A 72089-nucleotide genomic window follows, 5' to 3' on the forward strand; every position below is an offset into this window, starting at 1 on the left:
ACAAATGGATGTGAAGACAACATTTCTTCACGAGGATCTGGAAGAGGAGATCTACATGAAGCAACCTGAAGACTTTGCGGTGAAGGGTAAGAGAGAACTAGTATGCAAGTTAAAAAAGACTCTGTATGGGTTAAAACAGTCACCAAGGATGTGATATGAGAAATTTGATACATTTATAAGGGGACTTGGCTTCACCAGAAGCAAAGTAGGTCACTGTGTGTATTTTAAATTAATTGGTGACCGTGTTATTTATCTGGTCTTGTATGTGGATGATATGTTTTTGGTTGGAAATGACAAATAAATTATCCAGGATTTGAAGACCCAATTGTCCTCCAAATTCAACATGAAAGATCTTGGTGATGCAAACTATATTTTGGGCATGGAAATTAAAAGAGATTGGGCAAAGAGGAAGCTTTGGTTAAACCATAGGAAGTATGTCGAGACAATACTGCAAAGGTTTAATATGTGGGATAGTAAACCAATGAAGGTTCCTATTCCTGTAGGTGTAAAGTTATCTGCTAAACAGTGTCCTAAGACACAAGAAGAGGAAGAGGACATGTCCCATGTTCCATATGCAAGTTTAGTCGGTAACCTGATATATGCGATGGTCTGTACTAGACCAGACATTGCACATGTAGTGGGAGTATTGAGCAGGTTTATGTCAAAAACAGGGAAGGAGCATTGGACAATAGTGAAGCGGGTTTTCAGGTATTTGTGTGGCACTAGTGATTATGGTTTTTGCTACCAAGGAAGACCACGATTGGACAAATTTTTGGATATTCGTGGCTTTATTGATGCAAATTGGGTTGGAGATCTGGATCAGAGAAGATATACAAGTGGGCATGTGTTTAACCTATTTGGAGGTGCATTTAGTTGGATGATTAAGAAATAATATGTAGTGGCACTATCAAATACAAAGGCAGAATACATGGCAGCCACTCATGCAAGCAAAGAAGCAGTTTGGTTGGAGAGATTGCATTCAAGTATGGGGTTAGTACAGGGAGCTATAAGGATAGACCGTGACAGTCAAAGTGCAATTTTATTGGCAAAGAACCATGCTAATCATTCAACTAGAAAGAAAATTGATGTTCAGTATCACTTTGTAAGGGAGATAATAGAAGACAAAAAGGTATCGCTGGTAAAGGTGGACACTTTGAAGAATACTGCAGATGCATTGAAAATATCTGTGAGCTCTGAGAACTTCTCTTGGTGTAGAGAAACAATGGGTGTTGCGTGGCTGGATAAATGACTAAGCTCTCCTGTGGCCCCCTGTGGAAAGAAAACACCAAGTGGGAGAATGTTGGGTTTTGTTATATTCTTTCCACGAATAGCTCCCCTAGTTGAACCGGGGGGTTAGAGGTGGGGAGGAGCCCCCCCTTCGTTGCGCTGACTGCATAGCAGGGAGGTCACAGGGGAGCAACATCCCCCCTTATATAAGGGGTTTGAAAGGGGCGGTTATCCCCCCTCTAATGGGTCTGAGGCAGCACCTCGAGGAAATTTTTTTTGGACCCTATATTAGGTGGGTGAACCTACCTATGGTTTTGTGCATGGTTTTCACACATGGTTTTGGGTGTGATGGTTTTTGGTCCATTGTGTTGGATTCTTTGGAATGTATGTATATGTATTGTTAAATTGAAAGGAACATAATGAAAAATCAAGCTGGTAGTCATGGTTTTGGGATCGAGGGGAAAAATCTCTATGTATATGTGTTTTTTATTTTCTATTCTTAGAATTCATATGCAGGTAATTTTTGTACGGGGTTAAAACCTACATCTGGGGTGCTTGAAACTATTTACCTGTTTTCAACAATTTTTTTGAACTTAAGAAAACATCCTACAATAATCATAGAAGTATCTTCCAACCCTAACATGTTAAAATACTTCTGAAATGAAGCAACCTTACAAAAGAGGGGATAAGTCCTAATTTTTGAAAAGAGAGAAGCAAAGCAAAAACCAAAGAGAACTTTTACAGTGTTGTTTGGAAAAGTATTTCACATGAGAAGGAAATTTGGCAACATGGTGTTGAGAATCAAATACACCAGCTTCAACTAAAAGTTCAATAGTAAAAATTGTGCATGCAAGGACATCATTGATGAAACTTGTAACCTTGGTGAATAACAAAGGCAAGAGTAGTGAGGGCATCCACTTTCATAGCTATGATATTTTCAATAGGATTTTTAAGGTAGACATACAAGTGTGAGATCCAATTTTCATATTGAAAAGGGATTTGAATCAGAAACATGTTGGGAAATTCCGGAGGACAAGAACTGGGAAATGCATAGGTTGCACAATGAAAGGTTTCCTTTTACTCAACAACACAAAAATTATGACTTTAGGGATAAGGGAATGGAATTTATAAATATAAAAAATTCAAGTCACAACATTTAGATGAACAGGTGGTAGTAAGAAAATTTAAAAAATCATGTGAAAATATTCCATTTTGTGATGGACTTGTATAACATTCACATATTTGAATATCTAGAACATTTTATTTATGATGTTTTCTATGCAAATGAAAATCCTTTCAATGTGCACGGTCATCTTACCATGAGATAATGATTAAAGATATCATGGTAATACCAAAGGCTTCAATCCACTTCCTTTCAATGTGCATGGTCATCTTACCATGAGATAATGATTAAAGATATCATGGTAGTACCAAAGGCTTCAAGCCACTTCAACATAACCAGCTAAGAACTACCTTGAATGATGGGGCTTTCACTAGAGTGGACCAACAAATGTAAGGGGAAAAACTAACAATGGTTTAATATGGTTGTTTAATGATAATGGTGAATTGAACAAATAGGAAACACCATTTCTTACCAAACATACCTATGAGCTCTTGTGATGATCCTTTCTTCCCTGCCTACACAAACTACCTGCCTAGCCTGCCTATCTAACCTACCCATCCATCTATCCCAGCCATCAGACTCCAGGTCATGAGGTTACCCTTCGGGGAGGTTACCCTTCGGGCCTTTCATTACCGCTTACTAAACTAACACAACTCCATAGATGTTTCTTATAGGGATAACCCCTTCTCGCTACGGGAAAGGGATAACCTCCCCTTCGTTATTTATTTTGTGTATGTGTGTGGAACTGCCTGTAGGATAAGAAGTAGCCGCCAAAGCCTTTTCTGCATGACCTCAGTAAACGTAGTTCAGTGGGTAAAAAATGGCAACATATATTTGTCCTTTTGTAGGATTGATGTGTAGGTGTTAACCCCATATAGAAATTACTTACATACAAATTCTAAAAAAGAAAATAAACAAAGGCAAGAACATAACACATAAAACAAATATACACAGAGATTTTCCCGTGGATCCCTAAACCGGGACTACTAGATTGATTTTTCATTATTTTCCTTTCAATGTAAAGAAAATAAACAAAGGCAAGAACATAACACATAAAACAAATATACACAGATATTTTCCCGTGGATCCCTAAACCAGGACTACTAGATTGATTTTTCATTATTTTCCTTTCAATGTTACAATACATATATATACAAGCCGAAGCATCCAATACCATGGACCGAAAACCATCGCACCCAAAACCATGTGTGAAAACCATCGCGCCCAAAACCATGGGTCCAAAAAACAATTTCATAAAAATATACCATAACTAAGATATATTATGATTTGGTAATGGTCTTTCTCAAATATAATTTTAACGCATTAAATATATTGTTTCCACCATTTAAATTATACACCATTTTTTAATCAAACATTATACATCATTATAAACAAAATAATAAATTAAATTTTAATATATATATATATATATCCTTTTCTTTGTTTCTCTCACCCACTTTGAACTTTTGTTGCCGCATCTACTTCATCTTCCAGTTGTCGAATACACTCCCTCTTTTCCAGTTGTCTTTCCTGCATTATCAGATTCTCTTGGTGCTGATGTATGCTACATTGCAATTCAGTCGGGTCTTCCCTTCTCTTAAGTCCAAGTGGTCAATAAAATTTGGTATTATAACATCTAAAAAAGTAAATTTTATAAATAATTTATTTTTTGTATTTTTAAAATAATATGTTATTTTAATTTTTTTAAATAAAGTTTTTGTAATAAAAAGTATCATTATATATATCTCTGTATTCCAGATTCTATGATCCATAATGAACTTTTGATAGAAATCACATAAGAGAAATTTTTTGCCTACGCATTTGGAACCAATAAGTGTGGTTCATCATAAGGACCAGATGAAGAGGTAAACCATGTATGACATTCCCAGACTAAAGAATTACTTTTAACATTTTTTTTTACTATTTACCAATCCGTGAACTAGTGACAATCAATTAATATGTTATGATTAATACAATTAGTAGTTAAGTTGTTTATGGAACAAAAAAAATTATACTGATAGATGAAAGAGTGGAGAACTTACAGATAAACCTCAGTAACTCTCAATTTCACAAAAGTATTATCAGTTAAGGAAGTCACCCCCTTAACTGCTCTCTCGTCTTGAAGAAAAGGGAGAGGAGCAGAGGGAAAAGGGGTTGGAAAAAAAGTGTATGGGGAGTTTTCCTTGAGTTGAACTGGAGTTCAGTAGGAAACTCTAGAGCTTAGCTTTCCTAGAGAAGGGAATGAGCCATCGACTAATGAGCCATCGACTAGACTTGGGGTCCTGAGGTCAAGACCATTAAATTGATGCCTTAAGAATCTATTAGAAGAGATGTTGGAAGAGATTGAGGAACTCGGGGGGAGAACATTAGACGTAATTTCCGATTTCTCGTTGGTAGGGTGGAGAGGTTCCATCTGTAGGAAACCATTCTTCATCATCAGATAAGTAATATATCCTTACTTTGTTAAACAATGTCTATATTACCATGTAGGTATATTATGTTATGAAATAGCTGTTATGAATTAGCTTTGGAGTAGTTTTGAATCAGTTAAGTAATGTAAACTTTATTATGTTTACAGTATCTATAGAATTAATTATCATGCAGGTATATTTTGTTATGAAACAACGGTTATGAATTAGCGGTGGAGTAGTTTTGAATCAATTAAGTAATGTAAACTTTATTTTGTTTACAATATCTATAGAATTAATTATCATGCAGGTATATTCTGTTATGAACAACTGTTATGAATTTCTGTGAAGTAGACTTGAATCAAATAGGTGATGCAATCTTTATTCTATTTTACAATATTTATGAACTAATTATCACACAAGTATATTCTGTTGTGAAACCACTGTTATGACTTAACTGTGAAATGGTTTTGAATCGAATAAGTAATGCAAACCTTATTTCGTTTTACAATATCTATAGAACAAATTACCATGCAAGTCAATCTATTGTGAAATAACTATTATGAAATAACTGCGAGGTAGAATTTGACCAAATGAGAAGATAGCTCTACCTGCTACACAATGACTTTAGAATAGACTTTAAGGCATGACTGGCCTGTAGGTATGAATGTAGTAAGAAATATACGGTTTAAGTCACTCTTATTATGATCTAGTTTAAACTCAATGTTCTCTACATAATGGATACTTGCATTAAGGTTTTAAGGGATTCGGAGGCCCGAGGCCTGTAATTAAAACAAGGAACCCGTGAGGAGAGCAAGGCCCCAATTCAGATAGAAAGACCATCCCAGATATGCTTAAGAAGAAAATGGGTAATCAAATTGTGATAGGGACTGATACAGTTCAGTTAATGAAGTTTCAAGTTAATGATAAAAGGGTAAGTTATTCCTGTGTAGCATAGGTCTAAATAGTTGGTCACAGGCCCAACTTTTATGTCAAGACAACACCCTGATTAGGGATGGTGGGTGCTAAAAGTAAAAGAGAAACGGACGCCCGGTTCAAACAATCATCTTTACGCATGAACTTATAACCCTAGTAGATTTATTCCTTGGCCAGTCCCAAGGGGGACACCCAGGAAATTTTTCTGCTGCTGAAGGCTAATAAATTAATTGTTCTAACTTGAAGATTTAATTTCAAAGAGCCTCGACCAACTCTAGAACTGTAAGTAGAGCATTTTAAAAAGACTGTAAAATTCTCGTTCAATAGTCAGCACTGAAAACACATCATGGACAATTCCGCATTCAAATAAATAAAGATGAACATTTATATATTAAGAGCAAATATAACATTTTCTTCACAAAATAATATCAGGAAAGGAAGAATTCTTTAGAGCCAGTCCAAGTCATAATTAAACCTCGCGAAAACCTCTGCGTTGATCACGAGGATGCCAACCGAAGGAAAATCATTCAAGCATTACATTATCTGTGGGAATACTTCCTACAATTAACTCCTATTTAGTCCAAGTCTAACTCGAAAACTGGAGAAGGAAACATCAAGCTAGTATGTCAATGGATTTCCATATCGTGCTTCTTGATCTGAAGGGTTCGTTCTATTGCACGCGACAGGATCATAAAAGCTCGAGGGAAAACCCCATCATCTTGGACCTCTGCAACCTGCAAGCCGATGATCCTGATTTAGACAGGAACAAAACAAATTATAGAGATAACCATAAACACAGATATGCAAAGGAAATAATACTTCATTTCATTAATGGAAAATACTGAAATATGCTTGCAACCAGAAATGGAAATAAACCAGCTAGGGCGATGGTAGCTTATCTCTGAGAATAGATGTGTGGCTACATGCCTCTGAACTGTGTTACAATGAGGCTCGAAGGCCTATTTATTGTTGAGAAACAATGGAAAACCCTTAACATTCCAAAACCTAACCCTAGAAGATGAAACGCCAAATTGTGGGCCCCGTTTGGGTAAATTGGTACATCAATTTCCCGAGGTCGTAACTTTGATATATGATCTCCGTTTGACGCGTGCAATAGCTCGTTAGAAAGATCTATTCGAGCACTACCACTTTGGGAGGCAACATCGGTCCATGGACCCATTTTGCCCCAGATTTCCCAAAAAACGTCGTTTAGGGCCTCAAAACGGCTCCGGAAGTTCAAGACCCGAAAAACTGCTAAAAATAGTAAACTGTGCTACAATTTAGGAAACTGAAAAAGCTAAAAGAGACAGTTGTGGGGGTCCAAATGGGATAGGTGGGTGGCCACCAACATCCACCTGGATCATTCCTCCCCCCTTAGGAAGCAATGGTCTCCATTGCGTTGAGTTCCTCCATCTGCTGAACTTGGTCCCTGGTGAGCTGTTTTGTAATCTCTGATGTGTTCAGAAATGCTGGGAAGCATGGTCGACGATGGTCCACATTGATCACTTGGTGCAAGCGAAGGAATGGAGGAATTTTATGCTTCAAAGCATTGTTACCCGTAGCCTTGGTACTGGTGTAAGGACCATGTCGAAGTCGCCTGAGTTTCTGATGGGTTCTGGTAAGGCGTTCTCTCTGTAGGTGCAACCAGACTTTGTTGCCCACCTGAAACTTGTGTGGTATCTCTGTGGGTGAGGAGAAGTTGTTTCTATGTTCTGTCATGACCGTATCCCTTTGCTGCTACTGCTGCATGGAGGAACCCTTTTCAGGGGTCATGGATGTAGCAACGATCTTCCCCTTACTTTGGGAGTGAACTAGACAAATAAATTTCCTGGTCTGGGAGATGAGCTTGCTACCTTTCTTAGCAGTGATAAAAGATGTGGTAGTAGGTGGGGCTGCCTCTGGTATCCTGTATAATGAATTATTTAAAGAAATAATGATAGCACGAGGCCTGGACTCATACACAGCATGTCGCCTCCACAAGTATGGTTGGCCTAATAATACATCACAAACATCCATAAGTGTAACATCACACAATACCTCGTCTATGAAGGGTTTGATGCTGTAGGGAAGGCGGCACGGCTGACGAACTTTTAGATATCGTCCTTCGTGAAGCCACCCGATATTGTACGGTTGCGGGTGCGGTGTAGTCGGTAGGCCCAACTGCTTCACGACCTCTGCTGAAATGAGGTTCTTTTGGCTGCCATTGTCGACAATGAATTGCAGCGGCGAACCCTTCACCCACATCTGTGAGTGGAAAAGATGCTCCCCCTCTTCTGGATCTGCAAGTTCATTCTTCTGGATATTGGCAGTGGCAACAGTGGCGCTGGGATCTGCATCAATGATCTGCTTCCCTTTGCCATTCCCCTTGTCGGGTTCTGACTCAGGGTCAGAACATGCATCTGATTCGGAAGCCTTCAACTCGGCCACCAGCGACTGCTTGGTCCGACACTCACTTGTGTTATGAGTGGGACTCTTGTGGAACTCACACCACTTTCCTGTGTCCTTCTTCGGCTTCGTGGTGTTGTTCTTTTCTTGCGGCTTCGACGGGTTGCCTTGGGTCACCCCGCCTTGGCTTTGTCCTTTGGGCTTCGGATTTGTAGATCCAAAGTCTCGCTTCTTCTGTTTGAACTTTTGCTCGATTTTGACAGCGTATCGGTATGCTGTTCTGAGTGAGGAGATGTTCAAGAACCCCATCTCTTCCTGGATGTATCTGTGTAGGCAGCCGCGGTATTTGAGTACCACATGCAGCTCAAAATCTTTGATACCCAACTGTGTGCGAAGGGCATGAAAAATGTTTGTGAACTCTGGCGCATCTTGGTCTCGTCCCTGCCGCAGTGTGGTCCATTTGATGTATTTGTCCTCATAGCTTCCGACAGGGTAGTACTGCTCCTTGATGGCATCCCGAAAGTCATTCCAAGTGGGTGTGGCTGAAAATAGTGAGCCTGTACTTTCATCCTTTTGCTCGCAGTAGGTTTCCCACCAATCCTTGACGTGGGGGGCTGCTTTGAGAAGAGCGAAAACAATCTTTTCCTGACTTGAAAACAAAAAAATACCCATCTAGCAGATTTAACCATTTATCTACAAAATCTGCATCTATTTGACCCTCGAAGATGGGGATTTCAAAATTAACTTGTACCTTAAATGGTGTGGCATTTCTAGAGTAGCTGCTGGAAGCCGATGCGTCACTTCTAGGTAGCCAATGAAGGATCTGCACAAAGCTATCCATCATCGCATTCCATTGCCGCTCGAGCGCTTCTTCGAGCAATATTTTGATAGGATCTCCTTCCCCCTCGTCTTTCTTTTCATCTGCCATGGGAGGCCGTCGGGATTTGTGAGGCTGGTCTTGCAAAGGTTCGACCAGTTCAAGCCCTAACTCCTTATATCCCGACCTCGTTGGGGACATGCAAAGAAAAACAGAGAAAAAGCAGACCGCTCTGATACCACTGATTCGGATTTAGACAGGAACGCAACAAATTATAGAGATAACCATAAACACAGATATGTAGCGGAAATAATACTTCATTTCATTAATGGAAAATATTGAAATATGCTTACAACCAGAAATGGAAATAAACCAGCTAGGGCAATGGTAGCTTATCTCTGAGAAGAGATGTGTGGCTACATGCCTCTGAACTGTTCTGAACTGTGTTACAATGAGGCTCGAAGGCCTATTTATTGTTGAGAAACAATGGAAAACCCTTAACATTCCAAAACCTAACCCTAGAAGATGAAACGCCAAATTGTGGGCCTCGTTTGGGTAAATTGGTACATCAATTTCCCGGGGTCGTAACTTTGGCATATGATCTCCGTTTGACGCGTACAATAGCTCGTTAGAAAGATCTATCCGAGCACTACCCCAGATTTCCCAAAAAACGTCGTTTAGGGCCTCAAAACGGCTCTGGAAGTTCAGGACCCGAAAAACTGCTAAAAATAGTAAACTGTGCTACAATTTAGGAAACTGAAAAAGCTGAAAGAGACAGTTGTGGGGGTCCAAATGGGATAGGTGGGTGGCCACCAACATCCACCTGGATCAGCCGAGTAGAAAGAGTCTCAATGCTAATCAATAGGAAAAAAAAAAAATTAAGTCAAACTAACTAAATAAGGAAGTAAGCCTCACTTGTGGTAGCTCGGGGAGGTTTTCCATCTGCCGATACCAGAGAGGAACCTGAAAGGGGTACTGCACCTTCACCTACGTAAATGGACCAAAATTATTGTCAGTTGTGGATAAGAGAACAAATAAAAGAGACGGAACAAAAAGTGTGAGAATCAGGAGACAATATAAATAACCTCTACGATAAAGAATACACCTTCCATCAAAGGTAGCGAGTTGGGTGTTGAACAGAGCAGTTCTTGTGTCCTACGGAATTCAATGGAGGTTATGAGCATGCCTGCAACTATGCCGAACGGTAGAAACGAAGACCAGACGCCGGTAGGCTTCCTATTCTGTTTCGAAGTTGTAGAATGTAGAGGCGGAATCAAGCTCTGGTCGATAATCCAGGCGTAGAACTCGAGTTTTGGGAGTGTGACCTCTGCTGCAGGCGCGAGGACAAGCTCCGGGATTTGATCCCATTATCCGAGCGCAGATGAGCACATCCTGGCAGACGGAAGAACCTGGACCGGGCAACTGGTAGTGTTAGGACTGTAGGCCAACTAAGCGGAGTAAATACAACAGTACCTATAGCATAACTGCATCCGCGTGTAGAGCTAAAAGGGAGGGAACCCAAACAATAACATTAATACACCTCCTCGGCCACAGCATTGACATTAATGCCAAGTGCTTAGGATAATTAATTACATGCACAGTTGATTAAGTTTGATCCTAGACATTAGGTTTTGCATAATTGTTGTAATCCTATAATGTGTGTTGGATTAATTATGCTTTAAAGCAGGATTTTATATGTGTGCAGAGTTTGTATATAGGAGGAGTAGTAATTATCATTAAAAGAAAAAAAAATTATTATATGGTAGATTTTTGTGTGTGTTGCATCATGGCAAAGGACAAGTGTGGTTCATCATCAGAACCAGGTGAAGAGGTAGACCATGGCAAAGGCTTCAATAGAGAGCAATGTAGAGGCATTTCTCTACATTGAAATTATATCTCTACATTGCTCTCTATTGAAGCCTTTGCTATGGTCTGCCTCTTCATAAGGTCGTGATGATGAACCAAACTTGTTGGTTCAAAAAGAGTAGGCCAAAAATTTCTCTTATGTGATTTCTACTGAATGACTTTACTTAATTATATTTATATATATATATATATATATATATATATATATATATATATATATATATATATATATTTATTAAAAAAAATTAACTTATTTTAAATTAATAAAGTCATATATAATTTAAGAGAATATTATAAAATATAATAACTTTTGTCTAAATTAGTAAAAAAATAAATTCAAATCCTTTTTTCTATATAAATATAAATATAAATATTAAATATTAAAAAAAAAATCTAGTTTTTAAAATCTTCACATTTACATGAAATTTGTATATATTTCCAAATTTATTAACTTTATTAGATTAAAAACAAAAATCATATAAATTTAAATAATTACTTTTAAAATGAAAATGTTTTAAAAAATTTTGTAAAAAAAATTCTAAATTTCATTTTTCCATGATGTTATTGGGATGTTACAATTAATTTCATTGTTAATTAGTGCACTTTTTACAAAGCTTTGATTGAGATGATCTTACCAAAAGAGTTCAGACCAAACATTTTTATTTGTATATATATTTAACATTTTGGCTTCTAAAGCCATTTTCTCGTCCAAAGTTTCTAAGAAATTTGAAACAACAATTGGTTGTACACTCATATTTGATCATATTTAGCACATATTTCTTTAGTTTTTTGGAATATTGTTTTTAACTATGGAGTGTTCTTTGGTTGTCATATATCATAATATTTATAACATGCATAATCTATTTAGACTATTGATGTATACTTTTAAATATGTTTATAATTTTTGTTATTTTATTGTGCAAGTGATGAAATTTATAAAGCACTATTATTGTTTAACTATATTTAAAAGTGTGTTTTCTAATTATAAATATTTGTAAATTTGTAACATTTATTAATAAGAATTAGACAATGAATATAAGCGAACAAGCTCAATTCCTTAGCAAGGCATTGAAACTTAGTTAGGTTTTTAAATTTATTCTTCTCAATTAGAATGGGTTTAGTTACCTTAATTTTATTAAATTATTATAATAATGACTAACATGATTTCCACTTAATATTATAATAAACCAAATAAATAATCAATTTGGTGCAATATAACTTTCTCATAAACCTTTAGATTTTGAATTTGGCTTGGAAGCAAAGCAAAAGGCAAAAAATGAATGTACTCTTGACCTTGCAAGAGACTTCTTGAAAGACAAGTTGTTATGGCAAGGACAAACATGTCAAGCATGGAGGGTGGGTAAGTTTAACGGGGAGAGAGCCAGGCCCATAAAAGTCATTATGCTTAGCTTGCATGATAAATATATTATTCTAAGCAAGAAACATCTCTTGAGGGGTTCTTTTTTTTTCCTAGAAGAAGATTTAACTATAAAACGATAGGAGGAAAGAAGGGAGGAAATTTTAAAGGTTAGGGAAGCAAGAGATGAAGGAAAGAGAGCATGGATTTATAAAGGCAAAGTTGTGATAGTGAAATTTGGACCTCCTTCCAGAACAGAGCAGCAAGATGGTAATGAAGAAGAGGCAACAAACTCTTCAACAGGAAATCAGAAAGCAAGGTCGGATGGGAAAACAGGGACAAAGACTCAAATGTGAGTCTTGCATGTATAAATAAATAGCAATTCATACCCAGGTTTCCTTAAGATTAGTTTGTTGGAACTGCAAAGGTTACCCATGGAGACGAGGACCTGGGTTAGGGCCTATTACGGAAAATAGAGACATAATTTTCCTTGTAGAAACACATGAGCATGAAGGGTGCAAGACACCTTTGTTTGAAGGATACTGGAAGATGGCAGTGTGGAACAAGGCAGTAGGGAATGGCAAAGGGCATGGGGGTATCATGGTTTTAGTAAGGGAGAAAGAAGGTCGTCTTATTCAGTTAGAAATAGAAGACTCAAATAAGCAATTCATTTGGTTTAAAATATCAGAAAATGGAAACCACATCAGAATTGCAGCATGCTATTTTGCGCCACAGGTTTCAAAAATCTATGAAGGTAGAGGGCTTCACCACAAAGATCTATTTGCAACTTTAAAAGCGAATATTGTAACATATTCATAGCTAGGTGAAGTCCTTATAGTGGGTGATTTCAATGCTAGGACTGCATGTGAGCAAGCTAGCATTCTTTGTTGTAAAGATGATTGTGACCCTATTTGGCTTACAGAAGAAAGTAATCATCAGTGGGAAAGAATTTCAGAGGACAAGGGCTACAATCTCTTTGGTGAACAATTGCTTACACTATGTAGGGCCTTTGATTTAGTCATTTGTAATGGCTTGACTAGATGGGCAAAGTTCAGTAATTTCACTTGCAATATTTACAATGGAGCAAGTGTGGTAGATTATGTAATTTGCTCGCATGGTTTGTGTGAGAAAATGGAAGAAGTTTTGGTTGGAGATCAGCTATGGGATTTGAAATCATATCACAAGCCAATTTATTTATGTTTCTCTTGGATTGGAAAAAAACAATTAGAGTAAAAAATTCAGCATGTCTAATAAAATCTCCCACAGGGCGAAATTCTTTTGACGCCAGAAAATTGTAATACCTTCAAAATGACTCTAGAGAGGCTCTTTGAGAATGAGAAAATTACAATTCACAGCCTTCATAGTCATGAATTAACACATTTAATTGAATGCGCACTTGCAATGTGCAAAAGAACAAAATTAAGAAGTCTGAAACAAATTGCTTTCTAGTTAATGCTTGGTTTAACGAGGAATGCCAAAAGGCAAGGAGAATGTGGAAAGAGTCAAACAAGGATAACATAAAGCTCGAATCGTACAAGCAGTTATTAAGCAAGAAAAAGGCCGATTTCATGGTTTCAAGGAGGGAAGAACTAATCTTCCTTGGGAAAAATAATCCCAAATTATTTTGGAAGGAGCTACAACCAAAAAAGATACAAATTGGAAATAATATTACAACGTCTAAATGGTTTGATTATGCAAGACAACTCTATGAGGAGGTTCCTAAGGTTGACCCTGCCCCCCTGGTCAACACTGATACTGAACTCTTCACGATACAAGAGGTAGAGATGGGTATCAAGAATTTGGGCGTTGGAAAAGAAAACGACTTAGCTAAACTCCAAGTAGAATATCTAAAGTGGCGCTCAAAGATTCTTGCACCTCACATTACAAAAATCTTCAACAACATCATACAACAAGGGCTCCCCAAAGATTGGTCAACTAGTCTGGCAATACCTCTTTTCAAGAGCGATGACATCAATAATCCCTCCAATTATAGGACTATCATGATAAACCCTTTGTTTGCAAAGCTATTTGGAAGAATGCTAGAAAAAAAATTAGCAAGTGGGCAGAAGAAAGAGATAAGCGTGCTAAAGGGCAAGCAGGTTTTAGACCTAAACATTCCATAGTTGATCATTGCATAACTTTAAGGCACATCATTGAAAAATTTTGGGAGAAAAAGGAAGAAGCCTTTTGTTGCTTTGTTGATTTCATAAAATCGTTTGACTCGGTTCCTAGGGATAAACTTTTGGTAGAGAATGGAGGAACTTGGGGTTCCTAAACATTTGAGAGCACCTGTGCATAGATTGTATGAAGATGTGAAAGTCAAAATTAGAACTTCAGCAGAAATTTCTGAAAGTTTTAGAAGCGATATCAGGGTCAAGCAAGGTTGCCCACTGTCTCCTACCCTTTTTGGTTTATATATCGAAAAGCTTGAGGAGTGGTTAAATTCGCAAGGGGGTGATGGTATCCATTTGTGCAAGTTTGTTACAAGGCTTCTTTTGTATGCGGATGACCTTATTCTGATTGCTAAATCAACTCTTGGTTTGCAAGAGAACTTACTATCCCTTGAGCATTTTTGTAGAAGTGTGGCGATGCAAGTCAATATCAGCAAAACGAAAGTAGTGGTCTTCTCTAACAAAAGAAAACATAACCAGCATCAGTTCTACTTTGAAGGCAACATTCTGGAAGAAGTTGCGGATTACAAATACCTCGGGATTGACTTCAACAAAAATCTAAGCTGGAATGGTTGTAGAGAGAAAAGAACTTTGGGGGGTTGGAAAGCATTTTATGCTTTTCAAAATAGGTTTAGAGAGGCAGAGTTATGGGACTAGAAGACCACTCAAACTCTTTTTTGGCTTCTAGTGATTCTGGTGATTCTCTATGGTTGTGAACTGTGGGCTAGCATTACCTCCGACATGCAGTGGAGAAAAATTGAGAAAATTCAGAAGAGATTGATTACAAACAAATTTAAGATGAAAAGTGCAGTTCCTTATGATATCTTGTTAAGTGAAACAGGCACTACTCCTATTGAAGCAATTGCTATGGTGCGAGACATTAGGTATTTAAAAAAAGTTGAGCAAATGGAAGATGGTAGATGGCCTAAGGTTGTCTTTAATGATAGATTGTGCAAGAGCAAAAAAACTTGGATGCAACAAAATAACAAATGGTTTAGTAAATGGGGTGGGGTATTTGCTTCAACGCGTGTCCCATAAACAGCAAAGAGATAAAAGCTTTTGTTATGGAAAATTTCCACAAACGTACTTGGGATAAGGAGCTAGGAAGAAAGAAAAATTACTATATTGAAGTATTTAATCCCACTCATAATCATCAATCTAAAGCATACATAGAGGCCAATATCTCTTGGAGAGGCAAAATTCTTATTGCTCAATTAAGGACTAATTCTCATCAACTCCGTTGTGAAACAGGGCACTGGAAAAGGCCAAAGGAAGTGTGGGAGGAAAGGGTATGCATTTTTTGTTCTTCCGGAAAAGTGGAAATAGAAAAACATTTCATTTTATAATGTGAGGCCTTAAAAGACAACAGGGAAAGTTATGCAGATATGTTGGCAGCGAGCTCTTGGGATAATCTATTTAGCGAGGGGTTTGTTGAGAAGCTAGGAGCATTTATTGTGAAGCTTCATAGAAAAAGGGCCGAATACATCAAGCAGATGAAGAAGCAATCTGTCCCATAGGCTATCTTTAGCCTCGTGGACGTTAAAATAATTTCTTTCTTTCTTTCTTTCTTTCTTAAGTCACGTGCAGAGACTTTTAAAATAAATTAGATAATGGATTGATATGTCGTTCTTGTCACAAGTACATTTGCAAAACATCGATCATGAGTCATGACTCACAATGCATTTTGCTTCTCCAGTACCATTAGAAAGAATTGACTGACACAATGGTTAAGTTAATTTCCAACTAGTATTTTTCGCTGCCAATTTTTGACAGCTATGTAGCTGCTAGCAATATATATATATTCACTGGATTATTAATAAGAGGGGTTGTATATCTCAGTAGTTTGATTTCAAAAGTTTGATGGGTAACTTCTATATAATTCAAATACTCTAAGGGTTTTTCAAGGAGTTGAATCTATATACACAATAAAAAAGCCAGTTTAAATAACACAAATCAAAATTTCACTTCAAATTTTTGGCGAGATTAAAGTCCAAAAAATTGTGCTAATACAACTCGTACATTATCAAATGGGTGGCATATACTGCCTCAATCATTAATGACCCAATATCTACATATATATTATTGGCCATTTTCTACAATGCAATATTAATTCTTATCATTTAAACTAATGTTTTTTAATTAAAATTTTCAACTCATTTTTTTTCCTACAATTGTTTTGGAAATATGGTTTTTTATAATATTTTTTAATACACTCACAACATTTTCTCATTGAGTGTTTTTTAAAGCAATACACTCATCCACTATTAATCCAAAGTTTTATAAATATAGTTTTTTATAATATTTTTTAATACACTCACAACATTTTCACATTGAGTGTTTTTTAAAGCAATACACTCATCCACTATTAATCCAAAGTTTTATAGATTATTTAATTCTAATTATTCAACATATTTTTAACTTTTGAAAATACAATATTATAACTTTAAAAGGTGTAATTTTTGAAAAAGAAACAATATTAATTTTTATTTAAATATATTTAAAAACAATTTATATAATTATTTATTATCATTACTCTATGTGAAATCAAAATACATCTTATAAAAAATATAAAAATATATTATAATTAAAATATGTTATGATTCATGTAATTGTCTAGCCATTTAAACATGTTTGTAGCCATCCAAATATATTTATTGTTTGCACCATTTAAACCTATTCTATTTTCTAATTACGAAGGCTGTATTTTTCACCAATAATTAGTTTGAGAATTATTTTTTAAATACAATATATATATAAAAAATCAAATCAAATTTATTTATATATAGGTATTTATTTTTATTAAATTATAAATTATAGTTTTGATAAATTAATTCATTTTATTTAAGGATTTGAACTATTTATTTAATCAGGTTAATATTAATCTAGTCAAATATTTACCATTATTAATAACTTCCAATTGAAACAACTCATTAAACTTATTTTTAATATGGAATTAGATTTAAAAAAATGAAATATAAAGTAATAAAATTTCTAAATATAACAATAAATAAATATTTTATAATTTAAAAATATTACATAGAAATAATAAATTTTTAATTAATTATTAAATATTTAAAAAATTATGAACATTTTTAAAAATATAATTAAAAAATTATTTCACATTCACATAATATTTTATCACCCTCCAAAATCATTACCTTTATAAAAAATAAAAATATTAAAAAAAATCACTACGTTAAAATAACCCACAAAATCTTACCCACCTTCCCATTTATTATCTTTATCATATTTAACAAAATTTATATAAACTTCTATCAATTATTTTTAAACATAAAATTAAAAAATATAGTAACTAAATCTTTCAGTGAGTCTTTAAAATATCACAAACTCACATGAAATCCGACTAAGCTCACACTTTATCATATTTAAGAAAAATTATAATATAAACTTCTCTTCATCATTTTTCAAAGTTTAAATTAACCATTCTCCGGATGGATACGTTCATTCAAACAGGTGATATATATATATATATATATATATATATATATATATATATAAATTTCTCTATGCTTTTATATATAAGTTTGGTGACGGATACACACCAAACTTAATCCCACTTCATATATTTATGCATAAGTTTAGTTTGGTGACTGATACACACGAAACTTAATCCCACTTCATATATTTCACGTCGAATTGATATATTAAAATATCACTTAATCCTCTGCATTTCGTCACGGCAACCGGGTTTCAGTGTATTCAACACAACTAAAAGAAGAAGATGATGAATCCAATGGGCCACAAATTACTTAATCCCACTTGATATATTTATATATAAGCTTAGTTTGGTGACTGATACACACGAAACTTAATCCCACTTCATATATTTTACGTCGAATTGATATATTAAAATATCACTTAATCCCACTTAATCCTCTGCATTTCGACACGGCAACCTGGCCTTCAGTGTGGCAGCGCTTATATAAACTCGCGCTCACCATCATATTCAACACAACTACAAGAAGAAGAAGATGAATCCAATAATCCGTGTAGCGATGGGCCACAAATTACTTGCCCTACTTCTATTTCTCCTTGCTTTTCCATCATGCCTCCAGGCGTTGTGCCCGCCTCCTCCCTCGGTGGAATGCAAAAGCAATGGAGGAGGATGCCAGATCTTTAATTATCAAGGCATTTGGGAGGATCGCAGCATTTGCAGCGCTGCAGAGGCTGTCTCACCCAAGACAGAAGCCGAGATTCTGCATGCTGTTGCCCGGGCTGTAAAAAAGAAGCAAAAGATCAAAGTGGTAAGCACTCTGGCTCATAGCCTCTCAAAGCTAGTGTGTGTTGGAGACCATGGATTGATTATCTCAACGGAAAACTATGCATCCGTCATTGGAGTGAACAAGGGTGCCATGACTATTACAGTCCAAGGCGGCGCCATGATGAGAGACGTTATGGAGGAAGCAGCGAAGGAAGGCCTGGCTCTTCCCGCCATGATTTACTGGAACGGAGTCTCTGCGGCGGGCGTTGTTTCTACGGGAGCCCACGGCAGCGGTCTCGTGGGTAGAGGGAGCGGTGTTTATGAATATGTGGTGGGTATGAGATTGGTGGTGCCCGCATCTCCATCAGAGGGGTACAGCAAAGTCATGAGCTTGAGTACCGAAACAGATGAAGATGAGCTGAAGGCTGCCGGATTATCTATGGGAACGCTGGGTGTAATCTCGCAGGTCACCTTCGCTCTGCAACCCATGTTCAAGCGTTCTTTAAGTAGGCCGAATCTAAGCGATGATAAGGAGCTTCAAAACGAAGCGGCCCATTTCCTGAGGGCTTATGCTTTCGCAGATTTGATTTGGTTTCCCTTTCATCAAAAGGCGCTGTTTAGACCATTCGATCGAGTTTCTATTGAAGTTCCCGGGGACGGCCTCAACGTTGCAATTGGGCATTTTCCATCTAGCGTAGCCAGCCTGGAATATTCTGATCATCTGAGTAAGTATTTACAGATTTCCCACTTGTTTGTTTTATAGTTTTATTTATTTTTGTAATATGGTTGAATTCTTGAAAGCCATCTCTATCTTCAATTCTTTCCATCCGATTTATTTGGAGAATCTTTGAAATTAAACCTCGCTCAAATTAACTAAATTTACATCTGGTTGAGTTTGTTTAAGAATAACTAAATTTACATCTGGTTGAGTTTGTTTAAGAATAATTAACTAGCATTTGTATCTGATGTTGCGAAAGAAATGCCCTAAGGCATAGAGTGTGGAAGAATAGGGACATGTGAATGGGCATTGTTGAAAGCAAGGGTGGATGATAATGAGTTGCAATTGAAATTGTTAGTTATGTGTATGCTGAATATAGCTATTTTGTAAATAATAGTGTGTAGAAGAATAGTGACATGTGAATGGACATTGTTGAAAGCAAGGGTGGATGATATTGAGTTACACTTGAAACTATTAGTTATATGTGTTTTGAATATGGATAAGTAATAGTAGTGTGTGGAAGAATAGCAACATGTGAATGGACATTCTTGAAAGCAAGGGTGGATGATAATGAGTTATAGTTAATGTCATATAGAGGTTATCCATTATTCATGTAGCAGTTGTTGTTTTTGTGAACATGTTTTTTTGTATTTGGAGATTTTGTTTTTCCATATGTTACATATTTAAGAATGAATTGTCACTTTTAAAGAGGACACACAAGGTTGCTAGCTGTCACAAAAAGTTGTTGTTTATGTGAACATGTTTTTTTGTATTTGGAGATTTTGTTTTTCCATATGTTACATATTTAAGAATGAATTGTCACTTTTAAAGAGGGCACACAAGGTTGCTAGCTGTCACAAAATATTCCACTCACTATAAATATGATTTTATTTGTTGTATAATTCGATTTACCATCGTGCCAGTAAAAATTAAATGTCCTTTTCCTACTACGTGGTTCTATCAACTAGGGGTTTCCAAAAATACAAGTGAATGCCATCAAACTCCTCACTGAAATCAAACTCTCTGTGAAATTTTTGTAAATATAGGGATGCACAAATTCCTTAACTTGCCAAAACTCCATTAAAGTGACATTTTTCACTACTAACTTCATATGAGATGTCATGAACTTTCTTTTGGATCAAACCTCGAATGTGTTTTTAATATCCCAATTCATGTTCTGTAACGCTTGCTTTCAAAGGCTTGAAATGCAAATTATGGTTCGAGCCACAACTTTATAAGGAACATATGCATTGAACATGCTTAGGACAACCAATGCAAATTATATCTGCATTATTTAGCAAATCCTGCTTAGCAAAAACACTTGTGACAGCTATCAAATTGCCAATTTGTCTATCTTCAACTAAACCCCTCTGACAATACTGAGATTGCCCAAGAAAGAGAAACTAGCATGAAATAACAAGTTGAAATATCATCAAAAATCTATACCTCTGATTGTATATGATGGCTAAAATGTATCATAAAGATACACTTTTGTCAAAGATAATAAAAAATAATGCTACAAAGTAGCAACCACAAGCTTAACTGACAACCCCTGCCCACTCATTTCCATTCAAAGCCCATGGCAGCAAGGCCTAAAGTGCGTACCAATAACAAAATTGCTTCGATGAAATAAGTTGAAAATGACCCCATCCGAGAACATACGATATGAATACTATCTTCCCCTGCTTGTCACAAACCAAAAAAATGCCACATATCATATACAGTAAATGTAAATGTGTCAGCTGAGAGACCCAATTACCCAATATTATAGATCAAGTCCTAATACAACTCCAAAAAAACGCCACATATCATATATAGTAAATGTGTCAGCTGAGAGACCCAATTACCTAGTATTACAGATGAAGTCCTTCTACGAGCTGGGTAGAATGGGAATGGTCATTGCACCAAACCCCTTTTTCTTGAGTACAATATATCCATTATAGTAAGTTTTAGATTAAATTTAAAACATGTTAATTAAATTTTAATATGAAATTTTGATGGTTATGAAGATGAATCATTAATAATATGATTCCTTTCTAAAAAATTGTTCATAATTTTGTTAATATAAAAATGAAAAATTAATATAATAAATTGAATTAAATTGTTTTATTATTATTATTTTAGTTTAATATTTCATTATGCATACTAAATCTTTTTTTCATATAAAACTAAATTTTAAATGTTTACTCATTTAAAAATACTACAACACATACCCCTTTTTCGGATTAATGTTTATGAGTAGTAGGCCAAAACTTGTCAAATGCTTCAATTTCTTTTCCAAAATTTCAAAGATGCCTATTTGAAAACCCTTGATATATTAGTGTTTGATCCGAATAGGTTTCAAACATACTGGTTGTTGGGTTATAGATATTTCTTTAAATTGCTACCAAGCAAGGAAGAAGTCAAAAGCAGATTGGTATTAAAACCATGACCGCAACTCAAGGACTTGTGTTCTTGTCCCCAAATAAGACACTGCAACTAACATATGACGGTGAGTTTTATGAGGTACTCATATCAAAAGCTGATCCAGGTGGATGTTGGTGGCCACCCACCTATCCCATTTGGACCCCCACAACTATCTCTTTCAGTTTTTCAGTTTCCTTAATTATAGCATAGTTTACTATTTTTAGCAGTTTTTCGGGTCCTAAACTTCCGAAGCCGTTTTGAGGCCCTAAACGACGTTTTTTGGGAAATCCACCGCCAACGATTTTTCTGATAAAAATCATCTTTTCCGTCATAGTCCTCGGAGAGATCTTTCCAACGGGCTATCATGCGCGTCAAACGGAGATAGTACAACCAATTCGCGACCCCGGGAAGTTGATGTACCAACTTACCCAAAAACGGGGCCCACAATCTGGCGTTTCATCTTCTAGGGTTAGGTTTTGGAATGTGAAGGGTTTTCCATTGTTTCTCAACAATAAATAGGCCCTCGAGCCTCATTGTAACACAGTTCGAAATAGTTCAGAGGCATGTAGCCGACACATCTCTTCTCAGAGATAAGTTACCATCGCCCTAGCTGGTTTATTTCTATTTGTAAGCATATTTCAATATTCTCCATTAATGAAATGAAGTATTATTTCCGCTGCATCTCTATTTTTATGGTTATCGCATCTCTATATTTATGGTTATCTCTGTAATCTATTGCATTCCTGCTTAAATCCGGATCAGTGGTATCAGAGCGATCTCCTTTTTCTCTGTTTTTCTTTGCATGTCCCCAACGAGGTCGGGATATAAGGAGTTAGGGCTTGAATTGGTCGAACCTTTGCAAGACCAGCCTCGCAAATCTCGACGACCTCCCATGGCGGATGAGAAGAAAGACGAGGGGGTAGGAGATCCTATCAGAATATTGCTCGAAGAAGCCCTCGAGCAACAAAGGAACGCAATGATGGATAGCTTTGCCCAAATCCTTCAGCGGCTACCTAGAAGCGACGCATCGGCTTCCAACAGTTACTCTGGAAATGCCACACCATTTAAGGTACAAGTAAATTTTGAAATCCCCATCTTCGAGGGTCAAATAGATGCAGATGTCGTAGATAAATGGTTAAATCTACTCGATGGGTATTTTTCTGTTCATGAATTTTCAAGTCGGGAAAAGATTGTTTTCGCTCTTCTCAAAGCAGCCCCCCACGTCAAGGACTGGTGGGAAACCTACTGCGAACAGAAAGATGAAAGTACAGGCTCACTGTTTTCAGCCGCACCCACTTGGAATGACTTCCGGGATGCCATCAAGGAGCAGTACTACCCTGTCAAAAGCTATGAGGACAAATACATCAAATGGACCACCCTACGGCAGGGACGAGACCAAGATGTGCCGGAGTTCACAAACATTTTTCATACCCTTCGCACACAATTGGGTATCAAAGATTCTGAGCTGCATCTGGTACTCAAATACCGTGACTGCCTACACAGATACATCCAGGAAGAGATGGAGTTCTTGAACATCTCCTCACTCGGCACAGCATAACGATACGCTGTCAAAATTGAGCAAAAGTTCAAACAGAAGAAGCGAGACTTTGGATCTGCAAATCCAAAGCCCAAAGGACAAAGCCAAGGCGGGGTGACCCAAGACAACCCGTCAGAAAAGAACAACACCACGAAGCCGAAGAAGGACACAGGAAAGTGGTGTGAGTTCCACAAGAGTCCCACTCATAACACAAGTGAGTGTCGGACCAAGCAGTCGCTGGTGGCCGAGCTGAAGGCTTCCGAATCAGATGCATGTTCTGACTCTGAGTCAAAACCCGACAAGGGGAATGACAAAGGGAAGCAAATCATTGATGCGGATCCCAGCGCCACTGTTGCTACTGCCAAGATCCAGAAAAATGAGCCCGAAGATCCAGAGGAGGGGGTACGTCTTTTCCACTCACAGATGTGGGTGAAGGGTTCGCCGCTGTAATTCATTGTCGACAGTGGCAGCCAAAAGAACCTCATTTCAGCAGAGGTCGTGAAGCGGTTGGGCCTACCAACTACACCACACCCACAGCCGTACAGTATCAGTTGGCTTCACGAAGGATGAGATCTCAAAGTTCGCCAGCAGTGCCGCCTTCCCTATAGCATCAAGCCCTTCACAAACGAGGTATTGTGTGATGTTACACCTCTGGATGTTTGTGATGTACTATTAGGCCAGCCATACTTGTGGAGGCGACATTCTGTGTATGAGTCAAGGCCTCGCGCTGTCATCATTTCTTTGGATAATTCATTATACAGGATACCGGAGGTAGCCCCACCTACCACCACCTCTTTGATTACTGCTAAGAAAGGCAGCAAGCTCATCTCACAGACTAGGAAATTTTTTTTCTGTCTGGTTCGCTCCCAAAATAAGGGGAAGATCGTTGCTACATCCATGACCCCCGCGAAGGGTTCCTCCACACAGCAGCAGCAACAGAGGGATACAGTTGTGACAAAACACAGGAATAACTTCTCCTTACCCGGAGGGGTACCACACAAGTTTCAGGTGGACGACAAAATTTGGTTACATTTGCAGAGGGAGCGCCTTACCAGAACCCATCAGAAACTCAGAGCACTTCGACATGGTCCTTACACCAGTAACAAGGCTACGGGAAACAATGCTTTGAAGCACAGCGTTCCTCCATTCCTTCACTTGCACCGAGTGTTCAATGTGGACCGTCGCCGATCATGCTCCCCACCATTTTTGGACACATCAGAGATTGCAGAACAGCTCACCAGAGACCTAGCTCAGCAGAAGCTTCCTCATCTCAGGGAGGAACTCAACGCAATGGGGACCATTGCTTCCTAAGGGGGGAGGAATGATCCAGGTGGATGTTGGTGGCCACCCACCTATCCCATTTGGACCCCCACAACTGTCTCTTTCGGTTTTTCAGTTTCCTTAATTATAGCATAGTTTACTATTTTTAGTAGTTTTTCGAGTCCTAAACTTCCGGAGCCGTTTTGAGGCCCTAAACGACGTTTTTTGGGAAATCCACCGCCAGTGATTTTCTGACAAAAATCATCTATTTCGTCATAGTCCTCGAAGAGATCTTTCCAACGGGCTATCATGCGCGTCAAACGGAGATAGTACGACCAATTCGCGACCCCGGGAAGTTGATGTACCAACTTACCCAAAAACGGGGCCCACAATCTGGCGTTTCATCTTCTAGGGTTAGGTTTTGGAATGTGAAGGGTTTTCCATTCTTTCTCAACAATAAATAGGCCCTCGAGCCTCATTGTAACACAGTTCGAAACAGTTCAGAGGCATGTAGCCGACACATCTCTTCTCAGAGATAAGCTACCATCGCCCTAGCTGGTTTATTTCTATTTGTAAGCATATTTCAATATTCTCCATTAATGAAATGAAGTATTATTTCCGCTGCATCTCTATTTTTATGGTTATCGCATCTCTATATTTATGGTTATCTCTGTAATCTATTGCGTTCCTGCTTAAATCCGGATCAAAAGCCCAACTCTCCACCATAGCATACAAAGGGGGCATACCCTCATCTACAGATACTGTAAAGCAAATGTAGCCACATTTTGAATATTGCTACAGGGGCTTAGAGCATACTATATTGCAGGTTGTAAAGACTCCACATTCAAAACAAAATGGAAAGATAAGATGAGAAAAATATTGGATCATAAAGCAATAGAGAGTATAGTGGAAGCATGGGATCCTTATAGTTATTGTTGGTCCTCCTTAAGCCTTCCTAGGATTGGTGGCTTAGGCAAGAAGAGTGATTTTCTAGGTATCATTTTCATTTTGTTGCTCCTATGGGGCTTCTTAGATTCAAAATCTGAAGGGACCCAACATGGGAAAAGTGTTGTTTGGTGGCTTGGGCCTTTAACACATGAATTGGTACTTAGCCCTAGACAACTCGAGAGTGTACAAATTTCAGAGGACAAAGGATAAAAAGGAGTTACTATTAGAATTTAAAATACCCTCTTAACAAACTCTACCTGGGATTTCTTGAAAATTTTAATTTACCAGGCTGTGCATTTCATCAAAAGATAAGAGCCTTAGTGTAAAAGAAGGATTGAAACTGAAAAGTAATGAACTGTTATCATTTTTTTCCATTCTACCGGAGTCAAAAAAACATGTATGTACTAGTTCACTCTAAATGATGCATGATTTATTGCAAAGATGGTAAAAAACTCATTGCTCATTTCTTTTGATCTCACCAGAAATTTGCATTTTGAAATCTTCTAAATCTATTAAAATAGTAACAATAGTACAAAATTATATCCTATTTTATAGTGATCAGGAACTTTACGGCCCTAAAAGCTTTATTATGAGTAAAAGCTTCTGATTTCATTGTCTTCTAATAGTTTTGTGTGAACGAACTCCAAATTTCTTGCACCATTCCAACTTGAAGTAAATGCGCAGGTGGTATATGGTAGGTAGACAGAGTAAACCTGCAATTGTTTTGAAGAAATCTGTAGAGCTTGTCAATCAGTAATCCTTCAAAAGGACCAGTGCTCTTATTAGTCTTCAATGTGATTTTTCCTAGAACATACACAACCCTTGTATTCTTTGCCAATTCAAGCTACCGCAATTCCTCATCTACAGAGTAGTTACTTTCTGCCACTGTATTTCTGCTTGCATAACTTCTGTCATGTGAGGAGGAATAAGTTCCTTTGAGCTTGAGATAATATTTTATGCTTTCAACAACCTGGTTGATAAATTCAGATCCTTCAATGTTTGGGGCATCTTTGTAACCATATTGGGCTACACATTTATATACACCCTTTGGCTCTAGTTTTCCAACCATAAATCTCTCCAACAAAAGCATTGTCTTGACTGGAATCATTCTTATGATGACAATGAAAAGAACTTCATGCAAAGACCCCACATTCTTTTCATAATGTTCTATAATCGGTGGTAAGCCAGAAATAAGGTCACTGCAGAAGAAACAAGTTCTTGGTACATGTGAATTCACTCGGATAACCAATCCATTCAAAACTTCTATGTTGAGTTTTCTTTGTGCTAAATATTTATACTTTTTCTGCCTTTGATAGTTTGAAGAGAACATTATGGTTAGAAAATTAGGAAGGGACACCAACCTCCCTGTGGAAACTTATTCAATACAGATGATAGATAAACGCCTTCAAAGATAGCAAAAAAACAGAGTGAAGGGTAGTATAAGCAAAACATATATGTTTGAAACCACAAGCATGACCAAGGTTACTATGCACATCGTAATGAACATAACCCCAACAACTGCAACCCCTGCACCACCAAATACCTAAAATTATCCTTGGAAACTCAAAAGAATCCATAAAAACTACCAAATTCTATTGTCAGATATAAATTTGGATATTCTTACCATGTGCATTACCAATTTGTGTTCCATCCCAGAATCCTACAACAATTGCAATGTAGATAACGATGAGAACATAGTTAACTTCAGGTGAATAGATTTTACCCTCATAATTTTGGGAGGTATGCGCAATATTCACTCGAGGGAAGCAGCTAAGAGCCATGGACTATTTTATGATTGAGAATGTTGTTGTAATCAATGCTTTACTGGCTACAATGGCTACTAAAGTGGCAACAATGAACATTGACCAATATACAGGCTGTGGTATTTCTTTGTAAAATGTAGAGTTTATGTCCCCTAGGTTTTTTATCAAATAAGCCGCTTGTCTCGTATATGTGTTAAGTAGAGATGGGTAAACCAACACACAGAAAGCAGGCTACAACAAAAAACCCAAATTTCTCATTATGTTACTAAAACTTAAGGAGGATGAAGCACACAAGTATGATGAAATACTAATAATTCTGTCCTTGACATATAGCTTGGACCTGGATTGATTTCCTGTTGAAAAGGCCCAAGTCTGCAAACATGGCCTCGGCACTTGGATCCAGTCAAAACAAATAACTGATGTTAGTGCTTCTATTTGTATAGCTTTAGCATAAATAATTGGGATGAAGTTATGAATTGTTTTTGAGAAAATCATTGGTATGGATTTATCAATTGAGTTAGAAAACAGTTCCAAGTATACTATATGATAAAATGAGACACATATCATCAATCAATACATGTTATACATATGACTACACCTCCAAGCATCACCCATCCTTATTAGTGATATTCATGAAAGTAACAGTATATATAATATGGGTTGAATGCCTTGAATGCTCCAGGACAATATTTCACAATATTATACTGTCCTATCATGATGTTGGTCACGAACTAGGCAATCATTATGGGTGAGAACATGAAGCTAACTTTACTTGTACCAAGTTTTTGAAAAAGGAACAGTAGTAACAGGTTAAAAAATGACACGAGTACAACAACGCCTGCATGAGTTAACATATGAAAACATAAATTATGTCAGGAAGTGGGATGCCATAATTCACATTATACACACAGATGATATCATGTTTATGATAGGGAGCTGCATCCCTCCTTCAAAATAAACTAACCCATACTGAAAAACTTGATTACATCCCAATATACTCATGGAAGCCAAGCTAATAGTGTCTACTTCGCATTCTTGTATCATCTTACCTTGGCTCATGTTACTGTTCCTTGACTGAATTCCTTGCATAGCTGACAACACTGCAGGATTAAGAACTGATCTGTTGCAAATAGTGCTAAAAACACGAAGTTGGCTGCTTCTTTTTTTCAGATGAAAAAAGCGATATATTTATTTTGTATAGAAATTACATATGTTTCAAAGTCTGCATCTCATAGGAGCATATCAAAATTATATATCCAAGCTAATCAGCGAACATGCATAAAAATGACCCTTATAACCAGACCAGGATACATAAAAGATTTTCTATGCTAATTCTAGGTTGTTTGTTGTATCTAGATAAATCAGCATAACATATTGTAGCATATGTTAGGCATACATCTGTATTTTTTCACAAACATGAGGAGCAAGATGTAATTCATAGTTACTTCGCAATAAAAAAAGAGTATGTCCGGGTGTAGTTATCCTGGTAAAGGCATAATATCGGTCTCCAACCAAGTCTCATCCATCTTAATCTCTATGTGGAGTCCATACAGATATTCCATGATGCCTTTTTTGGAAAGGCAGTCCGCTTCTACATTTAAGTCCTTGTTGTATGGTGGAGTATTGGAGAGGGTTCCAGAGAGTAGAGATCTATTGTAGCCAACACTGAAGAGAGGATTTGTTGATGTTGGCATTCCCACAGACATAATCAATGATGACCTTTGAGTCCCCATAAATGTGGATAGTAGGAATATTCAGATAATGTATGAACTAGAGGAGTCCCCATAATACCATGGCCTCAACCTTCGTGTTGGAGCCCTTTCCTGCCCCCTAGTGTACTAGATCTGTTAACTCTGGCAAATATCGGATAATGAATCCACATCCACAACTGCTACACTGTGATGATCTGTCAAAAAAGCTCGTAGGGAAGGAGATCTGCGGCCAGATTTGGGGTTTTTGCGCAGTTTATTGGATGTACCAACATGTATTTCAGCCGAGATTGTGTTTTGAATTTTTTCCATCGCCACTGCTCAGCTTTCACGGTACTCATTGAAAATAATATTGTTCCTACACCTCCAGATCTCCCAAAGAACAATCGGTGGAATGAAGCCCCTAGTGCCATGCTACGAACTCCACCATTCAAGACACTCTGGAATATTAGACAACAGTCGGAGCTGTAACCCAAATGAGACATCCAAGGTATTCCAAATTTTTGTAACCTTGGGGTAGAACATATGCAAATAGTCTTTTGGAGGGGGCGATGGGGTCGGCGTATGAGTAGATAACGCAAGTGGGCCCTTGTGGCCCGGGACAAACTCTTCCTTCCCAAATCTTGGGGAAGCCTTATGTTTGAGACTCTGAAACTTTTAGTAAGGATGTTATGGGTGCCAAATTGTGGTGGTGTTGGATTCAAAAGTGCCAATATCTCTAGAAAATTTTATGGCATGAAAAATGCATACCTCACCACTCTTTAGTCCAAAAACTAAAGTTGGATTTCTGAAAATAACAAATCTCTCATACAGACCCATAGCTTTTGGGAAATATGCATGCACTTGTGGCAGGACTCATGAAAACAAATGCCTAAATTGGACCAGCAAGAGCATCTCAATGATCTAAAAATATTCTTGATAGGCAATGGTTACATGCAAGTAAATCAGCATTGTTGGCCTCAACACAGAAGATCTTCATGGTGTGCTTAGAAAACAATATATGACTGGCCCTCGGGAATCCCCTCATGGTTATGGCAAACAATACAATGTCATCTTGAGCAATGTCTTATCCTAATCGCAGATGGCATTGACACACTATGTTGGGGTTATCAATCAAAGGGCATATTCACTATGATGGAAGCATACTCCTTGGCCACTAATACCATATACGCCCCCAATGCTAACATGTGGCCCAAGATTTCTCACTTCCTATGGCTATTGGCTTGGAAGAGAGCCGTGACTTGGGATAAAATCATCAAAAGGGACTACGAAGGATCCTCTATTTTCTATATGCGTAGAGCTAGTCCCGAAAGTGTTGAGCATTTGTTTATTGATTGTTCATTTGTGGATCAATTTTGGACAAAATTATATTCCTACTTAAGGAAGTGGGAAGATAGACACAACTCACTCTTGGAAACAATCTCAACTTGGAAGCCCTTCGCTTTCAAAAGCGAAATCCTTAATAAAGCATGGTCTCTCTTCCCTTGATTCATATTTTGGTTGATTTGGAAAGAAAGAAATAGCCAAATTTTCAAGTAATGCCCTTTCAAAAGGGAAATCCTTAATAAAGCATGGTCTCTCTTCCCTTGATTCATATTTTGGTTGATTTTGAAAGAAAGAAATAGCCAAATTTTCAAGTAATGTCCATCCTCTTCTGATTCTGTTTGGTATAATGTATCATTTAGTGTAATAGAGACCACCCTCCTCTCCTCGTGGACTACCAACAACTAGTAGATCTCTCCATATAAAGCACCATTCTATTCTACATTTTAATTTTTCAACCAACATCCACCCACCCAACCTCTCTCTCCCCTCATCCCCCCCTTCCCCCCTTACTTGGTCCCCTTTTCTTCTTCGCTTTATCAAATACAAATTTGACAGTGCATCCAAAGTCAACCCAGGACAAACAAGTTATGGAGGCATCCTTAGAGATGACAACGACAATCTATTATTTATGGTTGTCGGCATTTAAGGCCACCCCACCAATAATGTAGTTGAATTCTATGCAGAGGAACTGGGATTGTAAATTGCCAACCAGCAGGGTTTCAATAAGCTCATGGTGGAAGGAGACTCTATGTTAGTCATCTCCACCATCAAGAAAATTTTATCGAACACTTCTATTGACAAGCTACCCAAACGTTTATGCCTGGAGAATTTCCTTCACAACAAAGCCATTCTTCTAGCTTCCAATAGCTCTGTCATCCTCCTTCATGTTTTTCTCTCTAATAATAAACTTGCTAAGAATTTACCCAACTTAGCATGCTCACAAAACAAGCTTCAGCTTTCTAGACCCAAGTCAACCATCACCTCCTCCCCATCAATCTCCCCATGCAACTCCATGGTTCTTTTAGACCTCTCCACCTAGGCTCCTTCAGATACTTCTGACCCCCCCATCGGGTTGCCCCGCCTAAAGACCTTACAACACCCATTGGCGTGTCTACTATGTTGGCATTATGTTTTCTGGTATGACTGTATGTTACAGATGTTGTACTTGATGGCAACTCCAGTGGCAAGGCTCTCTGTTTGTTGAAAATTAAGAAAGACGCAGGAAACCAGTTCAGGAGGTGCGTACCCGCAGGTTCACCATGCAGGGTCCGCGTCCAGCGACGCTGGCCAGCCGTTCAGGGGGTGCGTCCACCCAGTGCACACATTTCAAGGCAGAGAAAAAGCATGTGGGGGTTTCTTGTGTGGTATCTAGCCGACGGTTTTGTGTTTCTATGGTGTCGGCTCGTGGTATTGTTCCATGTTTTGGGGAGGAGCTTGCCTATATAAAGCAAAGGAGTTCATTTGGATTGAGTATTGTCTTTGGTTGAATATCTTATTTGGTGAGATCTAGTCCAGATCTAAGAGGGCGAATCTTCTAATGGACTGTGATCTCTATGGCGCATGATCAGATCTGTAGATCTGACTGTTTGGGTTAGTCTTGAAGTCTTCATATCATTTATATCTGAAGGGACGCAGGTTCAGTGGAAGAAAAGTGCGCCGGGACGCAGGTACTGTAAAGGGCAAGTGCGCCGAGACGCAGCACAGTAGAGAGAGACCTGCGTGGGGACGCAGGACGATCAAGGTTCAGGTGCGTCTCTGAAGCAGAAGGACGCGGCGCGATAGTGTTTTCAGGTGCGTCTCTGTAGCGAAAGACGCGGCGCGATAGTATCTTTGGGTGCGTCCCTGAAGCAACAGAACGCAGAGCAGTCACAGGAACAGTGCGTGGGCACGCAGCGGAGCAGAAGGATATCTGCGTGTGGACGCAGAGTAGCAGAAAGTTAACGGCGTCTGGTCGCAGGCCACAGAAAGAAAAACTGCGTCTTTGTTTTAAGATGTTCTGTTGATTGAATTTCTCTGTTGATAAGGTGTTCTGGGTTGGTTCTGTTATTACTGATCTGATATCTGTAGTGGTCTATATCTGTTATGTACTTGTTGATCATTTGATGCTTTATGAAAAGAAGTAGGGGGTTGTAGCTCCCTTCCAGGAGTAGACTGGAAAACGAGAAAGAGAGAGAGTTGTAGCTCTCTGCAGGTTGCAGCCTGCGTACTGGTAAAGGACTGCACCAGTACAAAATCATTGTAAAAGAAGTTTCTAAATTGAAAGAAGATAGAGACATATTGCAGCAGGTGGTTTTCACCCACATTGGGTTTCCACCTTACATCTTGTGTTCTTTGGTGTGATTATCTGTTTTTCATGCTCATTATTTTATGGTACTGACATGCAAAAATAATTCAAAGATCAAATAAGGAAGATTTATTAAATTGCTTGATAATACTGATTCACCCCCCCCTCTCAGTATTATTTTCAACAATTGGTATCAGAGCAGGTCCTTCAGAGAAGCTTGATCGCTTGAAGGTAGATCGTTCATCATGAGCAACTACGAGAAAGAAGCATCAATCAGGCCACCTATCTTTGATGGGACAAATTTCAATTATTGGAAGGTAAGAGTTACTGCATATCTTCAATCTCTTGGTACAGAAGTTTGGAACATTGTAGAAACAGGCTATGCTTTTCCTTCAGCTACTCCTACAGATCCAGCTGAGAAAAAGCAGTATGAAACAAATGCAAAAGCAGTCAGTACTCTATTAGGAAGTATATCCCAAACAGAATTCATGAAGGTCATGCACTTCAAATCAGCAAAAGAGATATGGGACAAAATGATCACTAGCTATGAAGGAGATGAACAGGTAAAACAAGCTAAACTTCAAACTCTCAGGATTCAATATGAGACTCTCAAGATGTATAATGATGAAAGTGTGGCTAATTATTTTCTTCGGGTAGATGAGATTGTTAATTGTATGAAAAATTTGGGTGAAGAAATAAAAGAGACTATAGTAGTTCAAAAGATTCTAAGATCATTATCCCCCAAGTTTGAATCTAAAGTATCTGCAATAGAAGAAAAGGAAAATCTCCGTGTTCTCACTATGTCTCAGTTACATGGAATTCTAACTGCTTATGAAATGAGAAAGGGAGGTCCATCAGACAGAAGGGAAGCTGCTTTTAAGGCATCAGGCAAAGAAGATTACTATGAAGCAAGCCATGTTCCAGAAGAAGAGGAAGAAGAATCAAATTTTGTCAGAAATCTTCAAAGGGGTTCTGGAAGGTTCAGAGGTAAGCTACCTTTCAAATGCTTTGCTTGTGGAAGAGTAGGTCATTATGCTGCAAAATGTCCTTATAAGGATAAAGGAAAAGAACCTGCTAGATGGAACAGGAAACAAAGTGCAAATAAGAAAAGCTACTACACCCATGAAGATAGTGATGGCTTATCAAACAGTGATGAAGATGAACAAGGTAATAAATATAAGTTGTTAATGGCATTTGAAGATGATGATTATGAGGATGCTGTAGATGTGGATAATCTCTATGATGAAATTACTAGACTCAAGAGATGCATAGAAGAAAAGAATGTGATCATTGATACTTTGCAATTTCAAATTGATGAAAAGGAAAAACATCTTGAAAAACTAGAAGGTGAAATTGTTGGTCTCAGAAAAGAAATTGAGAAAACAAAAGCTATTAATCTTAAGTTTGTCAAAGGATCTGAAACTTTGGATGAGATTATCAATGTGCAGCGGTCTCCTCTAAACAAGACAGGTTTGGGCTATAATGGAGAAACCTCTCAAGCATCCACCTCAAAAAGTTATCTTGATGCAGCAAGAAGAAATGAGCAGAAGAACAATGAAGATAATCACGTAAAGCAGGGACGAATTACAAACAGAAACTATCAGGGACAATCCATCCTAAGGGTGAACAAAAGCTACAACCAGCCACAGGTAAAATCTTCTCAGTTTGGTTCAAGAATAGATGAAAATAGAAATTACAATCAGTTGGCTGGTAGATTCAATAACCGCAGAAGCTTCTTCAATGGACAATGCTTTTCTTGCCATAACTTTGGTCACAAAGCAGCTCAATGTGTTGCATATAAAACAATCATGACTAGGGAAGCTCAAAAACAAAGAAGTATGACAGGGATTACAAAGAGGACCTATAACAACTTTTCGGTTCTTGAAAATGAAGTTGAATGTTCTATTTGCAATAATTTCGGTCATGAAGACTCTGAATGCAGGAGCAGGTTTCAGGAGAAAAAGGAACAAGCCACAAGCACCAAAACATGGAGAATAAAGGAACCTCAAACTGAAAGATGTGGGATAGCATTTTATGCAGAAGGACAGGAAAATCTATGGTACATTGACAGTGGATGTTCGAAACATATGACAGGTGATAAAGAAAAACTTGAATCTTATTCTACTTTAGAAAAGGGAAAGAAAGTTTCTTTTGGAAATGATACTCCTGCAACTATAAAAGGAAAAGGTATTGCTCCTTTGAAAGAAAAGGTCAAGGCTAGAAATGTTTTGTATGTTGATGGATTGAAGCATAATCTACTAAGTGTCAGCCAGATGTGTGATCAAAAAACCGAGGTTATTTTCAGATCGAATGGATGTCTTGTTCGTGATCTTGATACAGGTAAAACAGTACTCAAAGGCAAAAGAACTCCAAATAATCTGTACATATTTGAAGAAGGAGAACAACAATGCTATCTTAGCAAAGATGAAGAGCACTGGTTATGGCATCGAAGGTTGGGACATCTAAGCTTCTCACAAATAAGGAAAGCATGCAAATATCAGGCAGTTCGCGATCTTCCAGATATCAAAATTCCTGACAACACCATATGCAGATCATGTCAGTTTGGAAAACAAACCAGGACTAACTTTCCAGAGAAAGAGGGATCAGCTAGCATGCCTCTTGAGCTAGTACATACAGATACATGTGGCCCATTCAGGAAAAGAACACCTAGAGGAGAGGAATACTTGATATTATTTATTGACGATTTCTCCAGGTTTGTCTGGTTAGGACTTATGAAGCACAAAGATGAAGCATTCGAAAAATTCAAGACCTTCAAAGCCTTGGTTGAAAATGAATCAGGTCACAAAATTAAGTGCCTCAGATCCGACAGAGGTGGGGAATTTACTTCAAATGAATTTTTCGATTTCTGTGATGAACATGGGATAAAGAGAGAATTCTCTACAGCTAGAACTCCTCAGCAAAATGGAGTTGTTGAAAGAATGAACAGAACAATCCAACAAATGGCTCGTGCTATGCTTGATGAATCAGGAACTCCCGCAACTTTCTGGGGTGAAGCTGCACATGCTGCGGTTATTATTCTCAACAAAACAAATGTCCGGGTGAACAGCACTCAAACTCCTCATGAGCTCTGGAGTGGTAAAACTCCTTCGGTAAAGCACTTCAAAATCTTTGGGAGCAAATGCTATATCAAGAATACTGATGAGCAGCTTGGCAAACTTGAACCTAGAGCAGATGAAGGCATTCTTCTTGGCTATTCTCCACTTAGCAAAGCATACAAATGCTACAATAAAAGACTTGGCAGAATTGTTGACAGCATTGATGTAGTGGTTGATGAGAAGGGATATATTCCTAGGCAAGTACATCATGAAGATATAGAAGAAGATGAAGGCTACCCTCAAAGACAGAATGATGAAGAAGAAGAACCCAAAGAGAACCTCAAGAAGAACCAGAGGAGCAGACAAGAATAGAAGAGAAAACTCCATCCAGATATGTTTAGAAGAATCATCCAGAATCTCAGATTGTGGGGCAGAAAGAAGCAGGTGTACAAACAAGAAGAACAGTTGCAGAAGCCTCAAGCTATTTGGCATTACTCTCCTCTACTGAACCACAAAATGTGAAAGAAGCATGCAAAGATGAATGTTGGGTAAAAGCAATGGATGAAGAACTTGAGCAAATCGAAAAGAACAACACTTGGGAGCTGGTTCCTAGACCAAAGGATAAGAATGTTATCGGAACAAAATGGGTCTTCAAAAATAAGTTGAATGAAAATGGAGAAGTAATTAGAAACAAAGCCAGACTTGTTTGTAAAGGGTATGCGCAGCAAGAAGGAATAGACTTTGAAGAAACTTTTGCTCCTGTTGCAAGACTTGAGGCCATCCGAATGTTCCTTGCTCTCTCAAGTTTTCAAAACTTCAAAGTATTTCAAATGGACGTGAAATCAGCCTTTCTGAATGGAGACTTGGAGGAAGAAGTGTACATTGAACAGCCAGATGGGTTCATTCTTGGAAATGATCCAAATCTTGTATGCCGATTGAAAAAGGCTCTCTATGGTCTCAAACAAGCTCCAAGGGCTTGGTACTACCGGTTGGACAAATATCTTCATCAACAAGGCTTCTCAAAAGGTTCAGCAGATAGCAATCTGTATATAAAAATTGAAAATGACAAATTACTAATACTCGTTGTGTATGTAGATGACATTATTTTTGGCAGCAATGAAGAAGCTATGAGTCAAAATTTTGCCTCGGTCATGCAGAAAGAATTTGAAATGTCCTTGCTAGGAGAACTGACATATTTCCTTGGTTTGCAAATCCAACAAAAGGAAGGAGGAATCTTTTTATCTCAAACCAAGTATCTCAAGCAGATTTTGAAGAAATATGGCATGGAAGATGCAAAACCAGTATGTACACCCATGGTCACAGGATGTAGTCTCAATGCAAATGATGAATCTGCAGCAGTACATCAACCAACCTACAGATCTATGATTGGAAGTTTACTATATTTGACAGGTACCCGACCAGACATCATGCATGCAGTTGGAATAGTTGGAAGATTTCAGGCAAATCCGAAGGAGACTCATCTTCAGGCAGTAAAGAGAATTTTCAAATATCTTCAAGGGACTCAAAATTATGGCTTATGGTATCCTAGAGATACAGATCTTACTCTTCATGCTTATACAGATGCAGATTGGGCCGGAAGCGTGGATGACAGGAAAAGCACAAGTGGTGGTGCGTTCTTTATGGGTTCCAGACTGGTATCTTGGTTCAGCAAGAAACAGAGTTCGATTGCCTTGTCTACAGCTGAAGCAGAATATGTTGCTGCTGCATCTTGTTGCACTCAACTTCTTTGGATGATGCAGACTTTGCAGGATTTTCAAATCATTTGTACACCACCTATCCCCATCTTATGTGATAACACAAGTGCAATCAGCATCTCAAAGAATCCGGTTATGCATTCAAAAACCAAGCACATACCAATCAAGTACCATTTTCTCCGGGAACAAGTGCTTGAACAGAAAGTCAAGTTGGAGTATGTTCCTTCCAAGGAACAAGTTGCTGATATTCTTACCAAACCATTGCCCAGGGACACGTTTGAATACCTCAGGCAAAAGCTGGGGGTTGTTGATGCATCATCTTGTTGAACTTCTTATTATTGGTGGTACAGGCTCAGGGGGAGCACATAATGCATTGTTGGCATTATGGAGAAGGAGATCTTGGAAATAGCTGCAATATGTCTCTATCTCTTTCATGGTGGTGCGTTGCTGCAGATCTGGTTCATATTCAGGGGGAGCATGAGCTTAGGGGGAGCATACCCTTTGCCCTTGATGTCAAAGGGGGAGAATGAAGCTGAAGTTTGTAAGGTTGCCATCAAGTCCAAAGGGGGAGATTGTTGGCATTATGTTTTCTGGTATGACTGTATGTTACAGATGTTGTACTTGATGGCAACTCCAGTGGCAAGGCTCTCTGTTTGTTGAAAATTAAGAAAGACGCAGGAAACCAGTTCAGGAGGTGCGTACCCGCAGGTTCACCATGCAGGGTCCGCGTCCAGCGACGCTGGCCAGCCGTTCAGGGGGTGCGTCCACCCAGTGCACACATTTCAAGGCAGAGAAAAAGCATGTGGGGGTTTCTTGTGTGGTATCTAGCCGACGGTTTTGTGTTTCTATGGTGTCGGCTCGTGGTATTGTTCCATGTTTTGGGGAGGAGCTTGCCTATATAAAGCAAAGGAGTTCATTTGGATTGAGTATTGTCTTTGGTTGAATATCTTATTTGGTGAGATCTAGTCCAGATCTAAGAGGGCGAATCTTCTAATGGACTGTGATCTCTATGGCGCATGATCAGATCTGTAGATCTGACTGTTTGGGTTAGTCTTGAAGTCTTCATATCATTTATATCTGAAGGGACGCAGGTTCAGTGGAAGAAAAGTGCGCCGGGACGCAGGTACTGTAAAGGGCAAGTGCGCCGAGACGCAGCACAGTAGAGAGAGACCTGCGTGGGGACGCAGGGCGATCAAGGTTCAGGTGCGTCTCTGAAGCAGAAGGACGCGGCGCGATAGTGTTTTCAGGTGCGTCTCTGTAGCGAAAGACGCGGCGCGATAGTATCTTTGGGTGCGTCCCTGAAGCAACAGAACGCAGAGCAGTCACAGGAACAGTGCGTGGGCACGCAGCGGAGCAGAAGGATATCTGCGTGTGGACGCAGAGTAGCAGAAAGTTAACGGCGTCTGGTCGCAGGCCACAGAAAGAAAAACTGCGTCTTTGTTTTAAGATGTTCTGTTGATTGAATTTCTCTGTTGATAAGGTGTTCTGGGTTGGTTCTGTTATTACTGATCTGATATCTGTAGTGGTCTATATCTGTTATGTACTTGTTGATCATCTGATGCTTTATGAAAAGAAGTAGGGGGTTGTAGCTCCCTTCCAGGAGTAGACTGGAAAACGAGAAAGAGAGAGAGTTGTAGCTCTCTGCAGGTTGCAGCCTGCGTACTGGTAAAGGACTGCACCAGTACAAAATCATTGTAAAAGAAGTTTCTAAATTGAAAGAAGATAGAGACATATTGCAGCAGGTGGTTTTCACCCACATTGGGTTTCCACCTTACATCTTGTGTTCTTTGGTGTGATTATCTGTTTTTCATGCTCATTATTTTATGGTACTGACATGCAAAAATAATTCAAAGATCAAATAAGGAAGATTTATTAAATTGCTTGATAATACTGATTCACCCCCCCCCCTCTCAGTATTATTTTCAACATACTACAATATGATTGGCATTGGTTTCTTTGTGTCTTACAACAGTTCCATCATTTTTTAATGAAGTCTCTTTTAGCACTTATATACTTTCAGTAGGGTTACAACAACCTAGTTACTCAATTGTTTTTTTGTTATACTTTATGTTCTAATGACTTTGGTCATACTCTTATCTATTATTTGTAGTCTCTTGGATTTGTAGTCTACATTTAGCACTTATATACTTCAACAGGGTTACAACAACCTAGTTACTCAATTGTTTTTTTGTTATACTTTATGTTCTAATGACTTTGGTCATACTCTTATCTATTACAATATGTACGTAATTTCTTAGATTTGTAGTCTACATTTCCGTTACTGGTCTAGTTTCTCTAGTTTCTCTAATAATAAATCGTAGTAAAAATAATTTTAACCATATTATATATTTTTATATTTTAATGTCAATGAAAACGATTTAGTTAAGATTAGAAAATGTCGGCTGATGCCATTAATGGTCAATACCATCCACCCACATCTTAAAATCTATGTGATGAGTAAGCCAACCAGAAGATGATCTGGTCGTCTGAATCTTTCCTGCCTTTCCAAGGAAATGTCACCGGCTTCATTGTGGTGTAAGGAGACACAATGTTAATTCTGTACCAAAAAAATTCATCCTTTTAATACACATTTGCCTACTCAGTCATCTAAATTTACACTAAATATAATTATCGTAATTGATTTAAATGCTGGATTTGCTATTCAATCTTCTGAATATACATCATTTTTAAAAATGATATAAAGTTTATTTACGTCTCCGTTCGCTTTTGGAGGAAGCGTTGCACAGATAATTTCGGGGTATTTTCCAGGCCTGCGTGCGAAAAAATTTAAAAAAAATAATGTTAAAAAAAAAAATTTCAATCTTGAAAACCTTTCTATACTTTTTACTTTCTTTCGAATAGTATGAAGTTATGAACCACATTTGTCAATATAAAATATTTCACGATCCGCGTCTTACCTACGGAAAGTCTTTCAGGCTGATCTTCGTTGTGAGCGTTCGATGTAGGCTTATGATGCAACGGTTTCAATATCTGTTGGATTTTGCGGATATTAATCTGAGGTCTTCTTGTCTTCCTCGAACTTATAGAGCCGGCAAGCCTAATAATGGCTTCTGCCTGCCACGAAAATGACGAAATAAGCCTGCGAATAAATTAAAGAACGCGAAGAGGACTAAAGATGAAAATGTTTCGTCAAAAATATATATGAAATTTGTTGTGAATGTATTAAATTTGTTGCTGAGATCAATATAATACCTTCTCAGCTGACACATTGTAAACATTCACCATTCTGTTATAAAAAATAACAAATTGACCTGTGGACTGCTGCTCGGGGGTTTTTGCTAGAACTGATCTGCTTCAAATAGTGCGAAAAACACAAAGTTAGCCTTATCATACATTTAAGCTTGCTCAGATATCAAGAATTAGTAAATATATCAAATTACAAATGTCTGGAGATGAAAATACCTCGAAACCGGATCAGCTTGGTTGACTGCAAAGGGCATAATAATGTTTCTTTCTGCAACTCTGTTTGAACTGAAACCGGTGCATACGGGAAATAATTCCATCAATTCCGCGTGACTAGATGCCTTAGAGTGTCCACTAAATCCCTTGGCCCGATGATTGACATGAGCCAAATCGCCTTGCTTGTCATCTGAAGGCTTGATTGACGAAAGCACCTTTTGCATCATCTGCGGTTTTATCCGTGACAGATCTTGCACTGTTACATTCATCAAAATAAATACGAAATCAGCCAAAACATTATGCTAAAACAAGAATGGTTTCATAAGTTAGTGCTCCATCACATGAACACCCTCGTGGCAATCCGTCCATCCCACACATTTCAATTTTTCGAGCAGGAGTGCTAAGTTTGAGAGTTTCAGTTGCTGATAATCTTGCAACTGATCCAGCTTGAAATCAGTTTCATAAGTTAGTGCCCCATCACATTCTATCAAGAAATGAGAACCGCCAGTTACAACCGCCCGCGTCTAGCCTATGCAAGTTTCTAGCTAGTCACAACTGTGACATGTAAATCAACGGATGATTATAATTCAATCGTCTAACGAAAGATCGAATGGTGTACAGTGAAGACAGGTAGACAGCAGGGGAGTTCGTCTTAGAGGGAAACGCCTTATGGCGTAATTAGCTAATTTACATCTCACGTTTTTATCTAAGAATAATGATGCGGATAAACATGTTTATTTCATCTTATGAGTTTATTTAAGAGTAATTATGTAGATACACATGTTTATTTTATTTTATTATAGGTTTTTTAAGATTTTAATTTAGTTATTAGTAATTAACTATTATTATTAGATTTTTTTTAATAAATTTTTATAATTTTAATTTAGTTATCAATGATTATTAGTTTGCTTTTAATTAATTTATCTCATTTTAATTAATTAAATCATATGTTATATCACCATGTTATATTGGGTAATGTGATATTGACATTTAATTTATATTAGTTTTCTAACTATAAGAATTGCATGCTCGCAGATGGCCTAATCCAATCTACAGAAGATTCTGCCCGATTGTGCTATTTAATGGGAGAAGAAATTAAGCAACTGACGTTTAACGGCAGCGGGTTTTGGAACGACGAAATTAAAGGCTTCACAGGGTACCCGGTCATCGGATTCAATCATCGCATGCAGTCTTCCGGAGGATGCCAGGGCACCTATAACAACCACGATCACACTGGTTGCACTCCCACCAAGATTTTAGATAACAATGAGACCGTTTGTTCGTGGGACCGCCGGGTTCCGACTGCCTTCGATTTCGACGTGGAACTGAGAGTGCCCATTTCACGCCTCCCAGAAACAATTATCGATATAAAGAAGCTCAGAGATCTAAATCCTCAAAGCATGTGTGGAACCTATGTGTCTTTTCGGTCTATTAAGAAATCTGATGCATATTTGGGACCAGCAGAGGATGTGGTGACAGTGGAATTGACATATTATCGTCCGAGAGAAGCCAAGACGCCCAAATGGAACGAAGATGTGTACGAAGAGATAGAGCAGATGGTGATCGAGAAGCATGGTGGGACACTGCACTGGGGTAAGAATGGCGGTTACTTGTTCGGAGGGTTAGCCAAGAGGGCAGTGAATTTGGAGAAGTTTTTGCAAGTAAAGAATAGATATGATCCGGAAGGAGTGTTTTCTAATGAGTGGACAGATGGGCTGTTCGGGATTGGAGGGCAGGGAGTGGAGCAGTTGAGAGACGGATGCGCATTAGATAAGATGTGCAAGTGCAGAGAAGATAAACACTGTGCACCTGAAAAAGGATATTTCTGCAGGCCGGGGAGAATTTGGAAGAAAGCTCTAGTGTGCAGGCAATTAAATTGACAGTGCTGCAATGTGGTGCGATTTACATATGTATTTAGGTTGGTGATTTATGTATAATCTGGTGGTGAAATAAATAAAGATGAGTATCATTTGTGATGTGATACTTATTGTTGTATTGGGAAAGAAATAAAGTCGACGTCACTCTAACGTTGTAACTACGGACGGTTTCAAAACGTGAGGAGTTGGCGCTGTTTTAAATATAAGTGTGTTTTAAATATGAGTTTTTTTCTTTCTATGTAACACTGGATGTCCATGGAATTGCATTTTTAGCCAACAGGAGATTGTGAGTATGTTGTCGAATTGCTGCAGGAATTATGATGGCGCGGTAGGCTGTGAAGTGGTATGGAATTCCCCACGTATAACTTGAGATTAAAACAACGATGAAATTAAAATAAATCTAAAGAATATTGCAACAAGATTGAAATATGATTTGAATGAAGAATTTTATTTACTTAATTTTTCAATAAAAATTAATTATTTTTTGTCATCGTTATTATAATAATCGATTGTAATTTAATATAATTATTATTGAAAACATTATTATAATAATCCATTGTACATTAATCATAAAACAAAGAATTAACAAAATTTGCGGGAATTTTTGTTTAACCTTGAATTGCATGTTATCGCTTAAAACTCCTGAGAAAAGGGATTAACCTTAGTTATGACACCCATCAAATTTTGATGATTTGGAATGAATCTATGTAACTGTAACGAACCTCTGATATAGTTCTATGCAAGTTTTCTTGATTAGCCTCCATGAAATGAGTCATGAACTTCTTCTAGAATAGCCTCCATGAAATGAGCCATGAACTAATCTTAGTTATGACACCCATCAAATTTTGATGATTTGGAATGAATCTATGTGACTGTAATGAACCTCTGATATAGTTCTATGCACGTTTTCTTGATTAGCCTCCATGAAATGAGTCATGAACTTCTTCTAGAATAGCCTCCATGAAATGAGCCTTGAACTTCGACTGGAATAGGCTCCCTGAAATAAATCATGGAGCGGCGATCGACGGCCTGGGCCCGAGGCTGAGAGGTCAAACACTGTTGCACCTTGACATGGATTTGAGGGTTGTTTTCAGAGTCCTTTCCTCAAACACCAAGTTGTTAGGTTGTCGGAGTTGCATATATAACGTGCTTTACCAGAGATCACGACAACTATTATTAAGATTGTTACATACGATGGGGAGATTGGACTAAGTATGAGAAAAGTTCAGGGAGGTAATCTTAAGTATATTGATATTTGAAGTGAAACGCCAGTAGGTTTTTTTTTTGTATGGGAGTGCTTACAAAGAAATGTGGATGGGGTATATATTGTAATGGAATTTTGTAAGTTTTATCATTTTTGGTGGGAAGGAGAAAGTGGTACAAATAATCTAGCAGAAATCATAACATTATGGGGACACCATTGTGTGAAAAATGGTTGGGTATTGAGTCCAGAAAGATATTCGGGGACTCAAAAAGTGTCATTGAATGGCTACAGGGATTCACTCAACTCAATCCTATCAATCTTTTTGCATGGATGAGGCGTATCCAAAATCTAGAGAAGAACTTTAGACAAATTACATATAGGCATGTGTAAGGGAAACATAATGGGGTTGCAGACATGTTATTAAAAAGGGGCATTGTAGCAGAAACCTGTTTGAATTACTTTCATGCTTTCCAACAGGGGCACTAATAAATGAAAGTACTATTGTAATCTTGTAAGGGGGACAAAGTCGCATTAGAGATATAAAATTGCTAATAAATTTATAAAGTAAAATCTTAGAGGATAATAGGGATATGATAGGTTAGTAAGATTTTGCACTAAGTTTTTATTAATGTAAAGTGTCAATCAAGTGAAGTTTTTTGTGAAGGATGTATATCTGAAACAAGCAATTGTAATCACTTTTTTTTAAATGAAAGATGATGTTTTCTTCGACTGAAAAAAAGAAGAAGCAAAAGCTAGATCCTCATCTAATTTACACTTATTTTAGATTTGATCCAGGCAGTAGACTGTAGACTTCAGTCCTCGCTCTTCAATTTGAATCTCAAGAGTTCCATATTTGTTTCTTAAAGTAAAGTCTTGTATCATTTCTCTTTGCGAATATAGTCTTGTACAATAATATTAAAGTCATATCTATACTACAGACAAGGGGAAAAAATATGTGTTGTAAAGTTATAAACAGATTTGAACATAAGAGCATAAAAATAGAAATACAAAGGTATGCTCAGACCAATATTGCTTTATTGCTCACCTTTATTGGTTAAACAATGAGAATTGTTAATTTAGAGCAAACATATGACACACAGTGGATTTATACTCAGAGACTTAAACGACAATAGCAAAGAATAATTCACAGAGACAGACAAATGGAGAAACAACAAGATTACTTAGTCAGAAACGACAGAATAGATAAAACAATCACTGGAGAAGATAAATCACTTTGCATTACATAACAGGCTTGGGCCTTGGCTTGCTTTCCTTGGCCAAAGAAATTACAAATTTATAGAGGCAGAAGAAGGATCTAGAATCCTGTATGTGATGGATATCTGGAATGATCTAGAAACCACTGGCGGTGTAGGAGGATCTAGAATCCTGCATGTGATTCTAAAAATTACTAACAGTGTAGAAAGATCTAGAATCCTGGAGATGTAGAAAGATCTGATCTAGAATCCTCTGTGAATTTGGCTTCACACTTAACATTCTCCCACTTGAATACAAATAAGAGTGATCAAGTCACACCGAGTCCTACCATGCCTCTACATAACTCATGTTTATTTCGTGGTAGAATCTTAGTGAGCATATCAGCAGGGTTCCTATCTGTATGGATCTTTGCCAAGGATAACCGTTCTTCCTCCAACACATGCCGGATCCAATGGTACCTTAAGTCAATGTGCTTGGTTTTTGAATGAAATGTTGGGTTTTTCGCCAAGTGAATGGCACTCTGACTATGACAATATAACACATACTTGTCCTGCTTTATTCCTATCTCTCCCAGAAATCGTTGCATCCACAACATCTCTTTACAAGCTTCTATTGTAGCTATGTACTCTGCTTTTGTTGTAGAGAGGGCTACTATGATTTGTAGCCTTGACACCCAAGATACTGTTGCACCTGCAAATGTATACAAATAACCTATAGTGGACTTTCTGGTATCCATATCTCCAGACATATCCGCATCTGTAAATCCTTCAAACATAGTCTCATCATGACCAAAACATAAACAATAATGACTAGTACCTTTGAGATACCTCAAAATAAACAACATTGGCAAGGAACCTGCTCACTACTCCCACTGAATATGCAATGTTTGGTCTTGTGCATACCATGGCATACACAAACTGCCAACTGCTGAAGCATAAAGAATCTTTCTCATCTCTTCTTTTTCCTTGTCATTACTAGGACATAATTCAGTACTCAGCTTGAAGTGGGCTGCAAGGGGTGTACTAACTAGCTTGGCATCCTTCATATTAAACTTATCAAGCACCTTCTTGATATATTTTTCTTGTGACAGCCACAACCTTTTGTTTTTTCTGTCACGCATAATCTGCATGCCCAATATCTGTTGTGCTGGTCCCAAATCCTTCATTGCAAATTTGCTACCCAAATATTTCTTCAGCCTATTGATCTTATTCTTATCTTCCCAACAATCAACATGTCATCCACATATAACAATAATATGATATACTTTCCTTGATCATACCTCTTGATATAGACACAATGGTCAGTTTCCAACCTCTGAAAACCATGTTCCACCATGAGTGAATCAAATTTCTTGTACCATTGTCGAAGTGCCTGTTTCAACCCATAGAGACTCTTCTTCAACCTACAAACAAGGCCTTCTTTGCCTTTTTCTATGAAGCCTTTTGGTTGCTCACATTCTAAGCCTAAAGCAGCAACTAGACTAAGAATGACTGTTCACATTCTAGACCTAAAGCAGCAACTAGACTAAGAATGACTCTAATGGATGACATTTTAACAACAGGCGAAATTTTTTTAGTGAAGTAAATACCTTCTTTTTGGGCAAAACCTTTCACCACCAGTCTTACTTTATACCTCTCCTTATTTTCGTCACCTTCATGCTTAATCTTGTAAACCCATTTGTTTTGTAGAGCCTTTCTACCTTTTGGGAGGTTTACCAACTCCCAAGTTTTATTTTCATGCAAAGAGCTCATTTCTTCTTCCATTGCTTTCTTCCATTCTTTACTGTGCTCGACTTTACAAGCTTCTTGAAAAAAATTAGGTTCACCTTCATCAGTCAACAAAATATAGTTTGAAGGAGGATACCTTTGTGAAGGCTTATGAGGCCTAGAAATTTGCGAACCAACTGTGGTGGTGCATTATCAGGTTGAATCTCCTGTAAAGGTTCCTGTAACATTCCTTCTTCTTGTTGTTCATTATTTTCCACTTGTTGTTCTTCATGCTCCTAAATTTGCTGTTCATTTTCTTGTATTGGTGGTATGTTTTCCTGCTGCTCTTCAAACCTGACAATAACCTTTTTAACCTCCAACTCACATACAATCCTCTTGAACATTTCTGACTCATTAAATATAACATCCTTGCTTCTAATAATTTTATGTTTGACTAGATCCCATAGAGGATAATAGGGATATGGTTAAAGATATCATGGTAATACCAAAGGCTTCAAGCCACTTCCTTTCAATGTGCACGGTCATCTTACCATGAGATAATAATTAAAGATATCATGGTAGTACCAAAGGCTTCAAGCCACTTCAACATAACCAGCTAAGAACTACCTTGAATGATGGGGCTTTGACTAGAGCGGACCAACAAATGTAAGGGGAAAAACTAATAGTGGTTTAATATGGTTGTTTAATGATAATGGTGAATTGAACATATAGGAGCCACCATTTCTTACCAAACATAACTATGAGCTCTTGTGATGATCCTTTCTTCCTAAAGGAAATAGATTTCTTTGAAAAAATATACACAACTTCCCAATATGAGATCCTTTGGGATACTCTTCAGAAGGTTTGAGCCTTAAATGTAGTTTAGTGGGTAAAAAATGGCAACATATATTTGTCATTTTGTAGGATTGACGTGTAGGGTTTAACCCCATATAGAAATTAGTTGCATACAAATTCTAAAACAAAAAATAAACTAAGGCGAGCGTATAACACATAAAACAAATATACACAGAGATTTCCCCTGGATCCCAAAACCGGGCCTACCAGATTGATTTTTCATTATTTTCCTTTCAATGTTACATTACATATATATACATGCCGAAGCATCCAATACCATGGACCAAAAACCATCACGCCCAGAGCCATGAGCGAAAACCATGCACAAAACCATGGGTCCAAAAAATAATTTCATAAAAATATACCATAACTAAGTTATATTATGATTCTGGTAATGGTCTTTCTCAAATACAATTTTAACCCATTAAATATATTGTTTCCACCATTTAAATTATACACCATTTTAATCAAACATTATACATCATTATAAACAAAATAATAAATTATATATATATAGATAGATATATACTATATATGTATATATATCTCTCTCTCTATATATATATATCCTTTTCTTTGTTTCTCTCACCCACTTTGAGCTTTTGTTGCCGCATCTACTTCATCTTCTAGTTGTCAAATACAGTCCCTCTTTTCTAGTTGTCTCTCCTACATTATCAGATTCTCTTGGTGCTGATGTATGCTACCTTGCAATTCAGTCGGCTCTTCCCTTCCCTTAAATCCAAGTGGTCAATAAAATTTGATATTATAACATCTAAGAAAGTAAATTTTATAAATAGTTTATTTTTTGTATTTTTAAAATAATATGTTATTTTAATTTTTTTAAATAAAGATTTTGTAATAAAAAGTATTATTATATATATATATATATATATATATATATATATATATATATATATATCTGTATTCCAGATTCTATGATCCATAATGAACTTTGGGTAGAAATCACATTTCAGAAATTTTTGGCCTACACATTTGGAACCAACAAGTGTGGTTCATCATAAGGACCAAATGAAGAGGTATACCATGTGTGACATTCCCAGACTAAAGAATTGCTTTTAACATTTTGTTTTTACTATTTACCAATTCGTGAACTAGTGATAATCAATTAATATGTTACGATTAATACAATTAATAGTTAAGTTGTTTATGGAACAAAAAAAATTATATTGATAGATGAAAGAGCAGAGAACTTACAGTCACCCCATTAATTGTTCTCTCAACTTGAAGAAAAAGGAAAGGAGCAGAGGGAAAAGGGGTTGGAAAAAAAGAGTAGGGAGAGTTTTCCTGAGCTCTTAGCTTTCCCAAAGAAGGGAATGAGCCATCGACTAGACTTGGGGTCCTGAGGTCGAGACCATTAAATTGTTCTCTTAAGAATATGTTGGAAGAGATGTTGGAAGAGATTGAGGAGCTCAGGGGGACGTAATTTCCAATTTCTCATTGGTAGGGTGGAGAGGTTCCATCTTAAGAATATGTTGGAAGAGATGTTGGAAGAGATTGAGATTGAGGAGCTCAGGGGAGAACATTGGACGTAATTTCACTCTCTCTCGACTTGGGGTTGGAAAAAAGAGTAGGGAGAGTTTTCCTCGAGCTCTTAGCTTTCCTAAAGAAGGGAATGAGCCATCGACTAGACTTGGGGTCCTGAGGTCGAGACCATTAAATTGTTCTCTTAAGAATATGTTAGGAAGAGATGTTAGGAAGAGATTGAGGAGCTCAGGGGAAGAACATTGGACGTAATTTCCAATTTCTCATTGGTAGGGTGGAGAGGTTCCATCTTAAGAATATGTTGGAAGAGATGTTGGAAGAGATTGAGGAGTTCAGGGGGAGAACATTGGACGTAATTTCCAATTTCTCATTGGTAGGGTGGAGAGGTTCCATCTATAGGAAACCATTCTTCATCTGATAATATCCTTAGTTTGTTAAACAATGTCTAGATTACCATGCAGGTATATTTTGTTATGAAATAGCTATTATGAATTAGCTTTGGAGTAGTTTTGAATCAGTTAAGTAATGTAAACTTTATTATGTTTACAATATCTATAGAATTAATTATCATGCAGGTATATTTTGTTATGAAACAATGGTTATGAATTAGCTATGGAGTAGTTTTGAATCAGTTAAGTAATGTAAACTTTATTCTGTTTATAATATCTATAAAATTAATTATCATGCAGGTATATTTTGTTATGAAACAATGGTTATGAATTAGCTATGGAGTAGTTTTGAATCAGTTAAGTAACGTAAACTTTATTCTGTTTACAATATCTATAGAATTAATTATCATGCAAGTATATTCTGTTATGAACAACTGTTATGAATTCGCTGTGAAGTAGACTTGAATCAGATAAGTGATGCAAACTTTATTCTATTTTACAATATTTATGAACTAATTATCACACAACTATATTCTGTTGTGAAACAACTATTATGAGTTAACTGTGAAATGGTTTTGAATAAGTAAGTAATGCAAACCTTATTTCGTTTTACAATATCTATAAAACAAATTACCATGCAAGTCAATCTATTGTGAAATAACTATTATGAAATAACTGCGAGGTAGAATTTGACCAGATGAGAAGATAGCTCTACCTGCTACACAATGACTTTAGAATAGACTTTAAGGCATGACTAGCCTGTAGGTATGAATGCAATAAAAAATATACGGTTTAAGTCACTCTTATTATGATCTAGCTTAAACTCGACGTTCTCTACACGGTGGATACTTGCATTAAGGTTTTAAGGGATTCGGAGGCCCAAGGCATGTAATTAAAACAAGGAACCTGTGAGGAGAGCAAGGACCCGACTCAGATAAAAAGACCATCCCAGATACGCTTAAGAAGAAAATGGGTAATCAAACTGCGATAGCGACTAATACAGTTCGGTTAATGAAGTTTCAAGTCAATGCTAAAAGGGTAAGTTATTCTTGTGGAGCAGGTCTAAATAGTTGGTCATAGGCCCACCTTTTCTGTCAAGACAACACCCTGATTAGGGATGGTGGGCGCTCAAAGTAAAAGAGAAACGAATGCCCGGTTCAAACAATCATCTTTACGCATGAACTTCTAACCCTAGTAGATTTATTCCTTAGCCAGTCCTAAAGGTGACACCAGGAAATTGTTCTGCTGCTGAAGGCTAATAAATTAATTATTCTAACTTGAAGATTTAATTTCAAAGAGCCTCAACCAATTCTAGAACTGTAAGTAGAGCATTGTAAAAAGACTGTAAAATTCTCGTTCAATAGTCAACACTGAAAACACATCATGGACAATTCTGCATTCAAAGAAATAAAGATGAACATTTATATATTAAGAGCGAATATAACATTTCCTTCACAAAAAAAATAGCAGGAAAGGAAGAATTCTTTAGAGCCAGTCCAAGTCATAATTAAACCTCGTGAAAACCTCTGCGTTGATCACGAGGATGCCAACTGGAGGAAAATCGTTCAAGCATTACACTATCCGTGGGAATACTTCCTACAATTAACTCCTATTAATGTTAAAATTGTAATTTCAACGCAACTGTTCACCAAGCCAGAAACCGTTCACCGGAATTTTCTCGGAGCGATTTGCCGACGGCGGAATATTCTGGCAAGGAGCTCCGATAAAATATGGAGCTGACACGTGGTTCACCACTGACGTAACCCAACGTAAGAATCTCGGAAGCTAAAGCTCAGTAGAAAATGGGTTTCCGATATCTTTCTCCACCGTCGGATTTACTCCATCGCTCTCCACCGTTGATCCACCAAAGCTGCATATGAGGTGCATTAAAAGCATTGCATGGTGTAAAAATATGTTTGACCGCCGTGAAAGTAATTATTTCATAGTTATTGTGATATGTGATAGGTTGGTGTAAGTTTAAATTTTAATGTTTTTTTATATATCGGGGGTATGGGCGCATATGCTCATTAAGTAAGTTTTGTATGGGGTATTGGTACTTGGTAATTTTTTTTTTTTTTTTTGAGTTGACCATTTTTGTAATGAAGTGAAGAACATAGGTGCGTGTGATTTTTTTTAAGATGAACGAGCCAAAAAAAAAATATATGCTCGTGGGTTGTAATGGTGGTGTTCGCCATTCTGTAAAACTGAGGAGTAGCGAAAAACCATGTGTGGTTTTGCACAGCAGTGCATAAAGAAAATGGTGGAGCGTATTTGTATGCATATGTAAATTTTATTACAGCAGTAAAGTTTTTTTTACTGCAGTGAATGTAAAAGGGGATTTACAGCAGTAAACCCAGCTCAGTGAATTCTCAGGTGAAAACACAGTAAATTTTTTTTGTTGAATGTTTTCTTGTGGTGAATCCCTCTCAGTAACAGAGGATGAATATGTATGAGGCAATATATTTTTGAATAGAAATGCTTTGTGTCAGTTTAATGGTGTCATCTGAGTCATTTTGTTTCTAAGAGGTTCTCTGTCAAAAGATCCTGGACAGAGTAAACAGAGCATTGGCTCTGTGGTAAACATATTGTTTGTTTTTGGTATTTTGCATCAAATACCCAACAGTGGTATCAGAGCAGGCTCAGGCTCTTTAAAGAAGTTAAAGAAGCTGAAGGGAGAAGGTTGTTGCTGCAGCAAAACTTCTCAGGCAGATAGAAGACTCAGACATCAAAGGATTCAGGTATTTCAAAAGTTTTTTTTGTGTTGCTGAAGAAACAGTCAGTTGTTTTTAAACATACAGTCAAGGACTCAGAGGCATAGATCAGAATGCAAGGAATGGCAAGCACAAGCATGGGTATGTTTAACACCCAGCTCCCACAGTTTAATGGGAAGAACTATGACTACTGGTCAATAACTATGAGAGCCCTGTTTGCCTCTCAAGATTTATGGGAAATAGTTGAAGATGGTTTTGAAGAACCAGCAGATGAAACTGAGTTCAATGCATTAACTCAGGGAGAGAGAGATCTCCTGAAGAGCAATAGGAAGAAGGATGCAAAGGCCATTTTATTGTTGCATCTAGCATTAGACCAGAGTATATTTCCAAGGATAGCAACAGCTAAAACATCAAATGAAGCATGGCAAACCCTCAAGACAGCCTATCAAGGCATGGAGAGAGTGAAGACAGCAAAACTACAATTGCTGAGAAAGGATTTTGAGAATCTGAGCATGAAGGAGTCAGATAACATTGACTCATTCTTCACTCATGTGATTGGTGTAATCACACAAATGAGAACTCATGGAAAAACCATTGAAGATAGAAGGATTGTGGAGAAAATATTGAGGGTCTTACCCTCAAGGTTCGATGCCATAGTCACCACCATTGAAGAGACAAAGGATCTCTCAAACTATTCAGTTGATGAGCTACATGCATCACTGATAACACATGAGCAGATGTTGAGTAGGAATGAAAACTCATCTCTTGAGCAAGCCTTCAAGACCCATATGTCCTTTGGAAGAGGAAGAGGTCAAGGCAGAGGAAACAAGAGAGGAAGAGGCAGAAGCCAGAACAGAGGTGGAAGGAACAGCCCATCAAATGCACAAGGAAGAGGCAACAATCCAAATCAGAACCAAGGTCAAGGCAGCAGCCAACAAAGAGATCAGTGTCAGGCTCAAGGACAAAGGTATGATAAATCTAATGTTCAATGCTATTATTGCAAAAAGTATGGACATTATGCTAGTGATTGTAGAAAGAAACAGCATGATAAGAACAACAGAGAAAATGCAAATGTTACAAGAGAAAACAGCAGTCAAGACAATGTTCTGTTAGCTTGTAACATGGCTGAAACACATAGTGAGGACATATGGTTTTTAGACTCAGGTTGCAGCAACCATATGACCGGAAACATAGCCTTCTTTTCTGCCCTAGATAAAAATGTGAAATCAGAAGTCACACTAGGAACTGATAGTAAAGTGTCTGTTATGGGAAAAGGAGAAGTAAAAATATTTTCAAAGCAAGGAGAAAGGAAAACCATAGCAGATGTATACTATGTCCCCGGAATGAGATGTAATCTCTTGAGTATTGGACAGCTTGTCCATAAGGGGTACAATGTTTTCTTTAAAAATGATGTATGCACCATCATGGATATACCACCCAGCAAAAGATGCATTGCTGAAGTGAAGATGACAAGGAACAGGATGTTCCCTCTCAGGATCAGGGCAGACTTGAAGAACAAGAAGGAAATGGCAGCAGTCACCCAAGAGGCCTTCCAAAGCGTGCCAAAGGATGAGAACTGGTTATGGCACTTGAGATTCGGGCATCTAAATTTTGGAGGTCTAAACTTATTGAGCAGAAAAGGAATGGTAAAGGGATTACCATTGATAGAGAAGCCGGACAGCCTTTGTGAAGGTCGTATATTGGGCAAACAACATAGAGAAAGCTTTCCATCAGGGAAAAGCATAAGAGAAAAAACACCCTTAGAGATTATCCACTCAGATTTGTGTGGACCAATGCAAGCTCCATCATTAGCTGGCAGCCTATATTTCTTGACATTCATTGATGATTTTACAAGAAAGACTTGGATATATTTCCTCAAGAACAAAAGTGAAGTCTTTGAGAAATTCCAAAATTTCAAAGCACTTGTGGAGAACCAAAGCGGGCTGCACATAAAAGTATTGAGAACTGATAGAGGAGGTGAGTATATCTCAAATGAATTCCTAAAGTTTTGTAGAGAAAATGGAATACATAAACAGTTCACAACTCGGTACACCCCACAACAAAATGGAGTTGCTGAAAGGAAGAACAGAACCATCATGGAGATGGCAAGGAGCATGTTGAAGGCAAAGCATTTGCCAAATGAGTATTGGGCTGAAGCTGTACATTGTGCAGTTTATATATTGAACAGGTGTCCTACAAAAGCAGTCTTGAACAAAGTGCCAGAAGAGGCATGGAGTGGGAGAAAGCAAGGAGTCACCCACATGAGAGTTTTTGGATGTGTGGCTTATGCACACATACCAGATCAGCTAAGGAGGAAGTTGGACAGCAAAGGGGAGAAATGCATCTTCATTGGATACAGTGATGAATCCAAAGCCTACAGGCTGTACATCCCATCTACCAATAAGTTCTTTGTAAGCAGGGATGTTCAATTCATTGAGGAGGAAGCTTGGGATGGAAGCATAGAGAAAACAGTGAATGTCAAGAACTGTTTGTCTCATGATGAAGATGAAGAGGAGGTGGCTGAAATGCATCCTCAAACAGCAGAGCCAACACAAGGACAGCAAGGAACACCATTGAGGATAAACGAGAGTGCTTCTCCAAGCACACCACAAGGAGGAAATTCAAGTGCATCTTCAAGCACTTGCACACCAAGTGAACGAGGTAAGAAGTTTAGAAATTTAAGTGACATTTATGATGAAGGAATGAATTCCTTATTTGCCTTGTATTGTCATGTTGATGATCCTATTCATTTCGAGGATGCAATCAAAGATAGGAAATGGATAGAAGCTATGGATGAGGAAATAAATGCCATAGAGAGAAACAAAACATGGGATTTGGTTGAGTTACCAAAAGACAAAGAAGTCATTGGTGTGAAATGGGTCTATAAGACCAAGAGCAATGCTGAAGGCAAGATTGAAAGGCATAAAGCAAGGCTGGTTGTCAAAGGGTACAAGCAGCAGTGTGGGAGAGATTATGAGGAGACTTTCGCACCAGTTGCAAGAATGGAAACAGTGAGAGCAGTGTTGTCTATAGCAGCACAAAACAAATGGAAAGTCTACCAAATGGATGTGAAATCAACATTCCTAAATGGAGTGTTAATGGAAGAGGTCTATGTGGAACAGCCTCTCGGATATGAGAAGAAAGGTGAAGAGCACAAAGTGTGCAAATTGAAGAAAGCTCTTTATGGGCTGAAGCAAGCGCCAAGAGCATGGTACAGCAGGATAGATTCATATCTATTGGATAATGAATTTGACAAATGTGAAGGAGAACCCACAATCTACATCAAGGAAAAGGATGGTAAAATCTTAATTGTTGTCTTGTATGTAGATGATGTTATTTTCACTGGAAATGATATTTATCTTATTGAGAATTTTAAATCAGTCATGAAGGATGAATTTGAAATGACTGACATGGGTTTGTTGAGATACTTCTTAGGCATAGAAGTAGATCAAAATGAAAAAGGAATTTTTATATCTCAAGCAAGATATGTAAATCAAGTTTTGGGCAGATTTAAGATGGAAGAATGCAAGGCAGCAATCACTCCCACAGTGATGGGATTAAAACTCAGCAGAGAGGACAGCAGCAAGGATTTTGATCCTAGCTTGTATAAAAGCATTGTGGGCAGCCTTATGTATTTAACAGCAACTAGGCCTGATTTAATGTATGCTGTTAGTTTGATTTCCAGATTCATGGAGAGGCCAAAGGAGGCACATTGGCAGGCAGCAGAGAGAATTTTGAGGTATGTCAAAGGTACCAAAATGTTTGGAATTTTATATCATGCCTCAGAACATTCAGATTTGATTGGATACACTGACAGTGATTGGGCTGGAAGTGTAGATGATCGGAAGAGCACTTCCGATTATGTTTTTAATATGGGTTCAGGAGCCATCTCATGGGCTTCTAAGAAGCAGTCCATTGTAGCATTGTCTACAGCAGAGGCTGAATATGTGGCAGCTACAACAGCAGCATGTCAAGCAGTGTGGATGAGAAGAATGTTGAGAAGCTTAGGCCAAGAGCAGGCAAAAGCGACAGTGATCTTTTGTGACAATAGCTCAGCTATTGCGTTGTCAAAGAATTCAGTGTTTCATAAGAGAACGAAACACATTGATACAAGGTTTCACTACATCAGAGAATTGGTGAACAATGGAGAAATTGTCCTAGAACATTGCAGGACTCAAGAACAGGTAGCAGACATCTTGACAAAGCCATTGGATCAGAAAAGCTTTGAATTTTTGAGAAAGTGTCTGGGTATGACCGAATGCCCAGCTGTTGAAATTAAAGGGGAGTGTTAAAATTGTAATTTCAACGCAACTGTTCACCAAGCCAGAAACCGTTCACCGGAATTTTCTCGGAGCGATTTGCCGACGGCGGAATATTCTGGCAAGGAGCTCCGATAAAATATGGAGCTGACACGTGGTTCACCACTGACGTAACCCAACGTAAGAATCTCGGAAGCTAAAGCTCAGCAGAAAATGGGTTTCCGATATCTTTCTCCACCGTCGGATTTACTCCATCGCTCTCCACCGTTGATCCACCAAAGCTGCATACGAGGTGCATTAAAAGCATTGCGTGGTGTAAAAATATGTTTGACCGCCGTGAAAGTAATTATTTCATAGTTATTGTGATATGTGATAGGTTGGTGTAAGTTTAAATTTTAATGTTTTTTTATATATCGGGGGTATGGGCGCATATGCTCATTAAGTAAGTTTTGTATGGGGTATTGGTACTTGGTAATTTTTTTTTTTTTTTTGAGTTGACCATTTTTGTAATGAAGTGAAGAACACAGGTGCGTGTGATTTTTTTAAGATGAACGAGCCAAAAAAAATATATGCTCGTGGGTTGTAATGGTGGTGTTCGCCATTTTGTAAAACTGAGGAGTAGCGAAAAACCATGTGTGGTTTTGCTAAAGAAAATGGTGGAGCGTATTTGTATGCATATGTAAATTTTATTACAGCAGTAAAGTTTTTTTTACTGCAGTGAATGTAAAAGGGGATTTACAGCAGTAAACCCAGCTCAGTGAATTCTCAGGTGAAAACACAGTAAAGTTTTTTTGTTGAATGTTTTCTTGTGGTGAATCCCTCTCAGTAACAGAGGATGAATATGTATGAGGCAATATATTTTTGAATAGAAATGCTTTGTGTCAGTTTAATGGTGTCATCTGAGTCATTTTGTTTCTAAGAGGTTCTTTGTCAAAAGATCCTGGACAGAGTAAACAGAGCATTGGCTCTGTGGTAAACATATTGTTTGTTTTTGGTATTTTGCATCAAATACCCAAAAATTAAGTCCAAGTCTAACTCGAAAGCTGGAGAAGGAAACCTCAAGTTGGTATGTCGATGGATTTCCATACTGTGCTTCTTGATCTGAAGGGTTCGTTCTACTGCTCGCGGCAGGAGCATAGAAGCTTGAGGGAAAACCCCATCACCTCGGACCTCTGCAACCTGCAAGCCGAGTAGAAAGAGTCTCAACGCTAATCAATAGGAAAACTTTTTTTAAGTCAAACTAACTAAATAATGAAGTAAGCCTCACCTGTGGTAGCTTGGCGAGGGTTTTCCATCTACCGATACCAGAGAAGAACCTGAAAGGGGTACTACGCCTTCACTTACGTAAATGGACCAGAGTTACTGTCAGTTGTGGATAAAAGAACAAATAAAAGAGACGGAACAAAAAGCGTAATAATCAGGAGACAATATCAATAACCTCTACGATAAAGAATACACCTGCCATCAAAGGTAGCGAGTTGGGTGTTGAATAGGGCAGTTCCCTACAACTATGCCGAATTCCGATAAAGAATACACCTGCCATCAAAGGTAGCGAGTTGGGTGTTGAATAGGGCAGTTCCCTACAACTATGCCGAATTCAATGGAGGATCTGAGCACACCTACAACTATGCCGAATTCATTGGAGGATCTGAGCACACCTACAACTATGCCGAATGGTAGAAACGAAGACCAGACGCCGGTAGGCTTCCCATTCTATTTCGAAGTTGCAGAATGAAGAGGCGGAATCAAGCTCTGGTCGATAATCAAGGTGTAGAACCCGAGTTTTGGGGGTGTGAACCTCTGTTGTAGATTATTAATGTATACTTTTAAATATGTCTATAATTTTTGTTATTTTATTGTGCAAGTGATGAAATTTATAAAGTACTATTATTATTTAACTATATTTAAAAGTGTGTTTTCTAATTATAGATATTTGCAAATTTGCAAATTTGTATCATTTATTAATAAGAATTAGACAATGAATATAAGCGAACAAGCTCAATTTCTTAGCAAAGCATCGAAACTTAGTTAGGTTTTTAAATTTATTCTTCTCAATTAGAATGGTTTAGTTACCTTAATTTTATTAAATTATTATAATAATGGCTAACATTATTTTCATTTAATACTATAATAAATCAAATAAATAATCAATTTAGTGCAATATAACTTTCTCATAAACCTTCAGATTCTTGTAGTCTAACGAGGCGGAGGAGTTGCCCAAAAAGTTATGGAAATTCCAATCATATTTAGAGAAAATCTGGCAAGGATTTTTGTAAATCCAAGTTATAGTTGTTAAATTTCAAAATTTAACGTGTCCTAGATGTTTTTGTTGGTGGTGAATCTATTTCCACCATTAAAAACACGATTCAAACACTGACTCTACAATATTTTTTGAAAATTTAACTGGATTCCTGCCATTTTTGGTTGTCCGGGCAATTCCTCTACCTCTTTAGATCGCAACCTTTAGATTTTGTAAAACTTGGTTAGGAAGCAAAGCAAAAGGCAATTAAGTCACGTGCAGTGACTTTTAAAACAAATTAGATAATGGATTAATATGCCATTCTTGTCACAAGTACACACGCAAGTACATTTGCAAAAACGTCGGTCATGGGTCATGACTCACAACGCATTTTGCTTCTCCAGTACCGTTAGTAAGAATTCACTGACACAATGGTTAAGTTAATTTCCAACTAGTATTTTTCGCTTGCCACTTTTTGACGGCTACCGTTAGTAAGAATTCACCGACACAATGGTTAAGTTAATTTCCAACTCCAGTTTTTGACGGCTATGTAGCTGCTAGCTATATATAGTTACTGGATTATTAATAAGAGGGGTTGTATATTTGGTTAGTTTGATTTCATAAGTTTAATGGGTAAGTTTTATATAGTTTAAAGACTCTAAACGTTTTTCAAGGAGTTAAATTTATATATACAATAAAAAAGCTAGTTTAAATAACACAAATCAAAATTTTACTTTAATTTTTTGCTAAATTAAAGTCCAAAAAATTTACAACTCTGTACATTATCAAATGGATGGCTTATACTACCCCACTCATTAATGACCCAATAACTACATATATTATTGGCCACTTTCTACAATGCAATATTAATTCTTATCATTTAAGCTAATATTTTTTAATTAAAATTTTCAACTCATTTTTTTCCTACAATTGTTTTGGAAATAATATTTTTTAATACACTAACAACATTTTCACATTGAGTATTTTTTAAAGTAATACACTCATCCACTATTAATATTATTTAATTCTAATTATTCAACATATTTTAAATTTTTGAAAATACAATATATAACTTTAAAAGGTATAATTTTTGAAAACAAAACCATATTAATTTTTATTTAAATATATTTAAAAACAATTTATATAATTATTTATTATCATTACTCTCTGTCAAATCAAAATACATCTTATAAAAAATATTATAATTAAAATATGTTATGATTCATGTAATTGTCAAGCCATTTAAACATGTTTGTAGCCATCCAAACATATTTATTGTTTGCACCATTTAAACCTATTCTATTTTCTAATTATGAAGGCTGTATTTTTCAATTTGAGGATTATTTTTTAAATACTATATATATATAAAATCAAATCAAATTTATATTTGATTTATTTATATATAAATATTTATTTTTATTAAATTATAGATTATAAATTATCGTTTTGATAAATTAATTCATTTTATTTAAAGATTTAAACTATTTATTAATCACATTAATATTAATCTAGTCAAATATTTACCATTATTAATAACTTCCGATTGAAGTAACTCATTAAACTTTTTTTCTCAATAAAATTAAACTATTTCTATTGAGTCAAATATAGTACAATCAAGAGAAGCAAGAAACCGGCCGACCGGAAATGATGAAACTATCAATCTCGGTCCCTGAGAAGGAATGAACCATGCACGGAGCTACAACAATTAACTTGAGAGCAAAAAAATGACTTTTACCCCACAGGGCAGAATTCTCAACACGATGTTTTTTTCCCTTTCTTTTTATTGACTTTTATCCAGCCATCCTGGGGAGTATGAGCTAAAACAACTTGAAGACTGGAATTCTCCAACAGGGGGATCTCCTTATCTGATTTAGAAGAGGAGGTCTCATGGACGCGTTTCTGGGAGATTGCTGAGACAGTGGTGTGCGCAAGAGTATCAGTGGGCAGATCCATCGTCTGAGGCGCCTGGTCCGGTTTTGCATCGCTTTCCTCATCTTTCGAGCTTGAGGAATCAGAGATCATTACTGGCGGCGGAGAACAAGGGGTCCAACGCTTGGGTTTGGTCTTTGCAATGTTTCCCTTTTTCGATTTTGCAGAGAGTGATGGGTAAGAATTCTGCAGGTGCCCTGTTAGGTGATAGTGGTGGCAACGGAAGGCAGTGTTCTCGTAATCCAAGTTCTGGGTCCAAACAAAGTCATTGATCTTGAGATTGATTTGATCTGGCAGTCCCTTGCTTAGATCTAGCTCCACACGTATTCTGGCATATGTGTAGAGACCTTGAAGTTCCCGCCAGGACTCTCCCATTAAAAAGCGGCTCGAGGCATTACCTATGCCCCTATAGACTACTAAATGCCATAGGTGAGCTGGTAAGTTTGGAAGTCTGATCCAGACAGGCGTTTTGGTGATGACTGCAGATGCTGGGTCAAAATCTGGGAACCATGGAGTTAAGAAGAGTCCCGCTAAACCCATGAACCAAGGACCTTCTTCTAAGGCCTGTTCATAGTGCTTAGGATTGTCGAACAGAACTATAAAATATCCTTTTGAGCAGAAGCTGACCTTGCAATGGTCAGTCCAGTTGTCATGGATCCAGTCATAGAGGTCCTTAGAGCGTGGCCAAAGCCCATTGAATCTGCAAATGATGGCCCTTTCAGCAAATTTTTGAAGGTTATCTGCAAGGCCAGGGTGGGAGATCTCAACAGAGGGAACCTCCTCTAACTTGTCAACCAGAAAAGGCTTGGGTTTGGGAGTCTCAGGGGGAATGGGAATCTCAGAGTGTACAACAGCTTTGTAGGAGAAAGGAGGAGTAGAAGAAGATTGACTTGCAGCGCCAACTCTCAAATGAAGGGAGAACACTAAAGAGCTATTATGATTTATGTTGTAAGAAGAGAGGGGAAGAGGATCATCGAGTTGTTTACCTTGAAATAGAAGTCTCTGTAGGGCAGAGGGGATCCCGAATTGGCGTTCCAGTTTTACCTTGAGATTCTACACCAGATCTGAAGGGTAGACCCATTGCAGAATGGTCTTGCCTGAGATCTGCGAGATTTGAACCTGAAAGGGGGCAGAGAAATTTTCAAAAGCTTTCTGGAGCGACACAGTGCCTGAATCTTTTGGGTCTCATATCTCCTGACGAACTGGAGGCGGTGGGGGAGGAAAAAGCTTCTGTAGAAAGGAAGCTATCGCCCCAGCCCAGATCCGCTGCAAAGGATAGGACTGCAGATCTGTAGAGGGGCCGACTGATCATTTGCATTAGACAAACCCCTGCCTCGCTGCCTTTTTGGAGAAAAACGAGAGAGGCCAACTCTTGGAGCGCGTCCAAGGTCTCTGTCCCAGGAGAAAAGTCTGGGCAGCTGGCAAGCAAATCTTCAGAATATCTTCAGAGGCCACCAGCAAGCCGGAGAAGAAGCCGACCATCGATTGTGGTCGTAAGCGCTAGCACTATAGAGTGTGGATTTTGCCGAACATCAAGAGCTGGTGCGGGATCAGCGACAGTCTAAAACTCAACCTACTTGGCGCTGAAACTCCAACTGAGAGAGCCGCTGTACTGTGATAAGTGCTGAGATTTCCTGCATAAAGAGTTGCAGAGGGACACAAGGGACCCTTGAAAAGCTGAATCTGTCGCTGATTCTCTGAGTGTTGCATCTGCCTTTGCAGATCCGCATAGCAAAGGTTGAGCGGAACACATAGTGCAAGGTCAATGTCGATCGAGGCACTCTGGTGCGGCGCGAGAGTTGCAGAAGAAAGAGCCACCGACAAAACCCTAGTCTCCATTTCATTCAGTCCCCCTAGAAAAGCTTCACTTGTGCAATCGAAATATCGCCACTTGGCCCGAAGTAACTCATTAAACTTATTTTTAATATGAAATTAGATTAAAAAATGAAATATAAGGTAATAACATTTCTAAATATAACAATAAATAAATATTTTATAGTTTAAAAATATTACATAAAAATAATAAATTTTTGATTAATTATTAAATATTTTAAAAATTATAATCATTTTAAACCATTTTGAAAAATATAATTAAAAAATTATTTCACATTCACATAATATTTTATCACCCTCCAAAATCATTACCTTTATAAAAAAAATAAAACTATTAAAAAAATCACTACGTTAAAATATCCCACACTCGTATGAAATCTTGCCAACCTTCCCAATTTATTATCTTTATCATATTTAACAAAATTTATATAAACTTCTATCAATTATTTTTAAACATAAAATTAAAAAATAAAGTATAGTAACTAAATCTTTCAGTTAGTCTTTAAAAAAAAACCACTCTTTTAAAATATCCCACACTCACATGAAATCCGACTAAGCTCACACTTCATCATATTTAAGAAAAATTATAATATAAACTTCTCTTCATCATTTTTCAAAAGTTTAAATTAACCATTCTCTGGTGATGAATATGTTCATTCAAAGAGGTGATATATATATATATATATATATATATATATATATATATATATATAATTTTTTTTTGGTGACGGATACACCCCAAACTTAATCCCACTTCATATATTTCACGTCGAATTGATATATTAAAATTCTGTGGAGTTGCAATTTCCTCTGCATTTCGCCATGGCAATCGGGTCTTCAGTGTGGCAGCGATTATATAAACTCGCACTCAGCATCATATTCAACACAACTACGAGAAGAAGAAGATGAATCCAATAATCCGTGTAGGGATGGGCCACAAATTACTTGCCCTACTTCTATTATTCCTTGCTTTTCCATCATGCCTCCAGGCATTGTGCCTGCCTCCTCCCTCAGTCCAATGCAAAAGCAATGGAGGAGGATGCTAGATCTTAAATTATCAAGGCATTTGGGAGGATCACAACATTTACAGAGCTGTAGAGGCTGCGTCACCCAAGACAAAAGCCGAGATTCGGCATGCTATTTCCCGGGCTGTGAAAAAGAAGCAGAAGATCAAAGTGGTAAGCACTCTGGCTCATAGCCTCTCAAAGCTAGTGTGTGTTGGAGACCATGGATTGATTATCTCAATCGAAAACTATGCATCTGTCATTGGAGTGAACAAGGGTGCCATGACTATTACAGTCCAAGGTAGCGCCATGATGAGAGACGTTATGGAGGAAGCAACGAAGGAAGGCCTGGCTCTTCCAACTATGATTTACTAGAACGAAGTCTTTGCGGTGGGCGTTGTTTCTACGGGAGCCCACGGCAGTGGTCTCGTGGGCAGAGGTAGCAGTGTTTATGAATATGTGGTGGGTATGAGATTGGTGGTGCCTACATCTCCATCAGAGGTGTAAGGACTTGCGGTCCTTGGCACGCCCACCTGATGTGCGACGGAGCTTGTTGGTGAACAAGCGAAGGTAAAAATGTGGAAGTGCAAGCTCTACGACCAAGTGTGCGTGGAGACATAGTCATAATGCACATGAGAAGTGGAGGGCGAGCTTGTTTATACGGTGGACAGCGTGGGTGTTCACTTGATAAGCCGACGGTGGAAGCATTGTTTGGCGAGGCGTTGGTTGATGGGCCGACCAACCGCAAAGACAAATGAAGGCGTTGGTTTGACATATAACGCAGGTCGGCCGTGGAGATGGTTAACCATGCGTGGAGCATATATATTGGCACATTGGAGATTCATTTGGACATCATTCGAACTCGACCATTCATGGAGTAATGCGAGTGAGGAGCATATGATAACAAGGAAAAAGTGTGAAGGGTGGAGCAGGTCGTAGGAAGAGGTGCAGGTCGTAATGCACCCTCTCTTGGGCAAAGGCACACGGTGACATCGCACAGGTTTCGGTTATCGGTTGTGGGCGTGGGTGAAGGTGCCAGACTTGACACGGGTGTCTCAGGGGGCTCAGGTAGGAGCGCCCACCCGTCGTGCAAGGCTAAACGAGGAGCGCGGGTGGAGACTTGGTGAAGTCACCCGGCGCGTGCAAACAGTGGAAGCTTTGTTGGTGAAGCCGTGTGAAGGTGAAACGAGGGTGTCTTGGTGACTTGGTGGAGTCGCCCGCCCATCGTGCACGAAACAAGGTTCGATTGAGAAGTGCGGTAGGCAGCTCGTGTGAGGGCGCGCCCGCCCAGCTTGGGCAAGGAATCTTGGTTATCACACGAAGTTGTGGAAAGTTGAAATTTTGGCTAAGTATGAAACTTGGTGTTTCCCAAGTATACTTGTAAGCTTTATAAAGTTGAGGCTCTATAATAATATATATTCGGTTAGACTCATTGTTCAGGGAGTTGCCCCTCCCTTTATATTATGCAATTGTGTTCTTCATATATAATAGCTATTGATAATGAATGTGTATGGGTGTTCATTGGTATAATGGAAACATAATAATTACTTGGTTGAGAAACACAAACTAAGTAGGATATATGGTTAGGCGTAGTCCATGAACATAAGTATTGGTGAAAAAAAAGTGTTCGGTGGTACCGCACCTCGCCAAGAGCGGTTGAAAGACTACCGCCGACCTGGGGGCGTGAAAGTTGGTATAAGAGCTAGCAGCTGATTTGGGTATTGAAGATTGAAGCTACTACACACCTCCACTAAAGTGCAGGTGGTATCAGAGCTCACGGTTGGCGCTGGTGAATGAAGTGACAGGTGGTATCAGGTGGCTAATATCTTGGTTGATGGTGAAGAGCTTGACAGGTGGTATTCAGGGTTGAAGAAACTTGGAAGCTGGTGACAGTGAAGCAGGTACTTGCAGGTGAAGGAAGTTGTTTCACATACAAGTGGAACAAGGGCTGGTTCAGGTTGCAGGCAACTTGGTGAAGCTGTTGGATGGTCGATACTCGATCACAAAGAAGGAAGAAGGAAGCAGAAATGGCAGGTGAATCTCGTGTTGGATCGAGTGAATCTAGCCACAATGCGACCGAGGCCTTTATTGAAAAACTACTAGAGAGAGTGGAGACATTGGAATCTTACTGGACTACAAAGATGGATCTAGTCGTGAAAGAGCTAGAGGATCATGTGTCGTTGAGGGAAGAGTTTGATGAACTCCGGACTCAGCATGAGTACACTAATCTTAAGTGTACACAACTTGAGAATGAATTCAAGGAGATTGGAGAAGCAAGGGACAAGGGTCTGGCAGAGATCGTGAACTTGTGGAAATCTCTTAATGGTGCAAATGATGAGATCGCGGTGTTGGAGAAGGTCGTGAGACATAACTCAGGTGGAGGAGTGTCTCATGTGAAAGTCAAGGAACCAGAATCTTATGTTGGTACAGGAAGTGCGAAGACTCTTGGTAACTTTCTCTGGGATATGGAGCAATACTTGGAACGCTTGGGTCTATCCGATGATGAGACAAAGGTGAAAGTGGCTGCTTAATTCCTGACAAAAGATGCTAAGATGTGGTGGAGAAGACGGATGGATCAGATTGCCAATGGCAGTGCTGATGACATTACTTCTTGGGATGATATGAAGAAAGCTTTGCAGGCTCATTTCAGTCCTCAGGATGAAACGTGGGAAGCAAGGATGAAGATTAAATTCATAAAGTAGACAAGGAACCTACAGACATATCAGCGGGAGTTTGCAAGTGCAGTTCTGGAACTTCCTGACATGGCAAAGAGGGACAAGGTGTTCAACTTCATTATTGGATTGAAACCTTGGGCATGCAATGAAGTGAAGAGGCAGAAGATTAAAACACTTGAAGAAGCTTTTGCTACTATGGACAGGTTGGTGGAGCATTATGATGAGACTTCTGATGAGAGGAAGAAGAAGTCCGATAAGCCGAAAGAGAAGAAGAAAGATGAAGCTTCAAAGTCGGATGAGAAGATGAAGAAGCCATTGAAGTGTTGGATTTGTTTTGAACCACATACGGTGAAGAATTGCCCTTCTAGACCGAAAGTGGCCACTATTGCACAATCTAATACAAAGAAAGAGAACCTTCTATGGGGATGATGCAGATTCTTGGTGCTGCTGCTGCTACAGAAGTGGTCTCTCGAAGAGATCCTGAAAGGAACAACTTGGAATATTTTCGGATGAAGATTGAAGGTATGGAGGTACTTACTATGGTAGATAGTGGAGCTACTCATAACTTCATGAGTGAAGATGTTGTGAGAAGAATTGGGCTGAAGTTTGTACCAGTGAAGGCACAAATGAAAACGGTGAATTCTCCTCATGATTCGGTTCTTGGTGTAGCTGAAAGAGTGGACACAACACTAGGTGAGTGGACTAGGAAAGTCGACTTCACTATAGTGCGGATTAATGACTATGAAGCTGTGCCGGGGATGGAATTCTTGAAACAATTTGATGCTATGATTGTTCCACATTTGAAGAAGCTATACATTTACGATGGAAGGGAAGATGTAGCCATTGGTGTTCCAACCATTGGTGTGACAAAGCCTGATTGTAATCTGACAGTGATTCAGATGGAGGATGAGAAGCGCATGGAAGACATGAGTAAGCGATTGTCTACTGTTGAGATAAATCTTACCGAGTCGTCATTGGTCATCAAGACACTATCTGATAGTATCTTCGATTTGTCAAGAAGGCTAGAAGCGGTTGAGGATGATGATGATGATGAGGAGGCTTATGTGAGGCCGAATGTCTGAGAGGAGGATCGGGTCACTTATTTACAGAGGATGAAGATAGAGAATCCTGACAGATGGATTGAGATTATTAGTGAGGGTGATCCTTCAGGCTTTACTCCCTCTACATCTTCGTAGATGACATAGAAGATGGGGCTCATTGTTAGCTGCTCATGGAAGTGAGTCCTTGAAACAGGTTGAGCAGGTATGATAGATGGTGTAGGGATGGCTTGGCATCAAGCATCATGACATGTTGCAGATGGGATGGAGTTTCCAGGGACCTGAGCATGGGTGAGATTCTTGGTGAGTTCGAGATGTGGCAGAATCCGAGATAGACTGGTGAAGGCATAAGGATGTTCACTCTCATGGCTTGAGCGTGACAGTTGGATTAGCTACCCAACTAGTTCAAACATGGGGTTCGGAAGTGCACGGAGAGATGTTGGCGTTAGGCAGACAAGGAGGACAATTCATAGGATGGGACGACACATGATGGAGATGGAAGTTCTACATATGTTGCATGAATGTTTGCGATATGTGGAGGAGTCGATATCATGGACCGAGGATGAGACAGTTGTTGATATTGATCTTGGTGGATGGCTGCCAGGATGGGATGTTGTCGAGGACGACAACGGTTTTAGGTGGAGGAGGATGTAAGGACCTGCGGTCCTTGGCACGCCCACCCGATGTGCAACAGAGCTTGTTGGTGAACGACCAAATGTGAAAATGCGAAGTGCAAGCTCTACGACCAAGTGCGCGTGGAGACATAGTTATAATGCGCATGAGAAGTGGAGGGCGGGCTTGCTTATATGGTGGACAACGTGGGTGTTCACTTGATAAGCTGACGGTGGAAGGATTGTTTGGCAGGGCATTGGTTGATGGGCCGACCAACCGCAAAGACAAACGAAGGCATTGGTTTGACGTATAATGCAGGTCGGCCGTGGAGATGGTTAACCATGCGTGGAGCGTATATATTGGCGCTTTGGAGATTAATTTGGACATCATTCGAACTCGACCATTCATGGAGTAATGCGATTGAGGAGCATATGATAACAAGGAAAAAGTGCGAAGTAAGGTGGAGCAGGTCGTAGGAAAAGGCGTAGGTCGTAATGCGCCCTCTCTTGGGAAAAGACACACGGTGACATCGCACAGGTTTCGGTTATCTGTTGTGGGCGCGGGTGAAGGCGCCGGACTTAACACGAGTGTCTCGGGTGGCTCGGGTAGGAGCGCCCGCCTGTCGTGCAAGGCTAAACAAGGAGTGTGGGTGGAGACTTGGTGAAGTCGCTCGGCGCGTGCAAACGGTGGAAGTGTTGTTGGTGAAGTCGTGCGAAGGTGAAACGAGGGTGTCTTGGTGACTTGGTGGAGTCGCTCGCCCGTCGTGCACGAAACAAGGTTCGGTTGAGAAGTGCAGTAGGCAGCTCGTGTGAGGGCGCACCCGCCCAACTTAGGCAAGGAATCTTGGTTATCACACGAAGGTGTGGAAAGTTGTAATTTTGGCTAAGTATGAAACTTGGTGTTTCCCAAGTATACTTGTAAACTTTGTAAAGTTGAAGTTGTATAATAATATATATTCGGGCAAACTCATTGTTCAGGGAGTTGCCCCCCCTTTATACTGTGCAATTCTGTTGTTCATGTATAATTGCTATTGATAATGAATGTGTATGGGTGTTCATTGGTATAAAGGAAACATAATAATTACTTGGTTGAGAAACACAAACTAAGTAGGACATATGGTTAGGCGTAGTCCATGAACATAAGTATTGGTGAAAAAAAAGTGTTCGGTGGTGCCGCACTTTGCCAAGAGCGGTTGAAAGACTACCGCCGGCGTGGGGGCGTGACAAGAGGGGTACAACAAAGTCATGAGCTTGAGTACTGAAAGAGATGAAGATGAGCTGAAGGCTGCGAGATTCTCTCTGGGAACGCTGGGAGTAATCTCGCAAGTCACCTTCGCTCTGCAACCCATGTTCGAGCGTTCTTTAATAGGCCGAATCTAAGCGATGATAAGGAGCTTCAAAATGAAACGACCCATTTTCTGAGGGCTCATGATTTTGCAGATTTAGTATGGTTTCCCTTTCATCAAAAGGCGTTGTTTAGACCATTCGATCGAGTTTCTGTTGAAGTTTCTGGTGACGGCCTCAACATTGGCATTGGGAATTTTCCATACAGCGTGGCCCACCTTGAATATTCTGATTACCTAAGTAAACATTTACAAATTTCCCACTTGTTTTTTGATTGAAAATTATGTTTTGTTGTTTTTAATAACTGGGCTTGGCTTAATAAGATATAATAAGAATCCAGTATAAATCCATTTTAATCACTTATTTATTATGCAAAACTTATTTTGAAAAGTCAAACTTCAAAAACGTTAAGAGATTTATTACAATTAAAATTACAACATAATTTAAATTAATTTTATTATTAATAAATGAGTATTATATATTTAAAGTCAAACATTTTAATATATTTTACTTAATAAATATTTTATTTTGAAATATTTTATTTAATATAAAAGTTAAAATATTTTATTTTGAAATATTTCATAAACTTCACAGTTTGAGGTAAATAGGAGTACTACCTAAGCGATTAATTAAGCAAGTGGTATAGGGCAGGTCTAGGTAGGTCTTCCTTCAAGTCGGGCTCTTCCTTCTAATATTGCCAAATGATGCTCCGTCTCGGACAAGAAGGTGATTCAATGTATGCAAACAGCACGAGAACCCCTGTTGACCGGTGCCAAGGATACCAGGAGGGGAATCCTAATTGCCCATAGAACCGAAATATTTCAAAATAAAATTAAAATATTTTATCTATGAAGTATTTTTTCTATATTAAAATGTTTTTATTTTATTAATATATATTTTTTGAAAATCCCTAAAAACCAAACATTTTTCTAAGTTTGGAAAAAATTTCAGATTTTCGTGTTTTTACATGTTTATTATTGTAGCGGATTTCATATTTTTGTGTTTTTAAATGTCTATTATTCGCTCTGCTACAAGGGAGGGTACCATAAAATTTAAACCCACTTCATTTTCAATGTAGCCACTACCACTTAGATTACCCTAAACTAACAGAAATCAAAATTCTTTTATCAAAAAAATATATTAATATAATTTTAAATACACATCCATCTAATTTTATATATGAAAATATTTTAATTTTCAATGTAGCCACTACCACTTAGATTACCCTAAACTAACGGAAATCAAAATTCTTTTATCAAAAAAATATATTAATATAATTTTAAATACACATCCATCTAATTTTATATATGAAAATATTTTATTTATATTTTACATTAGTTTTTTTTGAATACCACCAATTTTATTTTATAGTAACAATTAAATAAATTACACCGAAAAATGTATTAATTTTATATATGAAAATATTTTATTTATATTTTACATTAGATTTTTTTGAATACCACCACTTTTATTTTATAGTAACAATTAAATAAATTACACCGAAAAATGTATTACTTCTTTGTTCTGTATTGAAATATATTCTGATAGTCAAAATTAATATTATTAAACTACTTAAAAAAAATATAAGATTTTTTAAATTATTTGATTAACCTAAAAATTTAAAATATAAATATTTTACTTATAATATTTTTAATTAATTAAATATGTATATTGATTTTTATATAATTATCAATGAACGTGTAATCAATTTACGGTGGGGAATTCTGTGAGTTTGAAAGCTCTTTTGAATGATTTCAGTCCTCAAACCCATCCTGAAATTTCAGTTTCAGCTTCTCCATCATCAAACCCCTCTTTGCGATTTAAAAACCCCAATCAAAACAACCGTGGATTTGTTTAAAAATAATGTTGAATTATTAACTTGAGAAACACTTAGGCGATTCTGATCACACTCAACAATATCATATTAGTTTCACTCTCTCATGAATTAAATGTAAAATTGTATGTTGAGTTATATATGAAAGTAAAAGTCATTTTGTAGTAGGTTAGAGAGTAAGAAGTTAGCAAAAAAGAGAGCCCAAGTCTTTGGGGAGAAATTGATGGAACAAATTTTCAATATCATATTAGTTTCACTCTCTCATGAATTAAATGTAAAATTGTATGTTGAGTTATATATGAAAGTAAAAGTCATTTTGTAGTAGGTTAGAGAGTAAGAAGTTAGCAAAAAAGAGAGCCCAAGTCTTTGGGGAGAAATTGGTGGAGCAAATTTTGGTGGGCGCGTGAAAGCAACAATTAGAGTGTTTTACTGTGTGTTATTCCTCGTGACATTTTAGTTTTTACTTGGTGAATGAGTCGGGGCCTCATGTGAATGTATTTTCATGTTTTAGAATTTAATACTAAGCTTTTATTGTATTGCTCCAAACCTACTTTGTTATTTTGGTCGTGAGTGAATATTATTCATTAAGTCTCTGAAATAGCTCGCGGTGCCCGAAGGTAGTTGCTTGAAATCAGCACCGCGGGTAGTTGCTTGAAATCAGCTCCGCCATGGGAAGGTAGCTGTGCCGGAAATCAGCTCGGGGTGGGTGAAGGTAGCTACGCGAAAATAGCTTCGTCATGCCCTAACTCCTCGAAAGTAGCTTGGCAAAAGTCATAACTCTCTGCCCCTCGGCGAAAATTAAATTTTCCAAATATTTCTAACATGGTATCACAGTGGATTAAGTATTGTTAGTGTAAAAACAAGTGTTTTTACTAGCAGTAAGAATCGTTTTGAGGGCAGATTGTTTTTAGCATATTTACTAGTGGGTAGAAAGTTTTTTTTATGCTCGTAAATGACAACATCAAGCACAAGTTTGTCTAATCCTCAAATACCTCAGTTTAATGGCAAAAATTATGATTATTGGGCTATTACAATGAAGGCCATAACAAGTGTTTTTATTAGCAAGAAGAATTGTTTTGAGGGCAGATTGTTTTAGCATATTTACCAGTAGGTAGAAAGTTTTTTTTACGCTTGTAAATGACAATATCAAGCACAAGCTTGTCTAATTCTCAAATACCTTAGTTTAATG

At 38.0% G+C, this 72089-nt stretch overlaps 1 protein-coding gene and 1 pseudogene across 1 annotated transcript; both read left to right on the top strand.

Moving 5' to 3' along the window:
- The first annotated feature begins 18278 nt into the window (after window positions 1-18278).
- On the top strand, window positions 18279-42562 carry LOC149197838 (L-gulonolactone oxidase 2-like). The gene is made up of 2 exons (XM_089404001.1): window positions 18279-19237; window positions 41690-42562. The coding sequence occupies exons 1-2, from the start codon at window positions 18283-18285 to the stop codon at window positions 42532-42534; spliced, it is 1800 nt and encodes a 599-aa protein (XP_089260127.1). The 5' UTR covers window positions 18279-18282; the 3' UTR covers window positions 42535-42562.
- Window positions 42563-63303: 20741 nt separating this feature from the next.
- LOC149197839 (putative L-gulonolactone oxidase 1 pseudogene) lies at window positions 63304-69344 on the top strand (annotated as a pseudogene).
- Window positions 69345-72089: the final 2745 nt, after the last annotated feature.

This window comes from Pinus tabuliformis, chromosome 2_2, assembly GCF_031772625.1.
Source record: "Pinus tabuliformis cultivar Carrire ecotype Pingquan chromosome 2_2, CPIR1, whole genome shotgun sequence".
NCBI lineage: Eukaryota > Viridiplantae > Streptophyta > Pinopsida > Pinales > Pinaceae > Pinus > Pinus tabuliformis.

Coding starts and splice junctions, on each gene's coding strand:
- LOC149197838 (XM_089404001.1), top strand. CDS start 18,283: ATGAATCCAATAATCCGTGTAGCGATGGGCCACAAATTACTTGCCCTA. Junction 19,238..41,689: donor GGAATATTCTGATCATCTGA/GTAAGTATTTAC, acceptor GCATGCTCGCAG/ATGGCCTAATCCAATCTACA.